Source organism: Ornithodoros turicata, chromosome 4, assembly GCF_037126465.1.
Source record: "Ornithodoros turicata isolate Travis chromosome 4, ASM3712646v1, whole genome shotgun sequence".
NCBI classification, from domain to species: domain Eukaryota; kingdom Metazoa; phylum Arthropoda; class Arachnida; order Ixodida; family Argasidae; genus Ornithodoros; species Ornithodoros turicata.
This window is the reverse complement of record NC_088204.1, coordinates 62,748,382-62,809,329: the sequence shown is the minus strand read 5'-3', so window position 1 is coordinate 62,809,329 and position 60,948 is coordinate 62,748,382. Positions and strand designations below refer to the sequence as shown.

The 60,948-nt window shown below is 46.7% G+C and overlaps 2 protein-coding genes and 1 long non-coding RNA gene across 4 annotated transcripts; 1 reads left to right on the top strand and 2 right to left on the bottom strand.

Moving 5' to 3' along the window:
- Positions 1 to 1,342: 1,342 nt before the first annotated feature.
- LOC135392507 (uncharacterized) lies at positions 1,343 to 2,599 on the bottom strand. Its single transcript, XM_064623214.1, has 2 exons — positions 1,561 to 2,599; positions 1,343 to 1,467 (listed from the first exon to the last, which is right to left on the bottom strand). The coding sequence occupies exons 1-2, from the start codon at positions 2,597 to 2,599 to the stop codon at positions 1,343 to 1,345; spliced, it is 1,164 nt and encodes a 387-aa protein (XP_064479284.1).
- A 20,147-nt stretch (positions 2,600 to 22,746) lies between these two features.
- Positions 22,747 to 23,305, top strand: LOC135393301 (uncharacterized). The gene is made up of 3 exons (XR_010422571.1): positions 22,747 to 22,830; positions 22,917 to 23,038; positions 23,212 to 23,305. It is a non-coding gene; the product is annotated as an uncharacterized LOC135393301 (long non-coding RNA).
- A 2,151-nt stretch (positions 23,306 to 25,456) lies between these two features.
- LOC135393300 (acetylcholinesterase-like) lies at positions 25,457 to 34,657 on the bottom strand. 2 transcript variants are annotated; one of them, XM_064623775.1, is made up of 7 exons: positions 33,771 to 34,657; positions 30,620 to 30,842; positions 30,206 to 30,464; positions 29,331 to 29,628; positions 27,279 to 27,513; positions 26,977 to 27,195; positions 25,457 to 25,796 (listed from the first exon to the last, which is right to left on the bottom strand). In XM_064623775.1, the coding sequence occupies exons 1-7, from the start codon at positions 34,069 to 34,071 to the stop codon at positions 25,625 to 25,627; spliced, it is 1,707 nt and encodes a 568-aa protein (XP_064479845.1). In that variant the 5' UTR covers positions 34,072 to 34,657; the 3' UTR covers positions 25,457 to 25,624. The 2 variants fall into 2 exon arrangements, with proteins under 2 accessions (XP_064479845.1, XP_064479846.1); XM_064623776.1 differs by having other exon boundaries at positions 27,279 to 27,468.
- Positions 34,658 to 60,948: the final 26,291 nt, after the last annotated feature.

Genomic DNA, 60,948 nt, shown 5'->3' with positions numbered 1-60,948 from the left:
AAAACGGCGCATGCGCAACAGACTGCTGCGCTGGCTGATGGCATGGTGAACAAACAAGGACGCCCTTCGCGGGCCACCTCGTGTTGAAATGAGCATGGAGCCGACGTCTCAGCTTAGTGGTCCAGAGGGCGAGACATGACGTCGGTAGAATCGTACTATCTCCTGAGCTTGTAGCGGTTCCAGGATGTTTCGGGTGTAGAGGAGGTGTTGTCCCTCTACATGAGTCCCGACCGGCGATGATGGTATGCCACGGAGAGGCAATGACGGCGGCCTATCTCCATGGCCGCGCCGGTGGAACTGGGGCAGGTGCTCCAGGCGCGTGGCCATCTTCGTTGTTGTCCACGGCCCGCTACACGGGAAATGCTGAACGATTTTAAAGTATCCGTCAACGTACGGCGCGTGGAAGAATAGTCAATGATATGGCACATTAAAAAAAAGAGACATATGTACTTACTATGTAAATATACTATATACTATGTAAATTCCTTGTCCAAAATTCCTTTATTGTATTCTTCTGTTTTGCATGCGAACAATATTGATCGGGTTTAGAACGTCATTAAAATGCTGCTGAATACAGGCTGAATTCGGTCTAGTAACAAAACGGACAGAAATTTCCGTATAAAAGCTGTATACAGTGTGCTTGATACAGAAATTGATAAGGGCTGGTTACAAATTGGTTAGGAATTCCTGTTTAAAAAATGTATACAGGGGGGGGGGGAAATAGGTGTATTCAAAAAAAGAAACAACAAATAAAGAGGGGAAAGGTTAGCCTGGCTCCAGAGGCCGACTTGCTATTCCCGCTTACAAAAAGGCAAAATAAAAAGAAGAAAAGAAAGAAAACGAGAAGGGCGAAAGAAAAGAGGCGCAGTCACAAGCTCAGCGCGAGCCCTGTGTCAGTAAGGAAACGTACGAGTTCCCTTCCGACGCGCCACTGAATGGGGCATTGCAGAGAGCCCAATAGCGTTGCCAGCGAGACCTCCCTCAGCCCTAGGGCAGCTATCCGCTCCATCAGAGTGGCACGGGGAGCGGCGAACAGGCGACGGTGGAGGAGTAGGTGGGAAGTGTTGCCCTTCGGTAGAGCAGGCTGCACATGTAGGGGTGTCAAGCGTGCTGAGTTGGAAGAGCCGTGTTGGCGTTCGAGCCACGCTTAACCGCAAACGGTGGATAACAGACGCCTCCCTTCTCGTGATGTTTGGGGGAGGGACGTATTGCATTTTTGGGTCGATGGAGTGCAGAAATGTATTGGGCGAGATGGCACGTTCTATGAAATCTTGGACACAGCGAGAGCGCAAGCGAAGTATTTGGAGCAGGCAGGCTGACATTGAAAGCGGGATGCTGAGACTCAAGGCAGCCATGGTATGGGCGCGTTTCGCAGCAATGTCGGCACGAGTATTTCCGGGCAGCCCGACTTGACTGGGTACCCACTGGAGCCGTACGCTGTGGCCGGAAGCCAGGAGTTCGTTGTATCTGGCGATTACAAGCGTGCGGAGATCGCTAATAGCACTGCACCGGTACGACGCCAAGGTCTCAAATGCTGACTTGCTGTCCGTGAAGATGGACCGCATATGGCGTTGAGCGCTTCATAGATGGCTGTCAGTTCCGCTTCAGTGGATGAAGTTTCATGCGGCAGCTTGAAAGCCTGCGCAGTGTCGCTGTGAGGCATGTAGAAAGCTGCAGACGACGCGCCGTACACAACCGAGCCATCCGTGAAAATTGCTTTACGCTGACTGTGGACCGAGTTCAAATGGTCAATAGCAAACTGGCGCGCAGCGAGGACAGGAGTGTCGTTTTTGCGGGACATGTCGGGGATATGCAGGTCCGTCGGAGGCAGCACGAGGGTCCACAAAGGTGGGGCGTATACCAGGCGCGACGGAGGGGGCGGAAGAGACTGTGTCAGTCTGCAAACAGCAGCCCAGAAAGCTGAGTTTTCATTCAGTAGGTGAATATCCCGTAGGTAGTGGACAGCATGTCGTGTGCGGTACCGCGCACAAGAGCGCAGGGTCTCCAGGTCGCGTAGGACGTGGGCTGGCGTCTCCTTCGCCTCAGCCAAGACCAGGAAGGTGTCGGTCGTTTTGGGGACACCAAGGCACACTCGAAGGCTTCGCGCCTGGATGTTCAAAAGTTCGCGCTCTGTTGTTGAACTTAGACCGTGCAATACCGGTAAGCTGTAACGCAGGAGCCCTAGGACGAGTGAGGTATGCACCTGGCGAAGGTCAGGGTATGATGGGCCCCAGGACGAACCAGAGATGCGGCGGAGGACGTTCACGATGGTAGTCGCCGCGGTAGACAGGGCCTTGACGTGCTTGGACCAAGTCAGCTCCCTGTCAATGGTTATGCCCAGGTATTTGTGATGACGTACGAAGGTGAGGTGTTGGCCGTCAACGCGGAGGGGGAATTTGCGGAAGGACCGGCGGGTAAATGCCATGGCAACAGTCTTGCTGGGTGAGATAGAAAGACCACGGTCGGAGAGGTAAGATACGATACCTTGCAAGCGACGCTGGATCACATCCCCACGGGTGGAGGAGGCCCAGGTGCAGAGGTCGTCGGCGTATATTGTGATGTTGACATGTTCACTTAATTGGGCAGGTAAAGCGGCCATGATGACATTGAACAGCAGTGGGCTCAGCACACTCCCTTCCGGGACACGTCGCAGAACTCTGTAGTGTGCGGTGTCCCCTTCAGAGGTGCGCACAAACAAGGTGCGATCAACGAGGAAGTCCCGAATCCATGCGAGTGGACGGCCCCAATACCAGCCTCTTGGAGCGTCGCAATGACAGTGCTGTGCACCACGCTGTCCGATGCGTTTTTTACGTCGAGGAAGACCGCTGCTGTGAGCTTCCCTTCCGATCGCGCTTGTTGTACACTAGAGACAATGTCGATGACGTTGTCTATCGCCGACCTGCCTTGACGGAAGCCGGCCATGACTTCAGGGAAGAAGTTCGAAGCTTCGAAAAACCAGTTCAGGCGAGATTGGACCATCCGCTCCATGACTTTCCCTGCGCAGCTTGTAAGTGCGATTGGTCGAAAGGAGTCGATATTATGAGGGGACTTGCCAGGTTTAAGGATAGGCACGATCATCGCGGACTTCCAGTGCGGCGGGATGGAGCTGGCCTGCCAAGTTTCGTTGAAGAGGCCCAGAAGCTGGCGGCCACAGAGCGGGAGATACCGCACTGCTTTGTAGGTGACTCCGTCAGGACCCGGCGACGTGTGCACAGGCGAGAGCCCTATAGCAGATTCGAGCTCGGTAAGCGAAAATGGGACATCCAATTACGGATCTGCGGAGGTCTCAACGGCTACAGGGATGTCAAGGGAAGACGCGAGAGGAGCGGCAGGTGTCGATGTCAGGCGGGCACAGTACTGCTCTGCAACCTCGACTTCAGAGCACCCAGTGGCAAGCAATAGTGAGCGGAAAGGATGCCTTTGGAAAACGGGAGTGGGGAGTCCTTTGAGCACCAAATTCGAGACATGGGTGTTCTTGGAGATAGTGATGTCGCGAAGCTTCTCCAGCGGTCGCGTGTCAGCTTGCACAGATCCCTATGAATCACCTTCTGTAGTCACCTCGCTTCACGGGGGTATACCAGGCGTATACCAGGCTCGGGGGCAGGGCTGTTGGTAGGCGGATGGCGTGAACCCGTTATACTTGGCGGGGTAGGCGCACGCTTCTTTTTTGGCTTCCTCTTGCGTTCAGCCTTCCTGACTACTACCAGGGCTTCTTTGTAGCTGCTCGTAGAGCGGGAGCGCACCCGGGCTACGCGTCTTTGTTCCCTGAGTTTCGGACAGTCTGCCGACGTAGCAACATGACACCCCTTGCAGTTAAGCAGAGCGGTTCTCCATTGGGGCACTCAGCGTTGTCGTGAGACGTCCCGCACGTAGCGCACGTCCTCTTTCGGGTGCAGCACGCAGCCACATGGCCATGTCTCAGGCGAGTAATTGGGGCGGATCTCTCTTATTCGTCCTGGAAACTCGGAGGTGAGGAACTCGGAGATCTCTAGGTGGTTAAGACGAGCAAGGTTGGAGTTGCGGTCAGTAGGAGCAAACAGTGCAATGTATACAGTGCGCTCAATAAATCCTGTATCTACCTTTAATAAAGTTTCTATCTGCTAAATTGGGACTGAATAGGCTGGATAGGTCCTGGTTAAGACCTGTATACAAACTAGAAAATCATTTTCATAAGGGAAAGCTTCTTCCTGAACAAGGACTTCTGTGTCTGGCCATTGAAGGCTGCACGTTAGGCTTGAAATATTATCGTGTATACAGTCCTAAGGTGAGCACATTCCTGTTACAATTAGGCTTACGTTAGCTGATGTACTTTATTGTTTTTATTAATGTTTTGATCGATTGGCTCTGAAATATGGGAGGATAATAATAGTGTCGATGCTTGTTACTCTCTGCGCTACACTCTTAAAAAAAGGGTGTACTTTAACTCCTTTCTTTGCCACATATATAACACCCTTTTGGAGAGTACAATTACTCTCAAAAGGGTGTCTCCTCACTCCCTCAAAGGAGTAGTATAACACCGTCTCCCTGCCGGAGAGTATTATTACTCTCCAGTAGGGAGAAAGGAGTTATGCTACTCCCTTGAGGGAGTGAGGAGACACCCTTTTGAGAGTAATAGTACTCTCCAAGAGGGTGTTATATATGTGGCAAAAAACAAGGAGTTAAACTACACCCTTTTTTTAAGGTTGTAGAGCCGTAGAAAGGGTCTTGGTATTGGCAGAGACAGCTGTCTAGCACACGACGTTTTCATACTTGTAAGGTCTTTGGTTTAATATTTAATTTCGTACGACTATTGTTTATTATCCCCCTTGTCGGCCAAAGTTCTCGCAAAGGGGTAGTGACATAGATACCAGTATAGCCGATGTCGGAAACCAAGAGAGTAGGATTAAGAAAGACACACTGGAAGGAGTTCTCAAGAAGATTAGAGATGTTTATTCGCTCTAGAAGTCTGTGTTTGAAAAGTCTGCGTTGTTCGTTTGCGTCTTTCTTGTTCCAAGTCTCAGGTTTTTGCCATGAAAGTATTCCACGTGCTGGCTTGCTGATGATAATGATGATGATAGGAGAGAAAAACAATGAAGATGCTAGCTTACTTTTCAGCTCACTCAGAACAGTTCGTCCGAAAATGCAGGGTGTTTCAAAAAACGTGTCATTCGGACTTTATAAAAAAACGGGGCGACGGAAAAATACGGGGTAAACGGCATTTGTGTGGCAACTGAATTTGCCACCTTGTAATAATATTTTCATTTGATTTTAATTAAAAGAAATTTAATTTCTTTAGTTGAACTCCAAAATTTCCCAAGTCAACCTAACGTTTTTTTTTGTTTTTTTTTTACGAAATGAGAGAGCCCGTAGCGAACTTAGTCAGATCCACCAAGAAATTCGCTCAATATTGCAAATGGAACTGCCCTAAAAAGTCCCGAAATTGAGGCTTCAGAGTTTCGGGTATTCGGGTATATACAAAATCAGTCGCAAAGACGCGCAGAGAATGGACAGCATGAGCATGAACAGCACCCGCAACCCTGGTGTCCCCTGTCAGGACAAAATTTTATTCATTATAAGTCGCAGTGCAGTAAAGTTCCGTATACAAATAGGTAAGGCAAGAGCGCACGAATTCGTGTGGTCATTTCCAGGCAACTTCATTTGCCAGAATGTGATGATGGTGGTGGAACGGCTTGCCGTAATCGGCCACACTCGGGCTGGAAACATCACGACTATTGCAGGGAGATCGTGCGTCCTGGGCCGACTTCGCACAGAACTCTGCCGACATTTGTCTTAAGCGTCCCTGAAAAACCCAGAGAAAACACCCAGACAGCACAGCTTTGCCAGATGCGGACCAATTGCGTTCTCTTGGTCAAATGCGCATCGCAAACATGGGAAACATGGCAAACGCGCGTGTTCTAGTGGCGCTTTGCTACACTCTAAAGGAGGAGGAGGGGGGCTAATGGCAGGATCGGCTCGCCCTTGTTGGCCACACAGAAGTGGGCGTCGTCACGACTATAGCCACTAAAAAAATGAATAAATAAAGAAAAGACGGAAGAAGGAAGGACGGACAGGTGGAGGGATAGAGGATTAAGGGTGGGGGTGCGTAGAGGGTGCATGAGTTCGTCGGGGAGGGCAAAGTACTAGATGGGTCGTTGAGCAAAACCTGCCTTCTGCAGAAAGAGAATAAGGTTTCTCGCTCCAAAAAAAGCTCACACTCTTAGCCAACCACCATCCCGAATGACATCGACCGCTCCCCTGATTTGTTAAAAACGAGAGGCACACGCCTTTTTGTGACCGCTTATGTAGCTACGGTAAATCACACAAAGGCGTATACGCACCGCGCTTTCCATAAATCGGGAATGACAACGCTATCATTCTGCGGAATGGTTGGCCTTCGGCGTGCTATGTGGTAAAGTGCTATTTTACGAATGTACGAGAAAATCACCAGCTGTTACTTTTTTTCGCCCGACCTCGATCCAGCCGGAAAGCAAGTTGCCCAACTATATGCGCCTGTGTCGTCACACGCACACCGCGAGGCCCGGCATTGTCCCGCATGTCGAACTTAACATTGAGTTAACAGGCGACAGAACCGGAACACCTACGACCGCGCTGACTCTAGCGTGATTTAAGCGAGTCAAACCGCTTGGTTTTGTACACCCATGTTCGGGTGACAACTGTCATGTGTGTGACCTGGGGCGCCAGGCTACCAATTTGCGAGCGCTAGGCCGTGATGGTGCCACATTTTGACCAAGCGAATTTGCCATAATGTATAATTACTACGTGTGATCGCCCCATCTCTCGAGCGTAGAGTCCGGGCGCTCAGTCTATTTTGAGAGCGCGTAGCCGGCGAATGCTTCAACCGAATTTAATGAAAAAGCATCGACCAAAAATTCACTTTGTGCAGGATATAATAGACTGTCTAAAGTACTTTAGAAGGTTACAATGCTGACGCACTGTAACAACTGTGATAGCACTTTGCAAGAATTAGTGTGTACAAATTTTACAATGTCGACTGCTGCGTACGCCGCATAGCAAGCGATCATGTGAGCGGTTTTTCGAGACCAGACACACCTGTCCGAAACACTCGAGGTCGGACACTGTCAAGTGAACTTTGTTCTCCCGCAATCCAGTGTAAACGTAAGACGAACGCTCAGGCGCAGTCTCCTTCGAACACTCCTGCGGTAGACACGTACCTTACGTATCTGTCTGTAAGACAATAAGCTAGACTTCCATTAACACTGGCGATGAGTACGGGATCTGGATGTACGTGACATTCACCGTACATATTCTTGGTGGTAGCGTTTGGTGGTAGCGTCGGAGGGCGCTTGATACGTCATGCCCAAGACGGAAGGAACTGGCCCTGCCCCTACCTTCATGTTTGCCATCGGAAAAGTATCTAAGTTCATTGAGCTCCAGGAAACATGGGACCAGTACAAGGAACGACTGGACACCTTTTTCGATGCTAACTGCATTACGAACGAGAAGAAAAATATATCAATTTTCATGTCTTTGGTGGGTAGACTGCGTGGTCTTCTCGCCGCAAGGAAGCCAATGGAAGTGCCTTATATCGAAATCATGACGACTCTTACAGGCCATTTCAGTCCAAAGCCATCGGAAACAGCGGAAACATTTCGATTTCACAACCGCACGCAAGGTGAGGAAGAAACCGTTACTGCTTTTTCTATGCCGAACCCCGTGCAATCGCTGACCGCTGTGCAAAGCTGTGCAAAGCGCAGTGCTGCGCTTGAACGCAACCTGCGCGACAGATTTGTCTTCGGAATTAAGAATAAGAGCGTCCAGAAAATTTTGCTGACGAAGTCCTAGACCTTGACACTCGCACAAAGTGTTGAGATTGGTACGGCAGTGGAGCTCAGCTCAGAACTCCAAGGAACTTGAGCCGGGTGCGGCATCCGCGTCAGGTGCCAGTGGAGCCGTCAAACTTGATTCGCAAGTAAAACAAACAGGAACAACAATCGAAAGACTCACAGAAGTCGTTTTCTTGTATCAGATGCGGAAGCAAAGAGCACAAGCCTCCAAACTGCCCGTTCAAAAACAAGAAGTGCTTCCGATGCAATAAGCTCGGACACCTCGTGAGTGAATGTAGGACGGGACAGCAGAAGAGATCTTCAAAGCTGTAGTGTCTTGCCAGGATTTTCTGTATCGTGCCCAACATTGAACAGAACAACGACCAAGGCTCCTTTCCGTCCCTACACTTCAATGCTTTTTATTTTCGACTCCTTTATACCTCTACATTTTCTCCCATCGTATCTGTTTACAGACATCGTGTTGGATCGACGCGCCTACGTGGCGGTGTGTATCACGTTACTTCGATGCCATCCGTGTATGTGATATTATATGTTCGGTTATACGGACACTACATCCCCCCTTGCTTTATTAAAGTCCTTCATTCACATGAAGAAGCACGGTCCGCAAATCTTGTAGGCGGCTTTCCGCGATTTGCAGGTTCGGAACTACGGCCGTTTGTCACTGCTGCCGTGGTTTGGTTGCCGGTTGTGGGTTGGTCCGTGCTCGCATCAAAAGGGCTGGTGCTATCTTCTGTGTTGGCAGGAGGAACAGCTGCATGGGCAGGGTGCTCCGCTGTTCGCCACTCGTCCCAATCCTGGGAGGGGATTTCAGGAACGCGTTTAAAGAATGAGGCATTCCTGACAATTTTCTTGTTGTCGCGTTCGGCGGTGATCGCTGTTCCCTGGACCCTGATGACTCGGTAGGGTCGATGGTCATATGCAGACTCACACGACAGTGGCGACTGCCGTTTTCAGTAGCACAGTGTCTCCTTGTCGAAGTTCATGGTGCGCTGCATGACGCTGCTTGTCTGCCCATATGCTTTCATTTGCTGTTTCTTCTCCCGGTCTCTCTTTTCCAGGTTCTCATGGGGTTTCTTTTCTGGCATTTCAGGAATTCTTGTTCGAATTTTTCTGCCGAACAGAAGTTCTGCTGGAGTAACGCCAGTCGTGGAGTGTGGCGTTGCTGTGTAGTTCAGGAGATAGTTGCTGATTTCTTCTTTCCAGTTGCTTCCGGAGGCGCCAGCCGCCTTCACGGTCTTCTTGATACTTCTTATAAATCTCTCTGCTTCACCGTTTGCTTGCGGCCACAGTGGGGTGGTACGGTGATGACGTATGCCATTTTGGCACAGATAGCTTGCGAATTCTTTCGAGAAGAACGGTGGACCGTTATCTGTTTTCAATACATGTGGTAAGCCGTGTACTGCGAATATATCGTTGAGCTTTGCCGTCACCGCTGTGGTAGTCAGTTAAGACAACGTCGCAACGATGGGGAATCGTGAGTACTCGTCCACGACCACCAGCAGGTAGCTGTTTCCTGGCAAGGGTCCTGTAAAGTCTGCTGCAATTGACTGCCATGGCCCATCGGGTAGTGGAGTCATCACCCAGTAAACCATAAATGTCCCTGGGATGACTGCAAGACATCCTTACCAAGATATGCGACTGCCTGTGGACGTCCACAATCCTCCCGATGATGTCTAAGAGACATCCCATGGATGTTAAAACAAGCATCCATATCATGTCACTGGGATGTCTTTCAGAGACATGATCTGGTACCTTGTTGGGACGTTTTTTATGGTATGCTAGGTGTATATACTTTGAGCAATATCATGATGCAAATATGTGGTTCAGCTTCAACGTTTATTGGTCAACTGACTGTGTACAGTAAGACAGCTTTACATAAAAATACTCTCGACTAGAATGAATTAAAAGTAAGGAAACTACAATAGTACCATAGCAGCTAGGAGCTTATACATATGTTTGGTTTATAAGCATTTTTAGCAGAATGGAGACAAGAATATACAGGTTGTGTAGTGAACAAGGTTAAGCCACATTGTACCACATAGCATGTAACCAGAGTAGCAGAGGCACTGCCGTGGTAACACACGTTTATGGGTGTGTTCCCTATTGACGAGTGATATCAGGTTTGATGTGATTGGGGACACTGTCTTGATGCTCATGTTAACACTTGGAGCTGCTGTGATACTAATGTTAGCAGAGCTGTTCAGGCTGATGTTAAGACTAGAGCCGCTCTGATGCTGATGCTATCATGAGGGCTGCCTTAATGCTGATGTGGCACAATAGTTACATTGATGCTGCTTATGGCAATCTTCAAAATGCTGCTGTGTGCCAGCAACGGCAAGCTATTCACCGCCATTCCCCGTCGCTGTCTACATGCTTTCTGAAATGTTCTGCGAAGTACGCCGCTCATGTCTGGGGGAGATGAGAACACGCAAAAACCCACGCGAAACAGTAGGTAGCAGCAAGAAATCACTTTATTCACCACTCACGAGTACGTACCTCTGAAAGTCATTCATTCCCCATTCATCATCAACACACCTGAACGCTCGTCTCACGCGGGCACAAAATTCGCAATGATCGGACGATGAACAACAATGAAAAAAAAAAAAAAAAGCAGATAGATTCTCATTTCCGGTCCAACTTGCCCTTCTCAAAGTATTTGCAAATCTTGTAATGACGTGCATGGGTCTCCGCAAGATTGAACACAATGCTTGCGTCTTTCTTCCTGGTGCACGTTGCGCCATATACGCCTAATCTGCAAGAAATATCTTTTCAGAAAACACGATGACAGCATAGCCATGTGCAGTAGGTGTCATGACATATACACACCGTCTGCACAAAGTCGCTCACGGTTTCATCTTGCGTTCCATCTTCCTGTCGTTGTTCAGATTGCCTGCAAATGGGGTGAAATCTACAATGACAATGCATGGCACATCCGAACATATTATTTCACAGTTATATTGATTACACACCTGACACGGCAAAAATCCTGATGGCGAAGAGCGATTTTGGCTTCAGATACAGGGCCGCGTCCTCACTTGAGATTTCAAACGATCCTGACTGGTCTGCTGGGGGTTGGCAGAAACATTCCCCCTTACGGGCTCTTTCTCAGACGTGTTGCTAGAACGACAGCATAAACTGGGAACGACAGTACAAACCCTCAAATAGCTGCAGACTTAGCGAAACAATAACACGCTCGAGATCATGTGTACCAGTTGCTGCGATGAGAAACGTCCTTTACAGGGAAGCGAACCCAACAAAACTGCGCATGCGCGAAAGACAGCGCTGGCTGGTGGTATGGTGAACAGGCAAGGACGCGGGAGTTCGTGTTGGCATGCAGCCAATGCAGCCATCGCGGGCCAAGAAGCAAAAATAGCAAACTGTACAGAATAATTTTTGTCCATTTAAACTGAAAAATCCCGGCGTCGGGAACTTGGCGCCCCCATCGCCCGGAAGCAGCCGCAGTAGCCCCCTCGTGCACTCACGGTTGGGTCGCCGCAGGAGGGAGACCCCCACGTATAGCTGTGCGTGGCTGTTACGTCTGGGGAAAGGGGGATCCTGGCGGTTGAGTGGACCCGGAGGTTATTTAGGACTCTTCGGGGCCCCTCCGGGAAAGCAACACACCGCTTTGGCCATTGGTTCCCATAGTCGGGTGGTCCTGGAAGGCACGGTCAGGATTATTCAGCTAGTCGCCATTCGCCTTTTCATTACTTTTTCTTTCTACCTTCTCTTCTACTCCTCCTTCCTCTTTCACCATCTTTGGCGGCAAGGGCCAACCTTGGGCAGTCTTCCACCCTCTAGAAACTGCACTTGGGTATCGTGCAGATACACCTGTTACCGTGCTGGGCATGGTCCCCTGTTGGGCTCCGTGGTGGGCGACAGGGTCTCTGCACTGAATAGCAAGTTTTCTTATATGGAGAACAATAACTCAAAACACAATGATCGGAACCGGAAACGGTTCCGCACCGATGGAACAAAAAGGTTCAACTTCATCGAAACCAATTCAGAGTCATGGTTTGCGAAGGTTATTGTTGTTCACTCTGATGAAAAATCAAAGCCACTTGGAAAAATGTCACCATTCGTTCTTGCAAAGACACTAGAGACAACAATAGGTAAAAGATACAATGCGAAAAACCTGAGCACTGGTGATTTACAAGTTCAGATTAAGACAAAGGAGCAGAGTCTGGCACTTCTTTCACTAAGGAACATTGACGGCATTGCCGTGACCACTTCTCCACACCGAACCCTCAATCAAAGGCGTCATTTCGGAAGATCAGTTGCTCTCGTGCACTGAGCAGGAACTTGAAGAGGGCCTGAAGGAGCAGGGTGTCATTTCAGCAAAGAGAATATCGATGAGAAGGGACGGAGAAATGATTCCAACAAAGCACATTGTACTCTGTTTTCAACTTCACAGTCTTCCAACAACCATAAAGGCCGGATATGGAAGCTGCCATGTCAGAGCATATATCCCCAACCCCAGACGCTGTTACAAGTGACAGCGGTTTGGCCACGGTTCACAGGTGTGCCGTGGGCAGGCTGTCTGTGCAAAGTGTGCTGATAAGAATCACTCTTCCGAGACGTGTTCTAATAATGTACGATGCACAAACTGTGAGGGTAGCCACCCAGCGTATTCCAGATCCTGTCCTTTCTGGAAGGAAGAAAAACAAGTACTCAAAATAAAGACAGAACAGAACATTACATACCGAGCGGCAAGAGGACAGAGTTCTAGAGGAAAGAAACTTTCTCTGAGGTGGCGCGCAGGGGAGTGGCACCCTCAGAGTCTCAGTGGAGACCCAGACCTCTGGGCCTCCACTCCGCACTCCCCAATACAAAGAGGTCACTGAGGTTTGCTCTTCAGTGACCACACAACATAACAGGCAGGGGGAGACTGCCGGGGCCTCTGAGGAGGTGTCCGCAACTCCCTTCATTTGGGGCGGGCTTTCAAAGCACCAATCTCAAAATGCGACACAGAGTATGGATGTTGATGACGATGACTGCTTATCGCAGAAGTCCTCATCAAGTTTGCCAGGATCCACTCCTAGTAAAGAGCAGAGAGGAAACAAGAATGGTGGAAGATGTAGGGGCTCAAAAACAAAAGAACAGGAGCGGGTTCCTCCACCAAGGATACAGCCTCCCTAATTATTACACACTGATGCACAAATCATTCTCACAGTCTGTACGTCGCCGGAGTATATGTCAGTTCTTGCTCCTCCTCTTTCTCTCTACGCTTGTGACGAGTTCCAAGAGCATTATTCAGTGGAATTGTCGAGGACTTCTTCGTAATCTGGACGATATCGATGAATTTCTCAGAGACACAGCGCTATATGCCTTTGTCTCCAAGAAACAAATCTAAGTCAAGAAACGTCGGTCCAACTACGTCGGTGGAACATTCATCGAAAAGACCGGATGAGCACAGGACGTGCTTCCGGGGGTGTCGCCATCCTCACCACAAAAATGCTCCCTGTCAAATCTCTCTCGCTTAAAACAAATCTTGAGGCTGTCGCTGTTCAAATATGTATCGACCGTGTGGTAACAGTCTGTTCTTTATACCTGCCACCATCTCTACAAGTTAGTCAAAAGGATGTTGAAAATTTGATTAATGAACTTCCAAGGCCGTTCCTGTTGCTAGGAGATTTCAATGCACATAACTTTCTCTGGGGAAGCACAAGAGCAGACGGCAGAGGCAAACTGTCATTGCGAATTTCCCTCCTTAACACAGGAGGAATGACTCATGTTAACAGTGCTTCACAATCATTTTCAGCCATTGATCTTTCTTTTTGTACTCCACGTCTCTCCCAGAATATAGACTGGTGTGTGGACAACAATCCTTACAGTAGCGACCACTTCCCTGTGGTGCTCAAACTCCGCCTTCCATCTAAATCTTTAACTACGCGACCGCCCCGGTGGAAAGCTGCCTTAGCAGACTGGGTGTATTTTCAAGAGGAAACCTCTCAGTTGGAATCGTTGCAGGGAATGGATATTGACGAGGCCAATGATTTCTTTGTGGACATGGTAATAAAGGCTGCCACTAAATCTATTCCGCAGACCACGGGTCACCTCCCCAGGCGTTGCAAACCCTGGTGAACAAATGACTGCGAAAAGGCTAGAAAGGAACAGAACCGTGCATGGGATAGGTTCCGAAGGTATCCTACACCAGCAAATCTACTGCTGTTCAAAAGAGCCAGAGCTAAGGCGAGATGGACACGAAACCAAGCAAAACGGGACTCTTGGAAGGGGTTCGTGGCTTCCTTAACTGCAAATACGCCAGCAAAAGTGGTATGGGACAGAATCAGAAAAATCAAAGGTGATTATACCAGCTTCTCTGTCCCCCTTCTTCAGAAAAATGGCGTTGTTTGTGAGACTGTAGGAGAACAGGCTGACGCCCTGGGTGAATACTTCCAGAATGTGTCCTCGTCTTCCCACTACAGCAATGAATTCTTAAAGATAAAGAACTCTACTGAAAAACGCAAGATTGTGTACGGCACTGGTGACTGCTATGCCGACAACAAACCCTTCAACATGACGGAACTTTTAAGAGCTCTGTCTGCATCAAAACAGACTGCTCCGGGGCCAGACCGTATCACTTACAGCATGTTAGAACACCTTGCACCAGCAGCTCAAGAATGCATGCTTTGTCTCTTTAACTCGATCTGGAATGAAGGCCGTCTCCAACCCCATTGGAAGGAAGCAATAATCATTCCTTTTTTAAAACCAGGAAAAGATCCATCTAACCCCAGCAGCTACAGGCCTATAGCGCTCACAATTTGCCTGGGCAAAACCTTCGAACGGATGGTGAACAACCGCCTAATACACTACCTCGAAGAAAATAAGTGCTTAGATCGGTACCAGTGTGGATTTAGAATTGCATGCTCCACCACAGACCATATGTTGCGTTTGGAGACAACAATTAGAGAAGCCTTTGTGAGAAAGCAACATTGCATTTCGATATTCTTTGATCTCGACAAGGCTTATGATACGGCATGGCGATACGGCATTCTCCTGGATTTGCATGAATTTGGAATACGTGGCCGTCTGCTCCGCTGCATCGCTGACTTCCTTCGGGAAAGAACATTCAGAGTCAGAGTTGGAACAACCCTCCCTCGACCTTTCGTGCAGGAAAACGGTGTTCCCCAGGGATCAGTCCTTAGTGTTACGCTCTTCATTGTCAAAATGAACTCTGTTGCCAATGTCATCCCACCTACTGTGACATATTCCTTGTATGTAGATGATATCCAAATATATGCTGTTGCTCTATGAGCCTGCCCAGATGTGAAAGGCAGCTTCAGCTTGCTGTAAAGAAGTTAACAACATGGTCTTCGGAGAACGGCTTCATGTTTTCACCTGACAAAACTGTCTGTGTGCCATTCTCCAGGTTAAGGGGTGCTTTCCCTGATCCCACACTCGAAATGAATGGTCAGGACATCACTGTCAAACGCGAGCACAAATTCCTTGGCCTCATATTTGACAGCAAGCTGACTTTTAGACCATACATAAGGCACGTAAGGGGAAAATGTATGAAGTCGTTCAATTTACTCAAAGTCTTGTCTCACAGATCATGGGGCGCAGACCACGAGGTTTTACACCGCATCTACATGTCGTGGAAGCGGACAAGAAAGAGACTGTAACATGTAAGTTATTAAAATAGCGGTTGCTTAGTATATCTTGTGTTTGCATTTGTGTTTCGCCTTTTACTGGGATCGAATGGACGGGCTTTGCCCCCGAGAGTGGGAATAGGCTCCCACAAATGGCGCCCTGACGTGGGGCATGAGCTCGTTCGTTCGATGACGTGGAAGACGCAGCACGTTTCATTTACTGTTGCTCTATTTTGACGTTTGAAATTTTTTGTTCATTGTGATACCGCTGGATTGTGCTCACGCTCTGATCATTTTGTGTTTTCATTTCTCCGGCGTATCTGGTTTTGTCAGGGCAGCACTTTTGCTGTTCATCTTTTGTTTGAGTATTGTAGTTGTGTCCGGTGTCCGAGCCCTTACAGCTGATAGACCGTACGCCTCCACGCGGGTACAACCTCCGGAGCGGAGCGAAGGCCCCGGTACCCCAACGGTCCCACTCGGAGGAGCGGCCGGTACACGTCGCCCCGTCGCCTATGGAGCCGAGAGGACCGGCCGACGATGAGAAGGCACCTGCCGTGCCTCCATCCCAAGGTACGTCGACTGCGGTATCTGCAGTGCCGCACTCAGACACCACAGCAACGGCAGAGCTTCTGTCACGTATGCCGGGTTGGTTTCGCCGCCGCAGGCACGAGCGCCCGTCCGACTGACAATCCCTGCTCCTATACGTTCTCAGGGTACACCGATAGAAAGTCAGTCGCAGACTTCTTGGATGACCTTACCGCCTATCAGGCTGATATGGGAATCTCAGACGAGGTCTTGATCCTACGCATCCTCCAGGTTGCTTTGATAGGAGGCGCCGCCCGCTGGCTTCGACTGCAGTCGAGGTTCACGTCCTTGCAGGACTTCAAGCAGCGGTTTAAAAACGAATTCCTTCCCCCGGATTACGAATATCGTATCCTGGAGGAGCTGCACAAACGTACTCAGCATCCAGATGAGACGTTGGCAGAATTCGTACGGGCCCTGCAAGAGCTGTACAGCAGAGCAGAACCAGCAACAGAGCAGCAGCGAGTAGCACGGGCTATCCGTCAGTGCCACCCACGCTTCCGGCCCTACCTTCGAGGCCATCGCTTTGATAGTCTTGAAGCGTTGGCGCAGGAGGCTCGTACCATACAGGGCGACCTCCTAGCCGAACTCGAATATCGGCCCCCGCCGCCGCCTGAATGGGCGTTAGAACCATGCTGTGCGCGGTCAGCGGGAGCAGCCTCGATCGAACGCCTACCTGCAGTGGGACAGAATTAGCATCCTTCCCATTCTTCCCACTTAGTCGTGTTCGTGGATGACAGAGCGAAGTACGATGGTGATCATTGGACGAGTCAGTGTAGACGTGGAAGCGGACAAGAAAGACTGTAACATGTAAGTTATTAAAATAGCGGTTGCTTAGTATATCTTTTGTTTGCATTTGTTTCGCCTTCCACTGGGATCGAATGGACGGGCTTTGCCCCCGAGAGTGGGAATAGGCTCCCACAATGTCTTGCATTCGCTCAAAACTCGATTATGGTGCTGTCGTTTACGGATCAGCTAGTAAATCTGTCCTTGATTCTTTGGATCCTGTTCATCATCAGGGTCTGAGTGCTTGGAGCCTTTCGCACACCCCCAGTTGAGAGCTTATATGCGGAGAGCAATGAGCGGTCCTTAGGGAAACGCAGATTTTATCTTGCCTCCACGCATGCAATGAAAGTAAAATCTTATCCAAACCAACCGGCTCAGCCCTGCATCACAGCAACCCGGTTCGACACCTTTTTGAGAAGAGGCCCTCTGTAACTCCTCCTTTCTGCATGCGGCTCTCACAGGAGATGGAATCTTATGGCTTTTCTGAGGGCACAATGGTCCTCGAACTCGACGGTACTCGAACCTCGACGAACTCGACGTTCTCGTTGCTTCGGCGACCACAGAAGCACACGAACGTCACCTCCACCAGTTATTCGCCCGGCTTTCCAAATACGGGATCATCCTCAATGCTGCCAAATCTCAATTTGGTGTCCATCAGCTGGAATTCCTTCGCCATCAGGTAGATAAGCATGGCATTCGCTCTCTGCCGCACAAGGTGGCTGCAATTCAACGGTTTCCCCAGCCCGCCACTTTGCGTGGTTTGCGTGAGTTCTTGGGAATAAACTTTTATCGTCGATTCTACCCAACTGTGCTACGATACTCCAGCCCCTCACTGACATTCTCTCCAAGCATGCTGACCCCCATGCTGCTCTCATTTAGACCTCCTTTGCCTCTGCCGCCTTCCTGAAGGCCAAAACTCTGCTGGCTAACATTACTTTGTTAGCGCACTCCCATCCATCTGCGCATACTGCCATTATGGTCGACGCTTCGAACGTGGCCATTGGCGCGGTTCTCCAACAGTTCGTCATTGGCCGTTGGTCGCCCCTGGCTTTCTTCTCCAGAGTTTTGAACACCACTCAACGACATTACAGCACCTTTGGCCAGGAACTCCTTGCCGCCTTTAAAGCAGTCAAGTACTTCCGATACTCTGTCGAGGGCCGCGATTTCTCGGTTTACACGGATCACAAGCCCCTACTCGTTGCTTTCTGCTCACCTAGAGGCAACCTGTTGCCCCGAGAGATACGCCAGATATAATTTCTCCAGGAATTTACGTCTCACATCCGCCACACAAGCAGCACGTCGAATCCCGTGGCCAACACATTGTCCCGTGTTAGGGACACGCACGTCATCACCGCCTCTGACACAGTCCTTGATCTACGTGACCTTACGTACGCTCGAGACAGTGATCGCGAGTTGTCCGCCTTGCCCCACCTGGGCTACTCCATACGTTTACAACACGTCCCATTCCCCGGCCCTGCGCATCATCTGTGGTGCAACATGTCCTCTGAACAGCCCCGACCATACCTGCCATTCTCCCTTCACCGCATCGTTTTCGACTACCTTCATAACCCCTCCCACGCTGGCATCCGCGCATCGCAGCGGCTCACCTGCTCTCATTACGTTTGGCCTCGTATGCGTGCTGACATACGCGACTGGGCGCGATCCTGTGTGCCATGTCAAGCCTCCAAGATCCACCGCCACACTATTCGTCAACCTGTTCACTTCCCTATGCCTGACTCTCGATTTGAACGTCTGCATCTCGACCTCGTAGGTCCTTTACCTCTGTCCCACGGCAAGAAGTATATTTTAATCATCATCGACTGGTCCTCTCGTTGGATCGAAGTCATTCCTACAGAAGACAGTACCGCAGAAACTGTTGCGCGAGCATTTGTCGCGGTTTGGGTTGCCCGGTTCTGTGTGCCACTTTGAATCACCACAGACCGCGGGCGACAATTCCAGTCCCACCTTTTCTATCACCTTACCCGGCTGTTCGGCTGCACCCACGTGAAAACAACGCCATATCATCTTGAAGCCAATTGACTCGTCGAACAATGCCACCGCCAACTCAAGTCCGCCCTTCGCGCATACCCCGGCCCCAACTATTGGGTTGATCGTTTACCCTTCGTCCTTCTGGGTCTTCGCAGCGTCCTTCCAGAAGATCTCAAGTGCTCCACAGCAGAGTTAGTTTACAGAGCCACCTTGTGCTTGCCAGGCCTCTTCCTTTCACCTGTAACCCATGATCATATGCCTACAGTGGAATTTATTGACAGGTTGCGCCAAGGTATGTCGCTGCTTCGCCCGGTTGCCACCAGGGTTTGCGCTTCGCACCCCGCTTATTCTCCAGCCGGTCTTGCTCAAGCCGAGCACGTCTTCGTCCGGTGCGATGGCGTTCGGAAGCCCCCCCCCCCCCCCTTTAGCAACCCTACGATGGCCCCTTCGAGGTCCTAGAGCGCAATGCAACGTCCTTCAAGATCAAGCTCCGGAATAGACAGGAGCGCATCGACATCGGTCAGCTGAATCCTGCCTTCCTATTCTCGGACAGTTCAACCAGTTCGACTGTAGCCCTCACGCCCAGCGTCACTAAATCATTTCCAATCCATGTGCGTTTTCAACTCCCCTTCTTGCGCAGAGGAGGGGGGCGGGTAGCGCAGAGGAGAATGCCAAAAGCTGATCCACGGGCACGAGCCTCGCGTTCGTGATCTCGTCAGTTCTGGGCTGATCCATTGGTGCTGCTGACCACGTCGTTGCATCAACCCTTCCTCAGCTCCTTTCGCTAGAGATATAGAATAGAGTCCAGTGTTCTCCCGGGGAAGATCTTGGAGCTGTATTCACTACATAAAGACCTGGTTCAGCTTTTTGCAATACAATTTCATCGTGAGCGAAGGTTCCACGAAAGCATATTCTTGAAAGCAAGTTCTTGAAAGCGTGATTGCGAGCAAAAGCTACATAAAATTCCCATTCTTCCATTTTATTCTTTCATATGAATTTAACGCATCTGTCTTTGTCAATTCCCAGAACACGAGGTGCCTCGCAAACAAAGAGCACTGTGACAGGTTCTGTGAGGTTAGCAGCAAATGTCAATGTGAGATGAACATTAGCTTGAAGCACTGGACTTAGTGACTGCAGCTCCACATCCAGTGTAAGGTGTAATAAAGCATCAATGTCTCTTTCAAGTATGCTGCCGGGGCTAGAGGTGTATTTTTCTTCATAAGTTTATGAAGCAAATTCATGTATCCCTTTGCATAGATGTCTCGTTGAAGGTCGAAGTAATGCGTGTAGCGTTGACCGCCAATGACGAGCACTAATCTCTTGAGCTTGAAATTTTCAAGCTTGGAAAGGTTCCGTTCTCTATGACCCTGATATGCTTCACTCTTGATCATCAATACGGTCAACTTCGAAGGAATTCGTTCACTACCGAGATGATCAAAAATTACCTGAGTTTGGTTTGGACCAATTGTCCTCTAATCCACGAAGAAGGTATGCAGCGGGTGTCGCTTGAAGTCTTCTTTCAATTCCAATGAGTACACTTGGAGAAACCGGCACACGTTGGAAAGAAAGCGCAATTCGAGAAAACTATATTGTATGCTTTTCAGTCTCGTTGGGAGCAGAGAGTAATCTAAGTTTGTCACTGGCTTGTTGGAGCACCACTCGGATGTCGACATTATTGAGGAGGAATTTTTCCTGTTGACAGATGTCAATAAAGTGGGGAGAATAAAGATCACAGAAAGTGGATCCTTTGGTTCGTTTATAGCGGGCGAAAAGTCCTTTTGCTTCGCTGGGAATAGCAAATAGCATTTTTAGATTCTCCCACTGGATCTGGTTCGTAAAGCATTGCTACAGGGTGTGAGTTTGAGTAACATTGTTGGCATTTGTAACAATGTCCAAATGGGAACGATAGGCATATTGTTCGAAATTAGATACCAGTGTAGAATTAAGATAGATGTGGACATGATAAAAGAGATGCAAATGCTTGTACAGGAATAACATTGTCAGTTGTCACTGTACTGTCTGCTGTAGTTGATGCTGTGTCTCAATTTTTACGCACAACTCTGCACTGAACACGTAAAAAACTCGACTGGAGATCAAAGAAGGAGCCACCCAGACCTGGAATATTATATTCAATCACACCGTTCGAGGTAGGTGCAGAAATGGGGAAAAACTTCACATATTCTGATTTCTTGAGAGAAAAGTTTGTTGGTGCAGCAGAAAACGGTTCCAACTGATTCGTAGTGCAGAAGCCATAATTTTTATGCACTAAGGCGATGGTAGACATCTTTTTTTTCTCAGGTGAAAAAGTAAACCTTTCTTCTTTTCTTCGTTGGTTTTACTGATCCTTCAATTCTGTTGCACTTGCTTTCATTACGCTTCCTGCCCTACCCTCTGAGTCAATGAAGCAACTCGTCACGAGTCGAATGAATGGCGCAACCAACCCCTGTCTTTAGTGCCTCTCCAAACGTTGTTCCCTGTTTCACTTTCTCCGCTATGTGGCATCGTGTGTCAAGAAGTTTCTGACCTACGTACGGCGCTACTTGTTTAGTCAGTATAGGTATAAATCGCTGCACCAACTCAGAGAAAAAGCCAGATCCAACTTGATAAAGAGGAGCTGAGTAATGTGGCAATGGTTGATCCTGTTTACCACTGCCAAAATGCGATATACAATAGAGTGTCTGTGGTATATGCATTTTCGAAGATGTAGTGTTACTCCCACACGACAAGAAACGGCAACGAAGGGAATGAAATCACCTTTCTCATTTGCGAGTTCGATTTGAATGGTAGTCAGCTCCTTGACAGTCACATATCTGTAGTAAAGGTTTGTGAAAGGGTAGGACATAACCTCATTCCGACCCTGCATACTAAATGGGAGAAGACGAAGGAGGGGTGAGGTTATATCACCTACAGCTTCACTATCGATGATATCACTGTAAACGAAAGTGTAATTTTGTGCTAGGAAGAGGCAGGCATCACACTGAGCAGCTCTGAAACTCGAGATGGTTGCTTGTATCCACCAGAGCTAAAATATGGGTACGATGTAACATAGTCCTCATTGCGATGTTCCAGTTGACAAACGACATTGTAGGGATTGTAAAATATGAGATGAACATCTTGTGGTAGGTGTAAGTTTACTTGATATGCATGATTCAGAAGCGTATTTGGCGTACGTGAAGGATATGTGATGAGGGTGACTTTCTCTTCAGTGTCCACTTGATATTTCAGTACTTTTACTGGCTCACCTTCATCCAATTCAGAAGAACCGATAACCTCTTCAGGAAGGCCAAGCGTAGCAGAGAGAGTTGAACGTAATTCCCGACCAGTATTGAGTGGAAGTTGTATTTCATAATGACCACCGACTCGTTTTTGAACTGTTTCGTTAGCAGTTGATGAAAAGGTAAAATTTTTGGTACAATGTACAAGTACAATTTGGTACAAGGGTACAATGTTTTCTCCCACAAGAAACTTAACTTGCTCTGTCGTGGTTACACCACTGAAGAGGCTAGTCGCTGATATACTGTTAACGATATCTGCAACATTATTAATTGCAAATGGGATATTCACCTCAGCTAGAGAAACCTCCCATTTCCCATCTAATTGCACTGGCTGAGCTAGTTTAATTCTGAGGTTGCTCAATGTGATACTAGGAAATACATCACTCGAAGCGTTTGACAGTAAATTGACATAGAACTGGTTTGCCATTGTTTTTCTTTTCTGAAATGAAAACATTATGATTGTGAGGACTTCTTTTAAAGCGAGAGCGAAGTCAAACGGGAAGGAAATTTAAAATACGGGCGGAAGCAACGCCATCTGTTGAACAGGAACCACACCGAGGCAAAGCTGCAACGGTAAATTTAAAATTTGGGGGACGTGGTGCCATCTCTTGAAGATGTTATTAAACGAACTGTAGCAACAGTGTGGTGCCATCTGTCCTAAAACAAGCCAAACTCCGTCTCCCGCCACAATTCTACCCTTAATACCGACAAGTGCAAACATGTTGAGCCAATCGCCCAGTGGTTTAAGGTGCTAGGCGTACAAACAGAAAGGCCCAAGTTTGATTCCTAGTTTGTTTCAACCCTGTGAGTTTGTTGTTATTGCTACTTAATAATCTTATCAAGATATGATATCACTGGATTAACTATCACTTATTAACTATCTTATCCAGTCACGTTAGATGACCTCACTGATACCAGGGCGGAACAGCTGCGACCTGTCATACAACCTTGATGACGTCATTTCCGTTGTTTGGCTGGAGAGTTAATCTTCTGCCTACTAGCGTCCTATGTGGTGAAGTTCATTTTTATAATAATAATTGGGGGTTTACGCCGCGAGACAACTGAGATCATGAGCGACGCCACAGCGGTCGGTCTGTGGATTGCTGAAGTTCATTTTTAAGAGTGTACACGGCTCTGCTCTTTACATTGTACATATTGTAACCGTCCTCTATTGTTTTTATACAGGTCTGCCGACTCACAGGTAGGAAAGCAAGGCGATGGTTGTAAGTTGGCCACTTGCCGCGTCCATGCCCTGGCTGACACGCTCAATGAAGAAGAGCATAAAGAAGAGGCCCCACAGGAAAAAGTCTGGTGCTATGGTTACGGCCGGAGGAGCAGATCGGTTGCTGAGAAGAAGCATCTTCTGTCGCTCATAGCAGGCAGGATCGCGGCATGACCGATTTGGCGATTTTATACCAACTGGACAACTTGCAGCAAGAACGAACTTTGGCACATATTGGTAGCAATGTCATCTTATGATGCACATATTTTTTCGCACCTCAGAAATACAGAAGCATCTCCGTTGAACACAATGTGTACCGGCATAATTTACTGCACAACTTGTCAATATTATTCGCCTTCAAATTGTCAAGAAGCGCGAAATCAAGAGCAATGAAATATTCATAAAATTACAGGTTTCACAATTCCCTTAGCACGGGGAACGGCCGTTAATAGGGTTGTAACATAGAAGAACAAGAACTATGTTTCCACGTAGAGTAGTTGGCGAGATATCAAGAGCCTCGAATTAACTATGGTGTCGTGTTCTGACTTCGGATAAGCGATAGCCCAGGCCATTACTACTGGTTTTCGGAAGAATGTGAGCTAAACCGTACTACGGATACACGTCTACAGTGACGCCACCAATGCGTGGATTTCATTGGACGGAATATCTTCTTCAGTTCAAGGCACATTACGAGCATCAATGTCAAAGCGGGAGATAGAAAGGTAAAACAAGAGGCGGGAGCACTTCCTCCTCTCCCCACATCTCCCTTGCGCTGTTCTTTGCAACAATCGAACAGGTGGGGCTAAAACGGATATTTTACTAATTTTATTCGGCTATTTCTGTTGCGATACTGTGCATAATGTTTGGTGGGTCTGTGGCTATCCATGGACGACTTCATATTTCTATAAAAAAGAGTGAGGTTCGCTTGGCAATTTTAAAAATTTAATTAAGAAATAAATTTCCCTCAATTAAAAACTGTCCAACGCCTTCCAAAGTGGTGACAAAAGTTCCCATTGCCGAAAGTCCCACAATCCTCTAGCGAGTACGTCGGCAGTTAGAATTTTTTATCACTTTAGGTGAAACACCCTGTACGCACTTTTATGCAAAATATGCCAGAACGTGCAAAACATACATTTATACAATCATACAACCCTTGTGATCGGTCCCAAACCAAGGTTAAAAGTGTTTTTTCATCGTCCAGATATGAAACCATGTCGAGAAGAAAACATGCATTTGCTTGAAAATCTGCGCTCTAGTGATAAGCAAACAATCCAGGAACCTCAAATGGGTTTGTGCTCCATACTGTAAACAAGCATGAGTTTGGCCACACACACACACACACAAAAAAGGGACGGACTACACAGAAGGACTCAAAACCACTACCAACATTTATTTAACTTAAAACAGGGAAATATATACGCCACAGATGTAGGGAAGATTGAAAGGGAAAGGACCACGGAAGACAGAGGGAAAACAGGTCAAGTTCTGTACCACATCACAAACCAGCTCAATAGTACCTGATGATCGACCAGGGTGGTCTTGACAATCTCCAATACCCTCTCGGATTTTTACAGTGTGAAAACTCAGATATATACTCATAAGTTGATAGATCACGTTCACAAAGTTTTCTAACAGCAGATCTGTCCTCTTTGAACTTAAAGGAGCGCTAAAGCGAGCCCCAAAATATTTGTATTTTTCCTCTGCGGAGTCTTCTGCAACGAATAAAATGGGCTCCTGCGAAAGGACGATGAGCGCAGGTGACCTAGAGCACGCGCAAAGCTCCTGTTCCTCACACCTTAAAAAAATCCTCTCCTCGTGCAAAGAGCGCATTTCCGATCGAGAAGACATATCGAGATGTATCACGGACGGCGACACGTGACCAGTGACGTACAGCGCAAACATGTATCAGCCACGTGCGATCTGAGAATAAAAACAAAACAACAAACAAACAAAAAGGCACAGAGCCATTTCTACGTCATGAGCGGATGGTGTCCGTCGTCCACGGCTGCTTTCTCAAGATTGTTTTTAGAAATTCTATGGCGCAGTGACAACACACCGCACAGCGAAAGTATTTTGCATGGTCACTCCTGGTGGACAGTTTCACAGATGAGGCAGGGTTTCGAGCCACGTTAAATGTCACGTCATTGCTCCTCTGAGGTACATAGAAAGACATCCCGATTTTCAATATTTGTGTTCCATTTATTCGGCAATGTACTCAACTGATGTGTGAACACCCAAGTGGCTCTCGACACAATTCTTGCAATAATTATAACGCTACCCCGGTCTTGCTATTTTGCATTCAATTACCGTATGCTTATTCGAAGTAAAATCTGGTTATGTTTTGTCTGTACTATCAAAAGTACTGTCATTAAATATTCAATAGATCTCTAGCAATGGAGAGGGGTGTCCGGTGACATGTCTGTAGAGTGCGTCACAGTGGTTGCTGCCTGGGAGGGAACCCAGAGTTAAGGTATCCAGATGGATGTGGACCGTAGATCGTTCTCCATTACCTGTCGGCCATGGCTGTCCTTCGACTGGAGGAAGTGTCCTGGGTTGGTTTGAGAGATACTGTGTTAGGTTAGAAGATATGATGTCCGCTAGGATCGTGTTTGAGACGTGTTAGGCTACCATGTGCAGCCTTTCTTAAAGGAACCTAAGGTGAACGCGTAACTAATAAATACCTGAACTTATCTGCAGACGCATGCACAGTTCGGAATAGAAACATGTTTGAGCTATGCGTTGTCCAAATTTCGTGTCTTATGTCCGGAAAGCCAGCAATGAAACTGAATTCAACTTCTAGAACATAATTAGGATTAATTAAGAGCGGTTCTCTTTGCAGCCTTGAAAACGTAGTCCAAACATTTCGGCATGGCCTTAGACGAGGACCTCAAGGCAGCTGCGTGTTTGCTTTGATATTTAGAGGAATAGCGATGAATTTCTAAAAATACTTCGGAAACTATTCTCTTCCAAATGAACTTCGCCGCAGAGCACGCTCCTAGCCAGCCCTAATCTCGAATGCTATAGCTATCTGTCCTGACTTCTTGAAAACTGAAGGCATACGCCTTTAATTTATATAATAATCATAATTATAATCATAATTGCCACAAAAAGGCGTAAGCCTCCTGCTTTCAACAATTGAGGACAGATAACGATATCATTCGAGATGATGGTTGGTTAGGAGCGTGCTATGCGGTGAAGTTCATTTCTAAGAGTGTATAAAAGGACATCAACTGTACTCAACCATACTACACGTCATCGCGTCGTGCAACAACGAGCAAAGGGAGTCACTACAGAGAAATTGCTTTTCGTATGTCTTTTCTCTGTAGTCCCAACCTTACTCCAAAACGTGTTAATTGACGTTCGCCAAAAAAAAAAAAAAAAAAAAAAAGAAAAAGAGAAGAATAAGCACCCCGAAAAGTGATTGTACTTGTACTTGAACTACGTTGTTCACCACAGGACACACTAATTAGGAGTTCCGATGGCAGTTAGGTGCGTAATTGCGATTCCGACGTCCCAGTGTCCATCTACTTTCGACCCTCATACGCTTTCAGCAGATCTCGGCAACAGTCGTGACGCTGCCGAGAAAACTGAAACCAACAACAGGCAAACTGGTCACTAACCCACACACCGAAGGTGGTTCAAGTGAGGCACGTAGGTAATGGCAGTTAGCTTTTAACTTTATGCGAACCTGAATGATTGAATAAAGGAGGTAGTGAACGAGTTCGTACCCGTTGGCAACGAAGCTGGCGAGTGCACGCACCAGCTTAAGACCGAGCGCCCTTTCCTCTGTGGAGGCTCCACGAGACCCTTTTAAGACGTCGCCCATGAAGTAGGCCAGGTCCTCCAATCGGGTGGCTGCTTTGGCGTTCGAAATGGCTGAGACGCGGTAGGAAAGCTTGGGCCAGAAGACGTAAATCGATGAGCGACTCAGTCGCTTCTGCAGAGCGCTGGAGACAGGAGAGCAAGAATTAACGCGATACGGGACTCATTCGGTTGAAAGGAAGCGAACAGAAACAGGATATATACTCACTCCCTGTAGTATTGCATAGGGCAGATGTAGAAGACACAGGAGAGAAGCTCTTGAAGAAAGCCTTCCGATATGGGGTTGGGCTGGTCTCCGTGAGAGCGAAGGAAATGCTTCACGATTCCAGACCCACACCAGAAGCCGTACTGTTTTTCCAGAAACTTGCCTAGGAAATGGAGCAGCTCTTGCGGTCGATCTGTGGTGTTCAGCAGAGAGTTCAGACGGTACAGAGCGTATGCTCCTGCGCATAACAAATGACGTCACGTATAACAGACAGAAGCGGAGAGAGCAAGGTATAGAAGACCTGATAACTGGAGGAATACTTGCCTAACAGCAACCGAGTGTCGTTGCTGTACGAAAAATAGGCGCAACCACTGCGTTATCAGCCTACATCCCTCACTGATTATTTTTCGTTGTTCATAGCATGTTTTTACCGTGTTTGTATTGGAGTATAAGAACATGGTGTCTGAACAGCTGATGTAGGCTGGTGTCTCCACAGAAGGTTATAACAACTGATACTGAAGGTACAACTGACAGCCCTAATTGGAAACCAAAGCAGAAACACTGATTCATTTTCGCGCAAATATTACTTTCGATGCCTCAGGAGTCGTTCAGAATGCTCAAAAAGAGCTTTACACGAGGAGCAAGTGAATTTCAGCGGTCTGCCATAGCAAACCTTGCAATAGAGACCTCAGGAAATAGTTTCATTTTGGTGCCAGTGGATTTATTCCGTCATGCTGCTAAACAGTTCCTTGTATTTACCCTGTGAAATGTCGTTATCTCAGCCGCGAGACAAAAGTCCTTCTGTGTCGTCAGTCTCTTTTGTACGCAAACTCCGGTTTGTTTTGCAGCACGGAGTTCCTGCACCAGCTTGCATGCGTTTATGCCATTTCATCAGAGACTAAGGTTTCCAAAACCGTTGCTGACCTTACGAGCTATACAGACTACCCGTGGTACACATGAGGATTTATAATGTTCACGTCATGCCTAAGTCGAAGCCTGTCCTTTCTACGGTAGGGCGATTTTGTGACTGCCATATGGCGTGCACACTACATCACGGTAGGAGACAACTGCAGAAGGAATGCCATCAACGCTCACGGTGCGTTCCTTTATGGGGAACTTTGTATTGTCTCTAAAGCCTTTTTGTTTGCTCTTCACGACAGTGAACTCTTTCGATAGCATTTCAATATAACATTAACTGTTTCCCAACATTACACGTTGAAGTGCGCTGAGAAAGTAGAGAACAGGCCCTTCCCCGTTTACAAACAAATGACTTCAGATGGTACAGCAGCGCTGCCAACTTGGTAGACTGTTGGAACTACTATATAAAAAAATCTATGAGTCACAAGGAAGCCATGTTTAAATGCGGCTTCCCATATTTTATTTTATTTTAATTTATTGTATTTTATTTTAATTCCTTATATATTATTAGTTGTATGGCCTTCCTCTGCTCCATTCTACCGGTAGCCCTATCTTTTCTGTAGCCCTTTCTAAAGATGGCTACCGGGCTCTTCCATCTTCTGGAGCCTGAAGGGCACGAATTTCTCCCGGAGTGCACGTGGTGTCTCTATACAAAGCAAGCGCGAACAAAGTCGTAATAACCAACCACATTCCAAACAGTATTACGACATTGACAACAAAACGTGACCTCATTTGTGTGTACCACTACTGGACAGAAGCCACCCGTGACCTTCGTGAAGGAATACGACTTTGTGAAACGGCGATGTTCTCCAGCAGCGCTGTTTCACTTTCGATATGCTTATACCAACGTCATCATTACGTCATGGTGACTTTTCTTCGACAGAGGTCTGTCTATTACGACCTTAATTCACGTTGCGAAGGACGTGGTTGCGAAGGTTGTTGAAATTCTATATTCGCCTTAATTAGTAGATGGCTCCAGAAGATGTAGTAGGGATGTTAGTTCCTTCACTTTTCCCTTTCACTACTCATGCCTTCGGTATGCTGGTGCCACCATAGAATTGGAGAGATACAGATTGACAGACAGACGACAGACAGATTGACGATGTGACATTTCGCCATGTATAGGCCTCCACGTACCTTCGTCAGCTGTGATCCCTAGAAGAATGTGTACCCCTGCCGGGGCTGCGTAGCCCACATGAACAAAAGGATCCTCCAAGACCGGGTCTCTGGAGAAAGTGGGTCCAAATCCTTTCCACGAAAGCTGCACCTGAACAGCAGCCTGGTTACTCAGGTCGCGGGCAGGGACATCGCGAAGACAATCGATGATGTCGTCTGGAGAGGCTTCGAAAGATGTGTTGCCCCGTGCTGAACAGCTGTTCCAGCGCTCGCAGCACAGCTCTTGTGCCAAGTGCTTGGCGTTGAGCAACGGATTCATCTACACGGGAGAGAACAAAAAGAACACGACGTACACAGGAAATGAGAAAGCCATCACAGGAGCAGGAAGGCACAGGATGCTTATCAGTGGATTAAATTATACAAAAAGAGAGACGCGTCAAACTGCAAATTACTGCAAATTACTACAGAGTATTACCAGTGGCGTAGAATGACTTATAGGACAAAGTAGGATTGCAATAATGAACGAAAATAATAATGAAAATAAAAATATACGAAAGATAAATGAAACCCCGGCTTCCTCTAAATGCAGAGCCTCAATATATCGTATAATACCCTGTCTTCAGTTTCCACGAGCTATCTACCAAGTTGCAGTGTAACACTGTTGAGTCCTACAGAGCTGATTCATTTACAAAAGTGCTCCTGACAGAGTTTCAGAGGTAAACAGCACAAGCTAGGAAGGCAGCGGCCTACAAGGCAGACGCTACGCAGTGGAGACTCGCAACTAAAAAGAGCTCATTCAACGAACAACTGCCAAATACTTCCAAGTTATGACAATTCACGTGCCGGACCACATCCGCGCTATATTCTCTTGTTGACTGAAAGAACTTGCAACTTGCCGTGTTCTCAAAGAACCGCGTGAAAGGCGTGGCGCCCAACAGCACCGCCCTTCGGACGTTACTGGCATGCCCCGTCAACATGTACCCCACTGATGCAGCGCCGTCGTTGTAGCCGGCCAGCGCAATACGGGACACGTTGCCTCCGAAGCTGGGCGCATTCTCTAGCGTCCATTCGAAAGCAGCCACTTGATCCATGAGACCCACGTTGCCCGGAGCACGTTGGGTGTTGCCCGTGCTCAAGAACCCAAATGGACCATGTCTGTAAGGCACAAAATTTGCAATTCAGCTACGTGTCGGCGTCCACATACAGTTTAGAAGTTTAACAGCACACTAAGCTTCAGTCAGTATGGTGTGGGCTCGTACGGATATCACAAAAGTTTCAAAGACTGATTTTAAAATGAATCCGAAATTGACCTGTAATTCGGCACAACGACGACCATGTCTCCTATGGCAGAGAGGAAGCGACCGTTGGTCATAGGCTCGTCATTGCCTCCGTATTCGAAGTCTTGCCCGAAGAAAAGTACTAGTATGGTCTTAGTGGCGCACGCGGCCTTCTCACCGCGGCCAGAACAAGAAAGCGTCGGCGTCCATACGTTCAGGTGCAGGCAATCTTCACTCTGCTGGCTGTCTGCAAGTTCTGAAAGTTGCGTAAGTAAATTGAAGGATAGGCTGCGGCATTCATTAACATGTAGCGTTGCGCACCTCACGGCTGAGCTCAAGCGCAGAGTGTTCACATATTAGACCTTGCAATCCATCCCTATCCATAGAGAAGAATCCTGAGCGATGCGAATTGTTAAGAAGTGTAAGAGACCGGAAAAGGACCCGGACGAGGAGGAAGGGGAGGAAAAAGAAGAAGCAACGACGTTCGAGTGAGAGACCGGAAACAATTTGATGTCTTGGTGGTATTCAGAGTGTTTGTCAGCTTATTGATAAAAGTGGAACGTTACAGTTGGCGCAATCGACAGGATACGAACCTCTGCAGTCATGTTGGTGACCTTTACCATAAGATCCGAAGGATCGAATGACTTCGTCGTCACGCCAACAGATACCACATCCACCATCACGTCGACATACCAAGCCGACGAGGAAAAGGCATTCGAAGTGCCTAGACAGCTGTCTACAACAGAGCTAATGGAGATCATTTCACTCAGAGCTAAGACGGCAGTGCCGGAATTAGTTCAGAAGGGGACCGTCATGGTAAACCTCAAGCTGTCGGATTATGAAAGTCTCATTTCTAGTAAAACTGAGAACCGTCAGACGTCGAAGGGCATGGACTTCAATGCCATAATGTCCCAAATCCTTGAAATGCACCGGTATCAGGCGCAGCAACAACAGCGAGGAATTGAACAACATCAGGAACTTATGGACGCGTTCTCGACCACACTGAAAGACAGCCGCAAGCCTAGGTTTGAGCTAATCAAGCCCGATCTGTATGACGGACAATCAGGGAGCCTAATGTCTTGGCTCAACTTTTACGAATGTGCCTGTGACAAAAATTACTGGCATCAGATCAAGACCGGGTAAAGAATATGAGAATGCTCTTGACCGGAATAACGAAGAAATGGTGCGAGCGGCGTTTACGGGACGATCCGGATCAGTCATGGGAAGAATGGAGGAAGGATTTTCTAGTCTCAGTTGAAGAAAATTCGGTTGAACGTTGGGACCGAGCCATGCGCTTCCGGTATAGATCATCTGACAACCCTTTGGAATATTTCTTCGAAGAGCGACGTTTACTGCAGGTTGTTGACAACAACATTCCAGCAACATCTTTAGTCCCGCTGATAATACACGGGATGACAAAACACATGCAGAAACAGGTTCAAGTGAAGTCGCCTAATTGAGTCGAGGAGTTGCACATGTGCGTGAAGGAACTGTGTGTCGATAATGGCCCACGTAGTTCGGCGGATTCTCTGCAAGACGCTGGAAGCACAAATTCCTTTCGTGATCGGCGGGGGATGTCAGCACAGGATGGTGGCAATCCTGGATGGCAAGCTCGAGGTACACCGGCCGTAAGGACTGTGGATTATCGGGAGCCCGAGGATGTTTGCACATTGGATGCATGAAAAACCTGTAAAAGAGGGTGTACAGTCCTACCCGTTGACAGCAAGTGAGACTGTATTTCTCTGCAACAAGGCTCTTTTATGTGTTGGTGTCCCTGTAAACGGGAAACCCGTCAAGGCGCTAATCGACAGTGGGGCATCGGTCAGTGTTGTAAACAGAAAAACTGTGAATGACGGGTGTCACTGTGACGGGTGTGAATGACCCTGCTCCATATCATCCGGCGGCAAACGGTCTAGCGGGACGTACAGTACGAGATATGAAGCTGTTCATCAAGGTCTACCCTGAATTTAATGGGGGATGGAAGTTCTGTCTCCAGGCAGCAGTTGCACATCATAGCCGATCATACAAAGCTGCATTAGGATGCAGTCCTACGTATGCGGCCTATGGTGAGGTCCCGTTATTACCAGCAGATCGGCACCTCGGGATAGATCAAGAAATGTCACCCACGGAAAAACGCAGGACCGCTCAGGAAGAAGAACGTTACCGAAAACAAATGAAACTCAACTTTGATAGGCGCCACTGACGGACATTCCGAGCATTCTAGTAGACGACCAAGTGCTAGTGAGAAAAGGACTTACGGTGTCACCTGCACAATTTATGAGACGTTATCGAGTCGTAAAAGTTACTAATATAATCAGGGTGCTTAAGAACATTTGGTACATCGGACAGAGGGGTGCTATAGGACTTGCTTCTATAGCAAACATTTTTCCGTATCATTCTGAGAGGAATGTTCTCTCAGGGCTGAAGTAGTTCTAAGAGGCCGGAAATGGACCGTGACGAGGAGGAAGAGGAAGGTGAGGAAAAAGAAGAAGCAAGGACGTTCGAGTGAGAGACTGGGAACAATCTTGGCTTGGGAGAATTCAGAGTGTTTATCTGCTTATTGATAAAAGTGGAACGCTACAAGAGCTTAAAGGGACAGTGGAGTCCCCTTCGGCGACAAATAGCGTGCCCCGTAGCGGAACTGTGGCCCATGACAGATATCTTTCATGCACACGGCTCTAGAGGCGTAAGGCACCTCCGAGCATCAAGCCACGTTCCCGCTACCTATCGAGTCTCCGCAACAGCGCCCGTAACGGCACAAATTCACTCAGTGTTGACTGGTGGCCCGGTTTCCTGCACTGCCCAAGCAGTGGCTGCTTGCGCCGCTGACGACCCCACACGGACCTGCCGTAGCTATAACCGGAAGATTTGCAGAGTGGCTTGCACTGTCCCTTTAAGCTTCTTAACATGGAGTCGCATCGCTCAGGATTCGTCTAGCAGACACATGTTTAGTGGAAATCAGAGCTCATCTCTCCTCTCCCCACCACAAAATTGGCTTTGCATAGAGCACCGAGACCGGTGCTCTACGCAATGCCAATTTTCGAATATCTTTGTTCAATAATGGGACACCGTACACTGAAAATATTTTGCATGGGCGCACCTATTAGACTACACGATGAATTAAGCATGGTTTCAAGTGATCTTCTCACAGTGAAGTTTGGCGGCAAATGCGAAATGCTTTTACCATGTACTGGAGCTCCGTGAATCGATGGCGCTTGCACGCACGGTAGTTTTATGTTCGCTGCATCCACAGGTTTCACCTCACGGGGCTTGGTGATGGGTGCTCTGAACCTTAGTGCCCTTTCGGGTGCAACAGCATAAGAGATACCGAGAAAGGCGTACACCGAGCCGTAATCTCCAGCCACAGCCTCGATACCAAGTAGGACGCCGGTCGGGCTGCACAGTTTAAGGATACACAGTGAAAATTCCGAGTTCACTTCCACAATGGCATAATTGCCCTTTCGCAGTGCCGCTATCCGGCACATAGTTGGAGTCACGGACAGAGCTCCGCCATTCGCGAAACGTACAAGACCTGGAAACTTGCATATGCAAGTCTCGAAGAACAAACAGCGCGAGGAACCAAAAGATGCAAACACGCTCTACGAGGGTTTCTAAAATTTCCGGATAACTTGACTACCCGTGCTTTTCTCTTCTACCGCAGCCAGCACGAAATTAACCTTCAAATCGTCACGCGAAGAACCACCGCCTCGCCTGCGTCCATCCCAGTTTTGGTAGCCGAAAAAGGGACAGTACATTCGAGCCCTGGGCTTACCTATGTCCCGGATGAGGAAGAGCTACATCAGCCAAGATTATCGTGCAACTACCTTCTAAATCTTCTGTCTTCAGAATCTTAGCGAGCGCATGCTATTGCAATCCATGTGCCTCACACTCACTATTAACTCAACAATATTCCTTCTCTATGTGAAGCAGAATTACGATAAAAATTTCTATTTTTTAGAAGTGTGACGTTACAGTATTCACAATCTGTAACGCGCCTGGCAACATTACTCCCGAAAGGACAATTTCCGTCCCCTCACCATAGTTGCTTGCGGAGCTCCAATGTTGGGTGAACAGAGGAGAAGGTGGTCCGGATGCTAGGCGACATATATGACAGCGCTTGACGACGTCACCCACTCACCTCTTCGAGGATTCGTACAAGCGCGTTATGTTCACAGATGGGGTTTATATTTTTGCGTACTGAAGGTTTGAGCGTACGAAATAATATATATATTTTTAGTACGTATCGGCACTCTAATCGCAGAAATATGTGCCCCGTGCTTAAACACAAGGCGTATGCGCCTATTTTGGCTTCATTGCGACGCAGCCACAGAACAACCGCCAGCGTCGCGTCGACATCAGTCTGTGGCATACAAGAGAACCACCCTGTCCAGTGTTGCCTTGATGGCAAAAAGCAAGTAAGAAGAGCATGCATGGAAACAACGGCGCATGGCACAGCCTACCTGATTCCTATAAAAACCATATCTTTCTGCAAGTCTTACCAATCTATGAGGATGGGCCCAGGTACATTCTCTGGGGACCGTGGAAACAAGAGAGCAAGCAGGATCGACAATATCACGAGAGCTCCTATGAGCACAAGCAGATGCCAAGGCAGGTAGACAGGACAGCGTGCTAGACTATATTTCGCGCTAGATGTTCCCCATCGGACAGATGTCATCGTGTGCTGACTGCTCGCATTCCCGGAGGACAACACCTGGGGTGTGAGAAGGGTGCTCCGTGGTGCCGGTTCACTGGCCGCAGAATTCGGCTCCTCGGCGTTTATAGGCATTAAAGGAGTACAGAGGGCCATAAAAAAAAAAAAAAAAAATTCAGGTTAAGACATCTGATGAGAGTGTGTGTTTCATTATACCGAATAACGCGAAAGGTTTTGATGTGTGCAATTTGTTTCCCCGAAAAAAACTCACATAAACTTGGCTCCGCGCGTTCACCGTTAACTCGCCACTCCAGCTATAACGAGGATGAGGAGGTATGATGCCACGTCACCGATGACGCTATAAGGAGAACTCGTTCTGGCTCGCCGGTCAGTGGGACTCAGCGCCTTGCCCCTTTGCCGCCGCAAACCAGTTTTGCCAGTCCTCCCGGAGAATTCGGGATAGGAGGAGCGGCCGAAGCATTACTAAGCCAGGAGAAAGACTTTTTCAGAACCCCGAACAGCCGAGTAGCAGACGGCAGCGGAGTAACAGACAACATTTCTCTAGGCCAATCAGCGAGCGTTCTCCTTATAGCGTCAGCGCGAGGTTCCAGGCAGATCACAGGCTGGTACTGCTCCTCACCACCGTTGCGCACGGTCGCTTTTTGCGGCGTACTTTAAATTCAATTTCTGCGATAATTATGACTCTGTGGTGTAAATTACTTCGCATAGTGCATCTTATTGGCCTACTTAACAGTTTTATCGGAAGAAAACTGGGTGTTAAAAATGACTTCTGTGCTACTTTAAATAGAATCTGATCACGTTTCACCCATAGAAGTAGAGTCAGCGTGGCGTACAGAAACTCACCAGTCATCGTGAAGCGGTACAAGCAGTTACAGAACACAGGTGTAATGAAACCCAGAATCGACAGCATCGAATTGGAATAATGCTTCTTCGTCTTCTTCCACAAAGCGACATTGGCCAGAGATACTAGGGTCATCGGGAACGTAAAGGAGTCTTCAGAAGGAATAGATCGTAAAAGAAAGGGACTACTATCGCATCAAGTGTGCTTAACTGAAATATGAATACTTAGCGGGGAAGAAGCTAAAGGCGAAATTGCCGCAATGATGTACGTCCCTCGAAGTTTGGTTCCGGTTTTCATTCACTACCATGTGCTACTTAGTGGTAGAAGTAGCTGCGTTTTGGAGTAACTGCCATGTGTGCTACTTAGAGGACTATTAACGTTGAAAACGTGGCAGTTACTTGGGTTGTGATTCAAACCATAATGACACAGTACTTTGAAACACCAAATGTGCGATGTGGGTGAAGGTCTGGACAGTCAACCTACCATGCGACCTACGGACCTACGTTACGGCGGCAAATCTCGGAAGTCTGCGACAGTGGCTCTCTCCTTCAGATGACGCCGTGTCAATAAATTCTATAACGGTTTATTCAATTATTCGATATTGTATCTAAATTATTTCATTCCACTATATTCAATTACTCAATGTCATCCAAAGAATAAACCCTGTTAGAGTTTATTCAAATCACGTCATCCGCAAGAGGGCGCCATTGTCGCTAGTAGATTTGCTGCCGTAAAGTAGGTCCGTAGGTCGTAGGGTAGGCTGACTGTCCAAGCATCCACCTACATCGCATTCGCCGTACATTTGGTGTTCTAAGGTTACTGTACTGTCTGAATGTTTTTGTACTACAATAGGCGAAATAGTATGAGGGCTTGAAGAGATTATGAGAAATATTGATTACGAGAAAATATTGAAAATTATGAGATTTACTGCTCTTCAGTACGTTTAAAGGTTTTCGGGTCATGTGGAAAGTTGGGGCATATGGAACTCTAAGGTGCGTATACCGAAAATCAGTGTGACCTGTCATCTTGAAACCGGGCTTGCATTCACACGCGCCGTTAGTGCGCTTTTGCCGTCGTTCGATGTTTTAGAGTTGTCAGCTTTGTTTTACCTACTTTAATCATGTCTGCCATTTTCAAGTTTCCATGCCACGCCCCTCCACAGCATTCCTAAAAGCTGACTTAAAATCTCGAATCGAATGCCCGCACTAATGATGCAAAACTAAAGATAAATCCAGTGATGGGCAGGAGTTTGGGCAGGAGATGGGCAGAAGCGAGCTGGTGAAGATGATGCATAATGTAAAAACCCCGAGACTAGGGAACACGAAGGGACAGACACAACACGAGAGAGACTTTTTTGAGACTTCGTGTTGGGTGTCTGTCCCTTCGTGTTCCCTAGTCTTGGGGTTTTTACATTATGCACAATTGAAACTACTTCGTAGTAGTTGGAGCTGTAGTTTAATTAGTTTGAAAAAATAGTTAGTTTGTAGTTACAATTACTATTCATACAAGAAATTAGTAGTTGTACTACTTTCAAAGTATTTACTGCCCATCACTGGATAAATTGACTACCAATACAATCGATAGTTTTTCTAAAACAATCGATAGTGTCGAAAAACTATAGATAGTTTTAAAATACTCGGCTATCGATAGTACCGTTCTTTTGTTTTTCCTTACTATCGATACCTAGATTTGGTCCTCACTATCGGCGCTTTCGTTCCCGTCTTGGTTTTCGCACTGACGCAATGACAACGAAAAAAGAATCACGTGCGACGCAAGTTCTTTCCCTTTAGATGTAATATATGAATGATGCACTGCTATCAGCTAAGGGAGATGCTCATCATAATAATCGCACTTATGAGACTGCAATGCCGCAATCAATTCAATTAAGAGAGTAGCATGCGACCTTGTGGTTGGGTTGAGCGGCATTAGAAGCTCAAGGTCAGCGTTCGAGTGAAAACTACATGCTCTGAGTTGTATTGTAAAACTTGTAGGAGTGAGACATTTTCTTTTTCTATTTTTATCTCCTCCCGGATAGTTTTCCGATAGCCTTCGATACTACTATAGACAGCACTGTCGATAGTTTTGCATCACTACCGCACACACCTCACTTCCTTTAGACGTTCACTTGTCTCTTTCTTTGAGACACCTCTAAATTCGGCACGATCTTTTCGCCAGAACCGAAGTGATGCCTGAGCAAAGCAAAAATCCCCATCCACAAATCTATCTGGTGTTCATGTTCCACTTCACACTCGGGGACAACAATCGGGGATACTACGAAAAAAAAAAGATGAAAGAATTAAAAAAAAAAGTTTAGACGACTGCTGCTTGCACTGGAGCAGATATAAAGGACGATGGAGGACTGGAAGCAAATCATGTCAAGCAAAGCCCCTCGTTTGAGGGATCCGTGGGCGGAGGATGCAGAGGATCAGGTTTGCGATCAAAATAAGTGTACATCTCCTTCTCTGTCGCTAGTGATGTATTTAAAGAACAAAAGTACTTCCAACTGGATTCTCAGATATAGTAGGCTACAGATCAAGAGGGGTGATAGCGTAGAATATGCCGCTTAACCCCCATGCGGGCTTGTGTGCGGAGGCTCTTAGGTTTAACCACACACTACTCACGAATTTGCACAATTGTAACGCCAACAGTAATTGAGTTCTCGTGAACAAAGCCACCATTCAGTGCATCTTCCAATTTGCACAACTTAGAGTGGCCGTAACCGTTATGTGAACTTCCGACCGGCCTATTCAAACATCCACGGTACATTTCAAACAGGTTTGGCTTCAAAATACAAAACTTAAGGTTCTTTTTGTCGTCAGTTGGATGAACCAAGATGAGCACGTAAGGTAACAAGAACGGCCATTTCAAGAGGGAGTCTTTGGGTTCACGACAAATATACACGTAAACACAATATGGATGACGTCATCACATCGTTCAAACTCCACATTTAACTTTACCGAATGGCCACAAAACGCAAAAACGTTAGAGTAGGTGTCAGTAACCTTCTCTGCATCAGGTATCTTCTTAAGCTCGTCAATGCCTTGGACGTGAAAAAAACGAACGTTCGTTCCGTATCCAGTGGAAGCCCGGAGAATATCTCTTATGGAATTCAGTTTGTCATCGGTTGAGGACGAAAGATCTTGTATGCGTCTTGACATCACTTCAACTTGATCAGAGCATTGTTTGCAGCCTTTTCCCGAGCTCACTGCATTCCCGATTACGTCTTTTCGCAATCCCACAACAGTAGCTAGCGACTCCCGGTTGGAAATGTCGGCGGCACTTGCAACTTGCTCGCCATGTTGACCTTCAACCGAAGATGATGCATTCGTAACTGTGCACATGCCACTGACGACGTTGGACATCGTCGATGAGGAGACGATTTGTTCCTCTTGAAGCGTGCGCAGTGCTGCCGCGCAATTCATGACGCACTTTTTCGTGGCGTCGATCGCCACAGTATGGCTATTTAAGTTGTCTTCCATAGCATGGAGCTGATTGGCAATATCGGATAGTGAGGCTTTGACCTCCCTTCCAATGCCGATCACTGCCCTGTCAACGCAGACACCTTCGCTTGGACAGAAAGTATTTTGAGCCCCGCACTGTTCTTCCATGTAATGGCTGACGATATTTTTACGCAGCACCGTGGCACAACATTTCTTACAGACTAACGCGTGAAACTCACAGTCCTTCAAGAAGTGAGACTTCATTCGTTCCAGCGATCCGACGAAATTACATCCATGGCTGAAGTTGCTACAGTGAACCTTCAGCTTTCCAAGAGGCGTCGTTCTAACTGGTGAGATTACCACTTCACTTTCAGCAAAGCCTTGCTTGTCGAGTGGACAGCGTCGGTTGGTACGAAGTATGCCTTGGTAACATCCCTCGCAAAGCGAATGGTAGCATTCGAGTCTGAAGATCCTTTCGGGAATGACGGCGCACAAATCGCATGATATGCCCCATGGGAGATCCAGAAATTGCAAGGAACGCCAGTCCAGGGCTTCAAAGTGCCCCGAAATGTAGCTTTTGGAAGACATCTCACAGTCCAAGACGAAGCCGTCGACTGGGCTCAAGCCACAAGGCACACACAACAGCACGCACCTGTCTGTATCACCTTAGTGAAGTCTGTAGTACGTTGAACGTCATGCATTTGTACTGATAGGAGCTGCTGATATTTTATCTGAACAAACGGAAGCGGCTCGTGCTAGATGATAGCCAAGATGATAGATGATGCCCTCGGGTATGACCTCTGTGACGCAGTTGTCTTTCATTTCGATTGATCATCCTGTTTTGATGGTGGTATACAGACAGAAGCGATATTAAATGCGACAGCATTTCTTTAACGCACTTTTGGAGGCGTTTGTGTCCATGTCGCGTCACGCTTCTCTCCCTCGCTCGTTTCTTTATCGCGGCGCCGGTTCTGTGGGTATATAGATTTTAAGGCATTAGGAGGAATAGAAGGTATTTAGCAGATTCGAAGGTATTTACGATAACGCACCCGAAAATATGATAAGCCAGGGCCCCTTATTCCTTTCATGTGGTTGACGTCACGTTGTTGATCTCGGGTTTGACAACTTCGTTTATAGTATATACGTAGGTTTCGTAGAGCAATTCCGATGTGCTAAAACTCCCTAATGTGTGCTTCTTTTAATGCGTTAGCATTGGGGGTGTCAAAGCTATGTACGCGTATGCGCGTATGTGTCCGTGTATGAGATGGCGCAGCCTCACCGAGACAGAGGTATAAGTGGACATGTAAGGGGGATATAACAAGGTAAATGTAAATGGAGCCAAATGATTTGAAACTGAAGTAGTCGAAGATAATTAAGACTAAAAGGTGAGAGTAATTGAAGGTGATTAGAGGTAATTAAAGCGAGGAAGTTTAGTTTAAAGGTAATGATCTTATTTATTCATTTATTTGTGTATTTATCATACCCTCAGGGCGTAGCGTTACAGTGGGGAGTTGGGTTTACAAAATAATGTGGCAAATGTAGAATGCTCTACTGGTAAGTGTGAAATGTATGGCACTCAACATAGCACTGCCAGAAAGAAGCGTATAACATAATAAGAATATAACATAATAAGTAGAAATATCGCGCCCATAACCATTATCGCACACACACACAGAATTGTTCAACATGATCAGAATTTAACTAGCGCTCTTATGAGCCTTTGGGGTACTTGAAATAAATAAATAAAATAAATAAATAACATAATAATTACATATAACGCTCGTACACACAGGGACGCAATCTGGGGCTATGATGGGGTGGGCAGTTAATGCATGTTTAAAATGGATGCCGCGTACAATTGATCCTACTCAACCGGGGGGAGGGGGGTGATTCCATCCGACAGACGTTTGAGGGACGAAAGATCTGTAAAATGCATTTGGTTTTGCAACGGTGGATTCCAATGATCAAGTCGCGTCGATACGTATGTTCGAGGTAGAAGAAGAGTGTGTTTTAGTTTTTCATTATGGTGATAAATTTTATGAAAAAGTATAAGCCTGGCTGTTTTCCGGCTTAGACTTAGACACGAAAACTACAGGTTACGTTCCATCTGGGTCACAGTCGAGGTTCGTCCATAATTTCCGTAGATAAATCTGCTGGCCTTGTTTTGGACACTTTCCACAGCTTTCTGTAGTGACTATTCCGCTGGGTCCCATACTGCTGCTGCATATTCCATTTTGGGAAGTACTAATGTGTTACAGTACGACGTTAATTTTAAGTCAAGGGCTGCCATTTGGTAGTTGCGTCTGATGTAATTGAGAGCGCGATTAGCTTTGTTATAAACGAATTTACATGTGGTTTCCATGTCAGATCGTAAGATTAACTCCAATATACTTGTAGGAGGTTACCGATTCAAGCGAGACGTTGTCAATGTGGTATACTGGCGAAGTACTGTTAGCAACTGACTTCTTCATCATTGTAGTGGCGGTAATGCAACGTGTTGGATCATATAAATCCAATTGGAAAGCATTTTCTCGTGGATACACATTAGGTCAGTTCCTCATTCCTTCTATTGGCGCAGTCTGTAATACACAACACGTCGGATCCCATTAAATCAATTGGAAATTGACATTTGTCATTGACGCCCACTAAACCAATTCGTTGAATTGGTTCCTTGCTTCGTTGACATGGTCCTCGCCACACAACACGGCGGAGCCAGGTTTCGCGAAGACAGCTTCCCCGCTTAACTTCCAATTCAGCCAATGAGAAAGCGTCGGCTTTCACACGTTGGACGAATTGTCAGTCTGGTTTCTCATTGAATCTCATTAAAATTTCATGAAGAAATGAATGGGATCGGGCCTACTATTTCCAGCAGGGAAGTTCGCCAAAGTCAAACTCGAGCTCATGAGCGACCACGAGGTGTACGAAACGATCGAGAAGGGAATCAGGGGAGGCATTTGTAACAGCTTCCACAGATACCGTCAGGCAAATCAAGAAAGGGTGTGACGATTACGACCCCCAGCAAGAAAAGAGTTTTATCCAGTACCTCGACGTGAAGAGTTTGTACCAGTACGCGATAACTTTCCATCTCCCGACAAGTCGTTTTGAGTGTGTTTGATCCTTCGAGGTGGAGCGAGATCGATTTTCTCAACATTCCTCACGATTCGGAAGTGGGTTACGTCTTCGTGGTTGACTTGTCGTATCCCGAAGAACTGCACTCACTTACCAGGGATTTTCCCCTGGCACCCGAACACAGGTGCGTGGACGAGAACGAACTCTCCTCCTACCAGCGGCACTTGAAAGATGCGTTGACACTGAACGCCCCTCCCACAAAGAAACTCTTGCTGACGTGCTACGACAAGGAACGCTACGTCGTTCATTATGCGTTGCTCGCTCTGTACGTGAGGTTGGGCATGAATATAAAACGTGTTCACAGCATCCTCTCGTTCCGCCAAGACAATTTTTTGCGAGCGTTCGTGCAGAGAAACGTCGCGTTGAGGAACGCCGCGAGCACGAAATTCGAGCGACTTCTGTACAAAACCATGTCGAACAGCACGTTCGGTAAGTCGATAGAAAATGTGAGACGTATGAAAAAGTATAGCACAGCCTACGACAAAGAAACCGCTCTACGGAAAGCTAGTTCCATCAAGAGTCAGCATTTCCACATTCTGAGTGAGAAGTGCATCTTAAACGAGATGCAGAATAAGAGGGTTAAATGCACACCCGTCCTTTACGTGTGCTTTGCCGTTCTAGAGATATTCAAAGTCAAAATGTACAGCTCCATCTACGAGTCGCTCTTTTCTCGTTTGACGTGCGATCTATCTGCGATCTACGTTTGATCTATAGCGATACGGACAGCATAATTTTTGCTCTCACACGTGAAAGCCTGGAAGAGCAGTTGATGAAGTGAAGATCGAGAACGAGTTAGATCTATCCTCCTATCCACCAGACAACCCGCTTTTCAACGATGAGCACGCGAACCAGGTGGTGTACTTCAAAGAAGAGACGGGACGAGGAGTTATTCAGGAAGTCGTAGCCATCTGAGCTAAAATGTACAGCATTGTTTTGGCTGGGTCACACAAACAGATCGCGAGAGCGAAAGGAGTTAAGAAAGACGTGGTGAGGAAACATTTATTGCACGAAGTGTACCGAGATTCTCCGTTCAATGAAAAGACAGTCTCTCAGAAGCAGTGCACCATCCAAAGTGTAAAGCAAACAATGTACACCATTTCGAGACTCAAGAAGAGCTTTGGCCCCTACGACGACAAGCGCTATCTCGTGGATGCCGTACACTCCTTCCCTTACGGAAGCTGTGAATACGGTAAGTTTTCCTAGTGTTTTGACGCGTACAGGATTACGATAGTACTCTCTCTTTGTGTAGCATCGGAAAACCCGGAAGAGAGCCCGGGAGCGTCGTCGTCAGGGATCGAGTGACCGTAGAACAAAGAGCAAGTCCTTCATGCACGCGCATATAATCGAGAATAAAAGGTTCTAGTGCAGATATGCTTCTCTCTCTCTCTCTCGCAGACAGGAGAAGCACGGGTCATTGTGGCAGTGTGGTAGCGGAATGGGTGCATAAAAATTCCTTTCTTTTCGTATTATTTCTCATTTTCACATACCATCGAATAATACCACATCACTCTTTCGTGCGGGATAATCGATGTCGTGGTCCAGGGGGAATGAAATGGCATTGCACTTTCGAAATCGACTGAAACAGATGCAACCGACACCCATGATTACTCTGGTGAGCCAAAACTGTATGTGTGCGGCTTGTATTTTTTTTTTTTTTTTTTTTGCTCGGAGTGCCTTGCAACGAATAAAATGAGTAACGCAAGGGTACCGGACAAAAACTTGGCCCAGAGGCGGCGAACGGTACGCAGCCGTCACAGACATGAAGTATGCGGTACGAACTCCGCATTCATACTTTTCAGCGGGTACGCATGCGCTACGCCTCGACGAGGCCTGCATGTACCTGATAAGCGCTCTCTGTACCTTATGAGCGACAATGCATTGTACTGGCTAAACAGAGTACTTGTTGTGTTGTCCCCTTGCATCAGTTTACAGGTTTACAGGAGTTGTTGGGAAAACAGAAACGTATTACCCATGAAACGTAATAAAGTTTCGGTTTCGGTATCCCTTGCTGTCTGAGAAACTATGAACAAACGCAGCAACATGTGCCTGATATCAGTCAAAATGTACAAAACAGGCCTGCAATTACGAGAAGTCACATGTGTGATTTACCGGAAAAGTACCCGAATGTTTTGTGTTCATATATGTTGTGTGTTCTTCGCGATTGCCAGACGATTGCACCAACAGCAGCAACAATGCGTCTGCGAATGTGCGCGCTTTTGGATCGGGTTGTTCTCCGTTCCCTTTCTGGAACGTTCGGAAAGTACATACTTGCGCTCAAATGGCTTCAAAAGATTACGGGACGCCCCAACTTCTGTCAGCAAGGTGGGTACGCCAGACACTTGTCATTTGTGTGGAAAGTTTTCTCGATTGACGCAGTTTCGCTGCGTGTTTATAACACAATGAAAGCGCTGCTCAAACATGGACAGCATGTTTAGCACTTTCTCATTTGCCACTGCCCCCTTTTACACTGGAGCAATTCACTGCATCCATTGCATTTTACTTTTTCCTATTGTTAAGATCTGTGGAATACACTAACGTAGACCTGCGGGGCACGGTTCGAGCAGTTTGCAGCATCTGTGAGTGCAGCGACTCTCCCACCCCGGTTGGTGTGAATTTTGTGGTCACGCCCCAATCTCACATGCCCCTGTCGGTAAGACAATATTCATGTCTTGTTGTATGATGGGATTTATGATTGAGAACTTGATGATGATTGAGAACTTACGCTGCCTGTTTGCTGAGCGCCCCCCCTCCCCCCATTGCCTCATTGTGGTCGTCAATTAATATCCGTTATTATTAATATTCGAGCACAAAGCAGCTAGCCCTGGAAAGCAACATGTTGAGACAGCAGGTTAGATACTACATGTTTCCACACTTTTTTAATGCAGTTACATATTTTTCGAACATAAAATTCCTTTTTAGGTGCGGAACGTTCCACGTTTCTGGTGACATCACCTGAAGGTGACTCTCCGAGTACAACAGACACTGCAGGTGGGTTTACACTTGGTTCTGGCTTAATCATATCTGTTAATGACAATTTATTTGATGCATCGTTTAATGCAGCCCATGAATGCACTACAGGCAACGTCGTGACACTTGCAGCTGTTCCCCCATTGAACCCATTAGAGAATGTGCAAGAGCCTCACAATGCATCTTCAGGACCCATATTAGCCCAGTCAACAGAGAAGAATAAGGTACAGCACGAATGCAAAATCTGTGGGTTTTGTTCTCTCAATTACCAACGTTTTCGAGTTTATTGTAAAACTTGCACTCATCACAGCACCGGCTCATTTATTTGCCCATATTGTCACGCTGGGATAAGGTATGCAAAGCGGTACAGGGAGCACATAGCTGCTTGTAATTTGAAACATCCTGCAGTGCAGATGTCAGAACAAATTTTAAGCAATGCTGGAACTCAACACACGCCAACAGATATCTCTGAGGCATGTGAGACCGCATATGTGGGAGCCGACCTTCCTTCTTCTGAACACTCTGTAGATACACTGCCGAACAGCGATGTAGACCTACAGCACTGTAGATCTTGTTTTTGATTTATGCCGCTCACTAGAAGGGAGTCATCGTTCGTCAAATAAAGGCATTGACACAGTTGTTCAGTACGTGGACAATGTGCTGAAGCTAAATGACATCCGTTGCGACCTGTCATCATTGTCGACAGATAAGTCACGAAAAGAGCTTTTAAGCTATGAGCTTGAAAGACAACATGTGAGTTGATAGGATAAAGCGTGGGTCAGCAAAATCGATACTCTGTATCTTATTTTACTGTGGTAAGCACACTGGTCTGGTGCCCTAGGTAAAGTTATACTTGATCCTGTTCTTCGCATTAGTTCAAATACAAGTGCCTCAATTATCCAAATTTTAGAGCATCTTCATTCAGCGTCTTGCACTAAAGCGCAAGATGAGAAGATTGAGAGCTGCTCGCAAGGAAAACCAGAAATCAGCAGACAATTTTGAAAACACTCCACCAGAGACAGAGCCATGCATCTCAGAAAGCTTGAATGAAGCTATCAGTTCTCAGGATGCCCTTTACGAGCTGAGTGTAAGCTGCCACACCTCACCTCCTTAACAGTTTTCTGTTAGAAAACTGTGAATACCTCAACTGTTTTGCCATGACTTCCCCTTGAAATCTCTGTTTTAACACAGAAATGCATTCCATATATTTTTTATAGCTCCAAATATTGCTCATTACATATTATACTGATGAGTATTTGAAGTCTCTTTGTCAACCATTTGCCCTCTTGGTAGTAAGCTCAAGGATCCAGATTTCGAAGTTATATAAATAGCAGTAAAATAGTTTGTTGCTGCTCAAAAAAATCACATTAAATCTGTAATGCACACCTCCTAGGCTTTGGAAGAGCTTGGAGAAAATGTCCATCTGGATGTGACCCGGCTGCAGCAACTGCTGAAATTAACATACGGCATTAGGCGACTCGAGAGACCGGAAAAATTACCCTATTATCTTCGAAACGAGGATGTGGTAAGGGTAGTGAGATAGCAGTTAGTTTAAAGGGTCTCTGACCAGAACCTGGTCAATGTCTTTGTTTGTATGGATAACGAACCTACATGGTGCCCCCAAGTTACAACTGAAACGTTTCGTCTCTGCGGAGCCGCGAACTATTCCAAACAAGGAACCGAAAAGCGGTTTCGATTTCTGCCCTCAACTCGTGCGATCAGCGCAAAACGCTAGCGATTATGCAGTGGTTTTCCCATGTGTATGACGTCAAACGCCCGCGATGTTTATTGGTGGAAAGTCCACACCGGAAGTTCGGGTGGTTTCCGCAACTTCCGTATTGCTGGGTGCTTTTTCAATATGGACGTGGAAGCACAGCGGTGTCAACAAGTCAGCTTTTCAGCAGCTGAGAGGGACTTACTACGTGCAGCGGTGTTTCGAGGCCCTGGTTTTGAAATGTTGAGCCGCGAATCGACTTCAGCATGAAGAGGAAGTTCCAACGACAGACAGCTAGATCAGCATCCATCATGATGGAGCACATGAACAGTTTGTGTGAATATTGTGTTTGACGGCGCCATGTAAAGGGGCCGGAGTGTGGTATGTACATGCATAATAATGCCGAAAGAAGTCGAGTGCTTACGTTGCAAGGAGCTGCTCTTAAAGTAGCATATTTAGAACTTCGAGGGCAGCACGAACCTAGCGCTCATATTCACAAGTAAGAAGCGTGTCTCGTGCACAGTCATGCTGGTTGGTTTCAATACAGAATAATTATTCGGAACTTTTCGTTATTGTTCGTCACTTATTCAGAAAGAGTGCAGCTGAATTAATACTGGGCGTCCTACTCCATTTAGCTTTGTTCAAAGCTTGGGTGACTCATACAGGAAATAGATACACCACATACCAACAGTTCGTGAGATGGGTGTTGCACAAACTTGAAAAAAAAAAGAGAGCGAATCGTTATACCAGTCTGCGCGGTGAACAGGATACGCAAAGCCTTTCACATAGTGACTACTACATGCTTTAAATACTCAAGATACTAGGTGTAAGTACCCCCTACAGGGGGTGCCCTTGCATTGCAATTTCAGCTGTAGGCACATGTCGGTAATGATTATAACAATGACACCCCTCCCCACAACTTTTTTCAACACCCCACCATGCTTGGGATTCTGGATAAACCACTGTGCTCATCCCTGGCACAAAGCACTATCTCATCAGCCTGCTCCGCCTGGTAAGAATTACATTGGGCTCTCAATTCCACCGCCGACACAAATCCAATCCTGTTCTGACACATCCTTTTGTCCACCCATTCAGTCAGTGTGTCGTAAGTGTTGTTCGAACTCTGTCTGACAGCACCCAAACAGTATTGTTTAAGCCCCTCAAGTATTTTAATGTAGACGGGTAGAAATACCACAAGACACACCACACCTCCTCAGAATAATCAGATATAAACAACACGCGTACATTTGGTAGGGACACAATACTCGCCACGCTAGATGTGACATCACTGTATACTAATATCCTACACAACAACGGAATCACAGCCCTCTGCCAATACCCTTTCTACAACAAACACCAGAAAAGATATGGAAACCATCCTCGCTCTAATGGACTTGGTCCTTAAACTAAACTACTTCGAGTTCAATGGGGAATACTACCTACAAGTATACGGTACAAGTATGGACACACCAGTTGCACCCACGTACGCAAATATCTTCATGGGGTTCCTAGAGAACAAACTTCTCAGCGCCCTCGCATTAAAACGCACTATGTACCTTCGATACATTCATGATATACTTATAATATGGGAACACGGGGAACATGACATGAAAAATCTGTAGATCTACTGAACACCGCGCATAACACTATATCACAACACTCAACTCACTCAATCAACTTTCTCGGCACCACAATATCACTAGACAACCGGCAACCTCACCACAACCCTGTACAAAAAGCCCACTGACAAACAACAATACCTTAAAGGTCAGCTCCGGAGATACCTTGGCTTCTTGAAACTGTAACAATATTCTGGAAGCCCATATCGAACTGTATCTGAAACCACCCTTCATTTCCACAAAACAGCCCCATATTTTAAATAATCGTAAATTAACCATTTCGAAACAGACATGGGGGCCGCCATTTTTATGACGGCAGCTGTTCACGCTGTCTATATCGCCGACGTAAGTGATATCAGTGTTCTTCAAGACTTCCCTCCCTCTCTACGGAGCATACGGGAATGTAAACAATCGATGGTGGCAGGGAGCGTCTGCTCGATCGACGTGGACTTCTTGATCGCATCGATTTTTTTATATTTGGGATGATCTGCCAATGCCAAAACACGCTGTTGATACCATTTGTGCAGTTAGACTTCGTGCAATTATGCTGTTGCGTTCCGGCCAGCGGCAAACTGGCTAAGAACGCAATGAACGTCACGTATATCGTCAACGGAACTGTGCTACGCCTAATACGAAAGATATTTTTATTCGCATTGTAGGTGTCTTTGATAAAGTAAGTCAATTCATTGCTTAATAGGCCATATGCAAAATGCGATGCGCCACCTCATGGTAACTGTTGTAACTAGGGCGGCCATATTGGTAGAGTCGAGAAACGCGCGCGTTAGGCTGCTGCTGTACTGCATGTATCGTCCTTTTTCACGCAAGAAAGCCCACGCACTGCTGCCTTCCGTTGTGTAAACGCCTGGCAGTAACCCTAGAAGCGGCCGTGAAATGCAGTGAATGGTGCGCACGCACGGGCTATTTTTAAGTGATGAGGGTGGTGTACGTTGATAATACCGAACATAAGGAAACAGGGCTAGCAAGAAACAGCTAGTACTTGTGTTACGTGCAGTATCGTGTGTCAGTTAGCTTGCGTCTTTGTCTTCCAACTGCGCTTGAGCTTTTCCCCAGAACGTCTGCTGCTCTCATCGAGCCATAGCCTCCTTTATATTGAGTATATATAGGAGGCTATGATAGAGCGATCGCGCATAACGATCACGTATCACGTGACGCACGTGAATGAAGAGATAGGTGTTGAATAGGTTGAATATGATGAGAATCTTGCGATCGCGCAATGATGCGATGCTGTGTTAAGAGGGGATACCAGCTGTGCCGTTTCGGCGACTCTCGGCACGAGATGGCGCGGGGTCTAGACGGCCACGGGATGGCGGTAGAGGCGCCGGGTGCCGTAATCAGTACCGTTGTTCAGGAAGTGCGCAATACAGCGCTGGGGCATGTAGTTCCAACAACACGCGTGGCTTTGTTGCATTGGTTCGGATCGACAAGAATATACGAGAAAGGAATCTCCTAAGAAAGGAGGAGTTCTTGAAGGGGAATACTGCTTTGTGGGACAAATGTGTCTGTGATTTCTTCTTTGGTTCGCACTCTGTTCGACTTTCCGCTTTTGACTTACACCGTGCTCCTCACTAAAATCTCCCGGCTGGATGACTCGAAAACGGTTCATGCTGGCGAAATAATTTCTTTAGGGTTGGTATTAGTGATGCACCGACTACAAGATATGTCGTGTAACGTTCATTTGCATAGTCTCGCCTATTAAAAAAAAAATAACTTCTGAATTTCGCATGCGATGGTCTCCGAGCGTCTGCCCCATGAAAGAACACATTCAGGGACTACATTTTAGCGACAATCAGAAATCGACACGTAGCGGCTAACAAGGCTAGCGCGTGGTCCGCCAATTTGGTCGAATCGAAAGACACTTGATCGACGCGTTCTTTCGAAAAGTGTTTTGTGAAAAGATCTAAAGCTTAATCCCGCTTAAGAGGGTACCTTATTTATTTCGATAATTTAGCAGCAGCAAAAACAAAAGGTGCGGCGATGGAAAATCACCTGCAGTTTTTTCAGGTTCCGGGACATTTGATCGGACGCCGTTTGGTCGAATGTCGCTTGATCGAACACGGGACATTGGGTTAAAAGCCATTTGATCGAACGGTGTTTGATCGAAACGGCAGCGGTTGTTTGGTAGTTTTTTTTTTATTATTATTGTTCACGCACACTTCAATTAGACTAAGCGAGAAGCAGGGGAACCGGAAAAAATGTTTTCGGAAGAAATGTCCCCTGGAAAAAAAAATGTCCCCGAAAAAAATGTCCCCTGAGAAACATGCACTTTTGGTACGAGTGGAATTTTTGCGAAATTCCCGGTTGCGACATTGCCGGTCTTGAAGTCCTCGGACTCAAAATACTAAAATATCAAACCACTTATTAAGTGAGCAAGAGAAATTGATGTTCTGAGGCTGGAACACAAAAATACATACAAAGCAAGGACAAATACATACAAAGCCTCAACGTGCTTACGAAATTAATGATGAAATTGTTAATTTTGCAGGCACTTTGAGGCTTTGCATGTATTTGTCCTTTCTATGTGTTCCAGCCTCTGAACATAAATTTATCATGTTCAACAGATGCCGCTTGCGTCGATCCCGTCGTATGATTGTGTGTATGAGTAAGAAAGAAAAAAAAATATGAAAGAGGCGTCCCCTCGTTGGCGGTAACCAAGGTCGTGCTGAAGACTGGGAGGTGGTGGGTTCGAATCCTACCGCCGGCTGTGCTGTCTGAAGTTTTTCCTGGGTTTTCCGAAGACTTTCAGGACGAATGTCGGCACAGTTCCCCCTGAAGTCGGCCCAGGACGCATACTAATCCCCCTGTCCCCCTCTCCTTCCTGCTGTCCTCTCTCCGTCTGTCCACATCTGTACGCCGCTCATAGCCACAGTTGCTTCGCGGCGCTAACACACAATCAAAAAATGTAAGAGTGAAAGGGGGATAAGTGAGAGAGAGTGGTTGATTTGTCCTTTCAGATGACGTGTCCTTCGAAGTCGCTGAGGAGGTGTGTTAGCTTAGCTCAATTGGTAGAGCCCTGGACCGGTAATCCAGAAGATGTGGGTTCGAGTCCTACAGCTGGCTAACCTTTCATCACTTATGAAGTGTTTTTAATTGGAAAGCTTGGGCCACTTTCACTTATGATTTCGCGTAGAGAATACACTGCAATCAATTGTCACGTTTGTTGATACAACATACGCACTTGGCTGGGATATTCTTATTTTGTTTCGTTCTTCTTATACTAAGAAGTACAGCCTGCGTGACGTCACACTGACTGGTGTGCAATCAGAACGCCGGGATTTTGCGACTGTAGATTTTAGGCTTGATGACACAGCTATCCTTTCAGGTTTGAGGGAATTAAGAGCGGGACGTATATTTTTCTGTACCAGATCGCGGTTGCGGATGGATCGCGCATGACCTGACAAACAAACAGGGCTTCCACAAGGGCAGCTTATCCAGAATGAAATAATAAATAAAATTGTTGTTCTCCTCGAGCCTTGCTGGCACGCAAGACATGTTACATGCTAACAGTGTTCTGTCTTCTGTAGGTGTCCTTTCACCGGTTTCCAAATGATGAGACATTATACAAGAAGTGGATTATTGCCATCAAGCGGGACGTAACTTATTGTCACGTGAAGTTCATAGCACACGATGACAGAAAAAGACAGACGGACACGCGCTATCCGTGCCCACCTCTGTCCTTTTCGTAATAGCCATGTATAATTTCAACCAAAACACTCTTCACACCTTGTGCTGATAGCACAGTGTGTTTATTTTGCTTTTCTCTTATACGTACGATACGCAAAAGTGTGTCCAGAAACTTCGGCGGACGCACATTTTACCGTAGTGGTGAAGAAGGAAAACTGCCGTCACTTCGAACACACGTGCGCATGCAATAAACACGGAATACCGGGTGGCTGCTCGAGTTCGATTGCGCGTGCTAGTCAATATTGTGGACAAGGTGCTCCACTACAAAACAGCAGTTCCCGCATATCGTGTTAGAGTTGTTCGTGAGTAGTGAAGAAGGCAGTGTCTACGTTTCCACGGCGAAGGCGTAGGACTTCTTTCGCTACCGTGACGGCGGTGGCGAAAGAGCACAAAAACTCATATATCCTGTGACAGGTGTGGCAGAGCGCCTAAGTCGTTTTTCCAGATGTTGTCATCATACGTAGGAAAACGTCGCAGTTCAGTCATTTCGGCCGCCAGCTGAACCGGGCGGCGTCCCATTCGCAACTCCCGAGTCCTGACTCCACCAAGATGGCCGTGGACGTGAAAGTAATTTTGCATATTACCTATTGAAGACTTCACTCTCTTATAGTTACGGCTCACCACTGCTGCATCACTTGCGCATATCTTTCTCACTCTCGAATACCTGGCGTTTGACGTTACAGGAGCTGTAATCACATTTCTTGGCATTATACCGGGTGAACGAGTTGTGTTTGGCAACGCCATGTTATCGTATACACACTGTGCAGGTACGTACGAGAGAACTGGGCTTGAATGACAACCTTAGTGTAGATTCGTGATGAACGTATTTGCCGAAATTTTACGCTGTCGAGAGAGCAAACACCAGATACAAGAACAAGATACTTACATGAGGACATACGTGGCTTATGAGAGCTGAACAGAAAAAGAAAGGAAGGAGAAAATAAACGAAAACAAAAATACACTGCACAGTACAAGGACACCGTGCAAGTGTAATTATCAGGAATATCTTGCACCTTATTTCGGCTGGTCTACTAGTGCAGTGCAGCCATGAGCCATCACATGAATCAACCACACAAAAAAAGAAAGAAAAGAAATGAAGATGAGTTGCTTCCATATGTCATCTACACCAGTATAACATCTGGATCTGCATGCTGGTTTCAGGAGGCGAGTTACTTCTTGAATCAATGCACATTTCCACACATTCCACAGATACTGTAATTTTACACGTAACATTGAGTAGACCATAATTTTATCGAATACGCAGAGATCATAAAACTATCTGACTCCCCCCCATAATCCCTTGCAACAGGTAAACAAGTACACTGCAAGATGGGCAGAATACAGGTGCAGTTGAGGGGAGCTGCCTCAGGACAGAAGCCGCCGATATTTCGAACAGAGACTGTTCTTAAAGACGATATACGAGACTGTTTGTACACGTTCACTGAAGCCCTTCTGCTGTCGACTTGCATTTAATGCCTTGCAGAGCTGTTAGCGTTGTACTGACTCATTCACTGTAATGCTTGCGATGAGCCCCCCTTGTGTAGTCTCTTCATTCTGTTCGGGGGCTCATGAACAGCCATCGTCCACAGAGATCGAGCAGAGCCCTACAAAGCCCCTGGACATACCCTGACATGAAAATTAGCATTATTAGAATACTTAAAACAGACAGGACAGGCTTGTGCAGTAAAGAAGCAATGCAATTCTCTGTTTCAGTTGTTTTCTCTCACACATTCCTTATGTGTAGATACAATATGTCGCTGTTTGAGCCTGATGCCCTCGTCCTTGACGCACATACAAGTGTGCCCACACCCTCGGAGGAGCCTGCATAGCGAAGACTCTGTCCCAGTGGCAAATGGAATAGTTCTTTCACAAAGAAAGCATATTTCCGCCAGAAGACCAACAAGCAGTTTACTTGAAATAGTACTAATTACTTGTCATTTTTCTAATTGCAAAATATTGGGCATGCTACGTCAGTATTGGTGTTTTTTTGCTTCTTTCCAGTTACCTCAACTGGTGACTTCAAGTAACACAATAATATTAAAGGGCATGAAGCAGACGAACTGGTGTCTTGAGATAGTGTCCCCCAGTCTTAGGGATGTATTACACAGTATTCGAAACCTGGTTGAACAAACGACAAACGCTTATCAGCTGTGCAGTGACGATGTGGAGAATACGCTTACACAATACGCTATAGCTGAGTTTTGTAGGCATGGTGGTTGGCAATGCTAAATGTTCAGATTTACGACGTGCTCAACATTGAATACAGAATACGTGACGTGCTCATAAATAAATTCTTGCATGAAACATAATCTTAGGCAAACAAGAAGTCCTTGTTGTCCGAAGCAAAGATGAAGAAGGAAGGAAATACAGCCATCTGTAGAACAATAAATGCACAGTAAATCAAATCGCCTGAAGACGCGAAGCTGCTTTGAATAATAACACCAATGATGACGAAGAACACGAGTTGAAACAAAGTCAGATAAAACATTAGACCACCCAGTCTTTTACGATAATCTGTGCAAACAAATCGAGCAACAAAAGGGGCATCTTCCAAACATCACAGTCACACTTTACAACGCACTTCCTTTGTTGTCAGATTGCCAACACGTAAACAAAACTGCAACTGACGTAAATATAACTGCAACGCCAAGCAACCACCAGACACTTTCCATTGGTGACGGCGATACAACCAATACACGTTGCGGTGAATCGCTAGAGGCCCACGTAACTTGTCAGCAAAACTCTCAAAGCCACGGAGGTACTTGAGTTCCTTGTTGTGAACGGCCGCAGAGCCGATGACGAATACATTCGATGAAAAAGTACAGCTCATATGTCATACTTGCCAGCTCAACTGTAGCAAACGATTCACACGCAAAAAGCTGTTCATTATAGCGTGCTATCCGAACGCCTCCAACCATGAAAACGTAATGCTCGAACTTCAACCAGGGGCGCGAAGCTGTAGTATAAATCTATTGTAGCAGAAAACTCACGTGACCTCCGGAGCTCGACCAATGTCTGAGGACTAGCCACCCTATTTTTTTTTCTTTTTTGATTATGTCGCGAATGACGTAAATGACGTGTCATCCGTTTCTCTCTTACTACTTTCCTCCTCTCTGCTCTGCTTCCCGTCCTCTTTTGTTGTTCCTTTTTTTCTTCCATGCACTGTTTTTTTGTTCGCGTTTGTCGGAATGTAGTGGGAGTTACAGGGATACGACTGAGCCTTGGTTGTTTTTGTCACACGAAGTATTTTATTGTGCGACATACGGTTATGCAAGCAAGACGTACACAGGATGACATTTATATTGCTCCAAAATTTGCTTGAAGAAGCCTGATGACGTCGGACTGCCTCTGGCAAGGACTGCTACTGGGAACTGGAGCTCAGTGGCTGCAAGATGAAAACAATTGGTATCAGATATACGGTTATGCATGTGAAAGTTGCAATGTAAATAGAAAGAATAAAGGTGCTATTGAACGCGAAAAATAAGAACGGTGGTAGGGGTGTGAGAAGCTCGCAGTCATGGGGTGTGATGAGCGACCTTAGTACGAAAAATACCTTTTATTGCGCTACTTCACAATTATATATTCAGACCGATTAGCCTGACAATCTTGGCTTTGGCGCTACGTACAGAACAGCTATTAAGTCAACGCGTTTGACGAAACTTGTCGAGCGAAATCACCAAGAATCAGACTTATCAGACTTACAGTAGCGTCATACCTCTATACAGTACGACGTGAACGGGTATTTAATCATAACATTTAGATGATATTGTTTCACGAAAAGTAATATCGTCTACCATCGTATCTGCAAAACTACGCTGTCTGTCTCGGTCACCGCGTATTCCGGTAACTGTTAAGCAACTTATTCATAATACACGAAGTGAATGCGGTGTTGTAAGGCAACAAGCAACGACAGATGACTTACCTCTCGGCAGTCGTTGACCAGGTATCGGGTACGAGGCGTTCGGACGCTCGAATAGTTTCTACACCAAGAAGCTGAGCACAAATGTTGCGCAGGCATCTTCCCTGGCATCTGTGACTGTTCGAGGACGCTCACATGATACAGCTTGCGTTTTTAAACAGGAAAAATCAGAACTCATAGTCCAACACAACATGCACACAACACGAGCCGTCCGAAACGGACGCCGGCGACTCCGTGGACGCCGGTTCCGACCGGCACAGCCGCCGCGCTGTCGCCTGTTCGAGCGCTCGCGAACAAATTTCAAAACAGCCAATCATGGCTCAGAAAACGAATTCATCCTCATGGGAACCAATCAGTAATCACTAGCCACCGGATGTCTCCATGACGTTCAATTTGTGACGTTTTCTGACGTCCGATGACGTGAAACGCATGAAGCGCCTCACTTTATCCCGCAATGGAACTGGCGAGTTTCGGGCCCTTGCTTCAACCCTCAGATGCGACCAGAGACCTTGTGACCTTCTATGTGCGACTGGACGGCGCCAGCCACAGCGCGCTCGCAGCATTACTTGACATTGCGCAACACCGGTGACGTAACGGGGAACAGAAGCGCGGTCCGTACAGTTACACCATTTGACACACAGGCTTTGATCACGGTTTTCTCTGTGTTGAGCTGATCTACAAGGTCAGCGAATGTGAGCCGAGACTTATGCACTATTTTTTTCCGTGCCCTTTGGAACAGGAGGATCCATCATGAAGCCAACGTATCATTGGACCCAAGATATTTTTTGGAAGCAAGAAACAGATCGTCACGCGCACAGAATCTACACCACTGGGTGATTCGTGCAGCTTGGATAAGGCTCTAGCGCTACTGTTGCGTGTGTACTATATCAAGGACCTCGATTATCCACATGCCTATGGTCAAACGCTCGGTCTTCTACAAACTGTCTTGATGAAGGAGTCACCCTTTCAGCGTTACCTGCAAACACCGCGTCTCTCAGAGATATTGAAAGCTCTTTAAACGGTTTTCTGAGATGCGCACATGTAACACATTTAAATAATTACAGGTTTTGGTGTCCAAATCTGTCTACATTCTTGCTCTCAGAGCATTTACAGCCCTAAGGCATAACAGACACGAAGGGGAAATCGAGGGCAGGTAAGTACCTCAAGTTCCCAGACTATGGGCTCAAAGCTAAAGGAAAGGTTAAGCTCTCTTCTCAGGCTTTATGTATGATAAAGATAGCTGCAAATATTCATATGCCTATACCACATTTTAAGATATTTTTATGCCTTTATATGTACAATGATTTTGTTCTGTGCATTCGCAGTACAATAGTTCATTTCTCGCAAGATGTTCCTTTCGTTTAAAATTGTATGTGATTACGTATCTTATTGCATTGTGAGATAGCTGCGGCACCTGTGCGCACAGTCGACGCAAAAAATGCTGACAACGTTGTTCTGTGGCTGCAGTGTGTTTACAAAAATATATTTCGTCTTGTCAATGTAGTCCAAAGTATCACTACGTGCGGCATATTTCGATGCACATCGGCTCGACCTCGGCGTCTGTGTGTGTCGGTTGGGTCTGTTCAAATAATTGCACGCCGAAGCTGCCGAGGTTGCTATGTGTTTATGCAGGATGATCACAGGTCTCAATAGAACCAGTCTTATAAGATGTCCCCTGTTTTGTAAGGGCCTTTGTGCAAGTGACTCCAATGCAAATGCTGTTCTGTTGCAGGTGGAAGGTCGCACTTGATGAATGCGATTGATGGGAATCTGTTAGTCTTAGAAAGGTGAGTTCGATCAATTTAGGAATTTATCACGACCTTCCCTAATATCCGTCTCTATTAGAGTTTTGGCAGTGACCCCGATCAGTGAGATGTGGAAGAAAGCCTGCATTAGGTTACGCGTTCTCTGCCCCGCACGCCATCGTCTCTTCCGGAATTGAATTTCACTTTTGAACACATCACCCCATGGTCTCTTCGGAATTGAGTTACCCACGGATGCATCTCATGAATCCTGTCCTGCGTCGTGCATCGGATTTGACCGCGATGTATGTGTGTGTGAAGTGAGACCCATGTACGAATTGTCTCTTACGTAATGATATACGAATCTCCGTTCTCCGCTGACTGATTGTGTCTATGTCGGATATGCCAAATTACAAGGTATGTCAACAGTTAACCAAGTCATCTGCTGTGTATTATATGCGTTGTGTTTAATCTTGTGACCTCAGGGAAAGTGGGTACAGAGAGGACGGCCTCATTTGGCAGTTGCGTCAGAAGGTACGCTGTAACCTTTGCATAGCAGGTACCTCGTAGCTTTCGGCCTATCAAGCACGCCGTGCCGTTTGTTTCCGCAGTCACAATGTACCGTCTTAGTTCATGAGGTACAGTGTACCTCTTCAGTTATGTGGTACATTATGTGCAGATGATTGTACGGTACATATCCATCACATGTCTTAGTGTGTTCCTGCTGCATATGAATGATAGGTTTACAGCTTCTGATTTGGTGAGTGAGGGAATGTACAGCTTTTTGTAGAAATTTGGATCTACGATAATTTATAATACCAGACTTTTACACCCTTTATCCGACGCCATGTTAACCTAGGTGATAACTATAGAAGTTACCACCTTTTCACACCCTTTCTTTTTAGAGTGCTCTGCGCTGCACACCTGTCAGAAATCCCCTACTGTTTGAAACTATTACCGCGTTTTGGGGACTGTAAGCCGGCACTAAGTTTTATAGTTACGGTAATATTTTTTTTCCGGGCATCAACGTCATTTTGTCGAAGCTTTATTAGCCCTGCCGTTTCTCCCAAACATGAATTGCGCGTATTTTGTAGTTTCATATGCAGCCAAGGTGGCCCGTGACCTCAGTGGATGCGTAGCTATGCTGGGACAGTACAACTGCTAACGGACATTTTTCGAGTTATTCGTTTCAGTTTTTTTTTTAATGTAACTGTAAGTAACTAGTTACATTTCATAAAGAGTGACTCCGTTACTATTTTCGCAGGGTAACTGCCATCAGTAACTTACATTACTTTCTTCAGTAACTTACCCATGAGTGGCTTCGAGCCATGTTAAATGTAACCACATTGCTCTCTTAAAGGGGAGGGGAGCACGCACTATGGCGACATGCCGGTAGCCTTCGACGACGACGAATCGGTGGTGGTGGTGATAGGGCTTGCCGTTGTCGGCCTCACGTATGTGGGCAACGTCACGACTCACGCCCTGGGGGATGTGCGTCCTGGGCCGACTTATGTCTGAAAGCGTCTGAGGAAAACCCAGGAAAAACCCCAGACAGCACAGCCGGCACCGGGCTTCGAACCCGGGTACCTCCCAGTCTCGACGTGACATGGCCAGCACGCTAACCACTGAGCCACGGGAGCTGGCACGAATCGGCCCGTCTGTTTCTCGTGCACAGCTTGCATGCATATCGGCAGTTCAGTTCTGTGCCGCGCAGATTAAACCGACCTAACCTGGCTCCTGATCTCTTTCTCGGTACACTCTTAGAAATGAACTTCACCGCCGGCGTGTGACAATTATGAACAGCATAAGTGTCACAAAAAAGGCGTACGCCTCCCGTTTTCAACAAATCAGGGCAGATGACGATATCATTCGAGATGATGGTTGGCTAGGAGCGCGCTGTGTGGTGAAGTTCATTTTTAAGAGTGTAGGGCTTCAGTAACTACACTCCGACGTCCGAGGAGCATTACCCATTCCTATTCCTATTAAAGCGTGTGAAGAAAAACCGGAGAGAATACCCCGGCGGCACAGCTTTGCCAGGTGCTGAGCAATTGCGCTCTGTTGGTCAAAACAGAACACGGCAAGAGCGGGTGTTCTCGTGGCGCTTTCCTATCACGCTTAAAACAAAGCTTCACCACATAGCACGCTGAAGGCCAACCATGGTGCAGAGTGATACCTCTATCACTCCTGATTTGTGGAAAGCGCGGGGCGTACGCCTTGCTGTGACAATTAACATTTCTGCATAAGTGTCACAAATAGGCGTACGCCTCCTGTTTTCAGCAAATCAGGGGAGAGAACGATGTCGTTCGGGATGATGGTTGGATAGGAGCGTGCTATGTGGTGAAGTTCATTTTTATGCTTTTCATGCTCTAAAACAGAACTTCACCGCATAGCGCGATCCTAGACAATCGTCATCCCGTTTACTCCACTGATTTGTTGAGGCGTACATCTCGAATGATATCGTTGTCAGCTATGATTTGTTGAAAACGGGAGGCGTATGCCTTTTTTGTGACAATTATGAACAGCATACGTGTCACAAAAAGGGGTACACCTCCCGTTTTGTTTTTAACAAGTCACACTCTTAAAAATGAACTTCACCGCACAGCACGCTGCTAGCCAA

What these genes read in the sequence shown, in the direction of transcription:
- LOC135393300 (XM_064623775.1), bottom strand. Translation starts at nt 34,071, where the DNA reads ATGTGCCGGATAGCGGCACTGCGAAAGGGCAATTATGCCATTGTGGAA. An exon ending in TCACGGAGCTCCAGTACATG is followed by an intron (nt 30,843 to 33,770) that starts GTAAAAGCATTT and finishes CGCAACTTTCAG; the next exon opens with AACTTGCAGACAGCCAGCAG. An exon ending in CCTATGCAATACTACAGGGA is followed by an intron (nt 27,196 to 27,278) that starts GTGAGTATATAT and finishes TCCTGTCTCCAG; the next exon opens with CGCTCTGCAGAAGCGACTGA.
- LOC135392507 (XM_064623214.1), bottom strand. Translation starts at nt 2,599, where the DNA reads ATGGCCGCTTTACCTGCCCAATTAAGTGAACATGTCAACATCACAATA. An exon ending in AGCGCTCAACGCCATATGCG is followed by an intron (nt 1,468 to 1,560) that starts GTCCATCTTCAC and finishes TGTAATCGCCAG; the next exon opens with ATACAACGAACTCCTGGCTT.